The 72,089-nt window shown below is 36.4% G+C and overlaps 4 protein-coding genes across 4 annotated transcripts in view; 2 read left to right on the forward strand and 2 right to left on the reverse strand.

Moving 5' to 3' along the window:
- Positions 1–53,851: 53,851 nt before the first annotated feature.
- LOC145121909 (uncharacterized) lies at positions 53,852–54,310 on the reverse strand. The gene has a single exon (XM_079057591.1). The coding sequence runs from the start codon at positions 54,308–54,310 to the stop codon at positions 53,852–53,854; it is 459 nt and encodes a 152-aa protein (XP_078913717.1).
- Positions 54,311–54,510: 200 nt separating this feature from the next.
- Positions 54,511–57,945, reverse strand: LOC145121910 (uncharacterized). Its single transcript, XM_079057592.1, has 4 exons — positions 57,764–57,945; positions 56,711–57,639; positions 55,523–56,602; positions 54,511–55,091 (listed from the first exon to the last, which is right to left on the reverse strand). Exons 1-4 carry the CDS (start codon positions 57,943–57,945, stop codon positions 54,511–54,513), a joined length of 2,772 nt encoding a protein of 923 aa, XP_078913718.1.
- A 9,602-nt stretch (positions 57,946–67,547) lies between these two features.
- LOC145120456 (protein PHR1-LIKE 2-like) lies at positions 67,548–70,616 on the forward strand. The gene is made up of 6 exons (XM_079056280.1): positions 67,548–68,026; positions 68,912–68,988; positions 69,272–69,326; positions 69,464–69,542; positions 69,680–69,749; positions 70,094–70,616. The coding sequence occupies exons 1-6, from the start codon at positions 67,828–67,830 to the stop codon at positions 70,457–70,459; spliced, it is 846 nt and encodes a 281-aa protein (XP_078912406.1). The 5' UTR covers positions 67,548–67,827; the 3' UTR covers positions 70,460–70,616.
- A 120-nt stretch (positions 70,617–70,736) lies between these two features.
- The window catches only part of LOC145120457 (Calcium-binding EF-hand family protein), a 4,816-nt gene continuing 3,463 nt past the window's right edge, over positions 70,737–72,089 (forward strand). The window contains exons 1-2 of the mRNA XM_079056281.1: positions 70,737–70,953; positions 71,354–71,596. Of these exons, the coding sequence (XP_078912407.1) occupies positions 70,950–70,953; positions 71,354–71,596 (247 nt within the window). The 5' untranslated portion in view covers positions 70,737–70,949. The remainder of the gene's footprint in view (positions 70,954–71,353; positions 71,597–72,089) is intronic.

Consider the following 72,089-nt stretch of genomic DNA (forward strand, 5'->3'; position numbering starts at 1 on the left):
TTTAACCCTTAATGGAAAATTCCTCTCAAATTAGTCCCTAGCTAGTACGCTTAGCGTACTACTCATTTCAGGATCGCGGATTCACCCACATATGCGGGGCGTGCGTGGGAGTACGCATGACGTACGTAATGCAGGGCCAAACCCTAAGTTTTAGGGTTTATGCCCTATTTAAGTAACTTATAACACCCTTGGACCTTCTAATGATCAACCTCCATCTCTCTATACCCAAAAATCGAAACCCTAGTTGTCATTTGTGAGATTTGAGCTTGAAAGTGAGTTTTGGTGGTGTTTTTGGTGAAGTAGAAGAAGAAGAACACTTGGAGGTTTCTTGGGAGTGGCTTGAACTTGTAGATCCAGAGTCATCTTCTTCTTAGCAAGCAATTTGGGGTAAAAAGCTCTCATCTTGATGGTTCTTTATGCTAGATCCAACTTAGGGTGTTATTTATGCTATTTTGGGTATTTTAAGCCATATTTGATATTATGGCCTACTCCAGAAGCCATGTATGTTAGATCTTAGCACATTTGAGGTCCCTTGTCCATAAAAATGCAACCTTTATGAGTTATTTTGGTCCATGCATGTGTTAGGTCCCTTGTTATGGTTCTATTTGAGTTATGGGTCTTATTAAGACATGCATGAGGGTAAAGTTGCCAACTTTACGTGTTAAGTCACCATTTAGGATCAGATCTGATAGTTTGGCATGATGGCCTATCCGATTAAGTGCTTAATGGGTTGGTTTGGTTGTCTGCAGAGTACGTGGGGCATACTTAGCTCGTACTGGCCCCGAAAGGAGTACGCTAAGCGTAAGTCTGAGTACGCCCAATGTACTCAGCTGTTTGACTTTTGGGTTGACTTTGACAGGTTTGGGCCATATTTTCAACTTTTAGGGTTTCGGCCTTGTTGGGCCATTGGACTTCTGATTTTGGGCTATGGATAGACTATGGGCTTTCTTGGAATAAGGTCCATGATGGTTTTTGGGCCCAATTAGGAAGTTTGGCCATATTGGGCCTTGGGATGCCATTTAGGAAATTGGGCTTTTTGAGCAAATGGGTTGGGCCTTGGTTTTGGGCCAAGTAAGAAAAGGGTAAAATGGTCTTTTACCCTGGATATTGGACAAGTAATTTAGATTCTTGATTACGGGTCGAGATCTAATTATTAATTGGCTATTATTTGATGGTATTAGCGCACGGGGATTTTCCGGATAAGTAGACCAAGATTTTATTTGAGAGATTCAGCAGCTAGAGGTGAGTTTCATCATTGTGTTTGGCGGGTGGAAGGCACCAATGCCGGCCCGTGGTTTATTGTGATTTGGATGCTAGCTGGTTGTGTGACTATGCATGTATGTTTTCTGATATGTTTACCGGGCGGGGCCTGATGATTATATTGTATGATATTTATCTTTGTGATTTTAGCATGTATTTATGTGTTTGTATGTATACCGGACGGGGCCCGCTGCCAGGCGGGGCCTGATGACTGACAGATCTGTTCCGAGCGGGGCTCGATGCTGGGTGGGGTGCGATGACGGGCGGCGCCCATTATATGTTTCACATGTATGGTATGTTGTATTTTTGGTAACTCACTAATCTTTGTGCTTACGGTTTTCATTTTATGTTTCAGGTACTTCTGGTTCGAAGGGGAAGAGCTCGGTATAATTGAAAAGCACACACCACGTTGTTCTGCATTTTATATGACTCTGATTATACTTTGATGTTATTTGATATACTCTGATTTCACTATGGTTTTATGATATAGTTATGGATAATGGTTTTATTAATATAAATTTAAGAAATTTTGGTATTAATTTTTGGGACGTTTCAAGAGTAGTTCTTCTCGTGTTCTTTTAGTTGTCGAGATGCATAGGTTATCACTTTATCCCTCTAGGTCAGAACCTAACCTAACCCAACTCTAGATGCATCACTATAAACTGCAAAGTCTTCAACACCGTCAGTTAAAGAAAGAATCGGTGCTTCACACAACTTCTTCTTTAGTTTTTTGAAAGCTTCTTCGTGCTTCTCACTCCATGTATATATAGCGCCTTTATGGGTCAAAGCTGTCAATGGAGTAGCTATCGAAGAAAATCCTTGGATAAATCTTCTGTAATATCCAGCTAATCCTAGAAAGCTTCCAATTTTAGTGGGACTTTTTGGTCGTTCCCATTTCATCACAACTTCGATCTTTGCTGGGACAACCATTATTCCTTCTTGGTTAACCACATGACCCAAGAATTGGACTTCCCGAATCCATAAATCACACTTGGAGAACTTTCCGTACAACTTCTCCTTCTTTAGAACTTCTAACACTTCGCACAAGTGTTTGCCATGCTCCTGCTGACTTATCGAGTATATGAGAATATCATCTATGAACACTATTACAAATTTTGTCGAGAAAAGGTTTATAGACCCTATTCATCAAATCCATAAATGATGTTGGAGCATTGGTCAGTCCGAATGACATAACCAAAAACTCATAGTGTCAATATCTCATTCTGAAAGCAGTATTCTCTATATCCTTCTCTCTCACCTTTAGACGATGATATCCCGACCTAAGATCGATCTTCGAGAAATAGCTCGCACCCTGTAGTTTATCGAACAGGTCGTCAATCCTTGGCAATGGGTACTTGATCTTCACCATTGCCTTGTTCAGCTCTCTATAACATATGCACATCCTCATGCTCCCATCCTTCTTCTTCACGAATAATATCGGACCTCCCCAGGGTGATGAACTAGGTTTAATGAAACCTTTGTCCAACAATTCCTGAAGTGGTATCATTAGCTCCTTCATCTCCATTGGTGCTAATCGGTAGGGTGCTTTTGCTATAGTGGTTTCTGGTAACAAGTCTATCCTAAACTCTACTTGTCTATCAGGGGGTAATCCAGGAAGATCTTTAGGAAAGACTTCTAGAAAGTCGCATACCACGGGAATCCTCTGCATCTCCTTCTTCTCCTTCCTTGCATCGATCACGAATGCAAGATACGATGTACATCCTTTGGAAAAACACTTTGTGGCTTTCATCAGGGATATGATTCCATAATTTACTCTAAGTTTGTGCTCGTACACCATAAATGGTTCTCTTCCAGGTGGTTTGATTACCACATTCTTCTTTCTACACTTGATGTCAGCATCATTCACACTAAACCAATCCATTCCTAAAACTATGTAGAAGTTGTTTAACACAATGGGAAACAATTCCTCGTGGAATTTATTCCCATTCAAGTCGATGACGATATTCCTAATGCAATCACTAACATGTAGGAATTTGCCACTAGAGACCTCTACTACTAGACCTGCCACTAGAGACCTCTACTACTAGACCACTATCTAGTTGATCTACAGGAAATTCTACTCTTCTACCAAATTTATGTGATATTAAGGAGTAATTAGCTCCAGAATCAAACAGTATATTGGCAGGAAAATCATTCACAAGAAAAGTACCTGAAGCGACGTATTCTTCCTCCCTTGCTGCTTCCAGCGTCATCTAGAATTCTCTCGCTTTTGACATTGATGGCACATTAGGCTTTGCAACCTCCTTCCTCTTCGGGCAGTTCTTTGCAATATGCCCTTCTTCATTACATTCGTAACACACCTTCTTCTTGGATGTACACTCGTTAGCGTAATGACCAGTTCTCCTGCACTTGAAATAGGTTAATTCTTCGCCACACTTCCTAGAGTGTTTCTTCCTACACTTCTTGCACCATTTTGCTTCATCTCCTCCTCCCCAAACTTTTTTGGACTAGACATCGAGTATCTGCCCTTTTTATTGGATCTTGAAGATCCCTCAAACTTCATCTTTCCTCCTACCTCAACTCTCTCCAGACGCTTCTCTCTTAAATGGGTCTCAACATTCTTAGCTGCCCAGATAGAGGCTTTCAAGGTAGTTTCTTGTTTAACCATTAGACCATAGTCTGCTGGCAATCCACTGGAAAACTTGTTGACCTTGGAGAGTTTTGTTCGAACCAAATAATGAACAAGATTCGTTTTCTCCATAAAACTTGCAGCATACTCGGTGATGCTCATTTTTTCCTTCTTCAGGTTTTGGAACTCGTTTTTGATTTCTAGGACTTCCTGCTCAGAGCAATACTGCATTTTCAGCTGTACTAGAAAGTCTTCCCAAGACATCTTACTAGCTTCTCCTTTGGGCATGGTATCAGCCAATAACTTTCACCAGCTTAACACCCTAGTCTTCAATCGTTTGAGCGCGAGGACAGTCTTCTTCTTGTTTCCAAAGTTGCAACTATCAAACACCATCTTCATCTCGGAGATCCAATCCATGACTTCCACCAGGGTGGGGCTTCCATCAAGACTCGATGGCTTTGCTCCCATGAAGTTCTTGAACTTGCAACCATGTCCATTATTTCCTTTATTTCCTCCCTCGTGGTTATTTCTTCTAACCACTTGGGGTTCTACTCGACTTACATTCCTACTATAAATTCCTTCCTCCGACTGTTCTACATTCAACTCAGGATGCTCAAAAGGTGATGTAGGCTCTCTACCATTCTCACGGATTAGCTGCATCATCTCTTCTCGTTGTTCAGCCATCATACCCCAGATCATTGCTTGGATTCCTGGCATCGTGAGTTGCTCTTACGCAGACATCACTCCTGGTGCACGCTCGACTACACGAGGTTCGGGCGGCTGATTTCCATTAGGGTTTCCAATTCCGCTACATGTTCTTACCATGGCGTTATATACACCAAAGTAGGCGTTCAGTGTATAGTGACGGGAACTAAGATAAGGAAGGTCTAAAAAGTATAATTCCTCTTATTACTCCAAAAAAATTACATGTCAGTTCTAATATCGTAGTTAAACGTTTAGAATTCTAAGTGATGAGACAATGAATCAAGTATTGAACGAATTAGAGTGTAAATTCAAAGTAGAATTGAAAGATTTGAACACCGATGTAAATATGATCTGTTTGGCTCTATTACGCTTTTGCAAATTTTACAGAGTACAATGAATATTCTGTAAAGACTTTGTTTCTAAGACACTAGTAACCACTCCTATTTATAGAAGAGAAAAGCGTACAAAAAATATACTAAGGACTAAACATGAAGCTTCGAATATTATGCCCTAGTAAAATACATTACAAAAAATGTTTGAAGACCCTAAATACAAACTTCGACTATTACAACATTTCGACCCTAACAATCTCCCCCTTTGTAATCAAAGTCGAAGTCTTCAGTTTGTAAGTAGAGTAATGGAGTACAGCAAAACTCTTCGAACCTCAGTATACCAAGAAATAATTTTCTTCAATTCCTTCTTGTCTCCTTCATTGTTCTTTTTGCAGTGGTTCATAGGAACAATCAAGTTCGTATATTGAGATGTAGAATATCTCTCCACTTCGCTAGCTTGGAACAAAAACCGCTTCGCTTTTCCAGCTTTATCCTTTCCAGCAAAAACTATTCCAAATGGCTTTAAACATATTTCTCCATCAGCATATTTCTTTAACTCAGTCTGAGTCAACGAAGGAGCCATTGGAACTTTTACTTCCATTCCCTTTGCAGTAGCCAACTCCACATCAGTCAGTGCTAGGCACTCATAATAATTCTCAATGAAGATTTTGATGTGAGCAACTCCAAGTTTGAATTCCTCTGGATCTGTGTTTTGCAGAAAAGAAAAGGATTTGTCTTTCAGAAGCAATGCCACTTGTATAAGGTCATACAAGTTCATCAGAGGAAAATCTGCAATAGTGAATTCGCATGTTTTTCCATTTGCCCTGGCCACAACATATTTAACATTTTGAACAATGTTTTCAAAGACCACATCCTTTTTCATGCTTATCACCTTCTTGATCTTGATTAGTGACCAAACATCCTCAGGGGCTTTGCCAAGTACTGCATGAAAATGAATTTTCATATGAGTCCCTTCATCTTTTTCTTTGAAATTCCCTTCAGCTTTGAACTGAGGCATGATGAACATCATCTCATTTATAGGGAAATCCAACTGGCATGCATCAGTGTTTGTAACCACATAACTCTATTTTGGCTTCTTATCAAATGAGTACATGTGATTAAAGGCAACCAAGGCTTCGATTGTTTCATAGTTGTAATGTTTGGCTGGATCACCTTTATTCATGCCCTTCGGATCACCAGCCCTCTGAGTTATGATGCTTTGAATAAGCCTCATTTTCTCGAGTTCAGCTTCAGTTTCAGCCTTCTTTTCTTCTTTAGTTTTTTCAACCAGAATTGATTTTCCTTTGTCTTTCGAAGCAGATTTTTCAGTTACGTCTTTTAGCTTCGAACCACTTCCACCAGATTCCAAAGGTTTACCAATTACAATTCCTTTCGAAATTGTTCTTGTAATTGGTAATGTTGTTACTATTGTTGAGGTCACTGGTTGAGCATACACAATTACTGGTTTTGTTGAAGGGATGCTAGATGGAAATACCTTGCCCACCACTTTCGCTTCTTCTTCTGTTGACTTCCTTTCTCCCCCTTGCACCCCTGTGAAAACAGGAGGGGCAGTAGTTGTGGGAAGAAGACTTGATATGCGAAATAGTGGAGCAAGTTGCTTGTTAAGTATGGCTTCGAACTGCACAAACTTCTGGGATAAAAATTCTGGAGTAATCAACGGTGACGAAACCGATTTCGTTGAGATCTCCTTCAACTCCTTTAACAACTTGATCACACCTTCAAAATTTTCACTTTCAGACTTGGAGATTTGAGTTATTTGAGGACTCAAACCATCGTATAGCTTGACAAATCGAGTGACAGCATCACAAATGATATCGACCTTCTGATTCAAGGACGCATAATCATGTTGAACAGATAGAATTTCCTTTTTCATGTCTTCACGAAGTTCGTGAATTTGGGAGTTAACATCCTCCCTCACTTTCTTGACTTCCTGAACAAAAAGAACATGTCGTTCTTTTGTTATGCTTCGTAGATCCTTAACTTCTCCCATAAAATCAGATCTGAGAGTTTTAACACGAAGCTCAGAATTCTGATCTGTGTAATCAACCTTTTCTAAAATAACAGACTCTGAGGCTTTCATCATTCCAGAAACTTTGTTGATTACTCTTGATTCAAACATCTTGAGCATAGAATCAACCTCCAAACTTGAAATAGATGAACCTCTGCCAAGATCAGCTTGGGATTGAATGATGGAGTTCAACTTTTGATTAAGAATTTTGTATTGCTTCATTGTCATTAACATATGATCAACAAATTCTTCTTCTTCATCATGAAACTCTAGGTCTTCGAATGTTCCACCAAACCCTTCATTATCAGTTTCAGTGGGTGAAGATGGTTTGGGTGTATCAGTGGATTGAGAGGAAAAAATGGAAGTAATTGGTTGATTGATGATATGTTCAAAGGTTGGTGAAACAGTGGTTGATGTGAGAGGAATAGTAGATGTTGGTGTAACAGAAACCAATGATTCTAAAGGAGTAGAGATAATTGGACCTTGATCTGCATCTTTCGAACCACCTTCACCCATGTTGACATTTGCATCCGTATCAGATACGTGTGCAGGGATGCCTGAAGTTCGAACCTCCTCAAAAATTGACTTGGCGATCGAAACTTCGGGTGGTATGATAACAGTCTTCTCAGGAATGGAACTTGTAATGACAGAAGTGAACTCTGGAGTTTCTGGTATTCGTTCATCCTCTTCTGTAGACTCAGTAGATAAAACAATCTTTCGAGTCTTCTTCGTCTTTTTCTTTTTCGGTTGTGACAAGTGTTTTGCCATATCTTCTGCTGCTCTTTTCTTGGATCCGGGAGAAACAGGAACAGGTACCTCACGAATTAAAACTCCTTGGTGAGTAATTTGAGGCTTGCGAATCAACTTCTATGATGGTGACTTTCGTTTGTGAGTGGATTTCATCTTGATTCTTTGAAACATCCCTGTTTTCGAAGGAATAATCATGTTCTCTTGAGTCTCTTCCACTATTGGCTCAATCACTTGTGTTGCTTCAATTGTCACAACAACATTTTCTGTCTTCTTCTTTGGAGATTTAGAGGATGTTGAACCCTTCGTTTTCTTTTCAGGTGAAGCAGGATCAGCTTTCTTCGACTTTTTGGTCTTCTGTTCGTCGCGTGGCAACAAAATTCTCGTAGGAATAGAAGAATCGAATGTTTTCAGATATGCAATCAAAACAGGATTCGTAGGATCCACCCTTTTAAGCATCGCGTCTGGAATCCGAGCAACGTTTGGAAATTCATCATCATTGTCAACAACTTCCTTCGGAAAGTGATAAGATTGAAAAGTAACCTTCTCTTCTTCATTTGAAACCAAGATGCCTTCCTTGTTGTAAAAATGTTGCAGAATTAGACTCCAGTACCTAGCACACGAAATGCCATGAACAACATTCGTATGTTCTACTCCTTTTTGGAATTCCTTCCATAGCTGTGTAGAGTAGTCTGCAGGAAGATCATAGTATAAACCAGCCACCATGGCATAAACCTCCATCCTTCCTTTATCTAATCCAACTGTTCTTCCGGTTAAACAACGCAAAAATATCCCAAACAAAAAATTCCATACTTTTGGAAGACCGAACTTCTTTAAGTCACTTATCTTTGACAATGGGGGCTGATATCCCATTTCATTAAACATATGAATTATTTGGGAGAATTGAAATTCAACAAAAGGAGGTGTATTTGGAATGTCAAGAATCTGACAAAACAGTTTCTTGGAAAGCCTAACCTTTTTGTCATTGATTAGGTGAAAAGTAATCGAATCAGAGGCTTTGTTGTATGTGGCAGTAGATCCTGCTTGATAAAGCCAGGATACCGGAACAGAAAAGAAATTGAACATTGCTTTGGATAAAACAGAGTGTTTTAAAGAAACAATAAGCATCTTGAATTCTTCTGGACATTGAGAAAGTTCACCATCCACATAATAATTGGTAGATTGAATCTTCATAACTAGTGCAGAAGAAGTATCTTCAGTAGAAGGATCGACATGAGCAGTAGTCGCCATTGTTAAGGTTTGAAAAAGATGAAGAACAGAGAATTTGGGAAGTTTTGAGTTTTGATCGCGTAAACGTATAAAGTACTCTTGAAACCCCTTTTATATGTAACCCTAAATGATTTGAATTTGAAGCGGGATGCATTTAATGAGATCCGACGTGGCACCTTGAAAATCGGACCTGTACAGCGGAAAGGTAGCCATGCGTCAAAAAGTGTCTGTCACATCACCTAGAAAACCGGGCAGAATACCATACGTCACGTATACACAGCCTGTCATTATCCCCTTAATAGAATTGTAACCGTTAGAACCCTTCGAATGGAGGCAAGGCTCTTTCACTTTTGGGATAAAAAGCGAAGTCATTTGCCAGATGTTCGAAATCATCAGCCTGAGTTGGTATTACTCAGAACCTCAAGGATTTCGTGTGTGTAGTGTGCCAAAGAAAGTTTAGACAAGAAACAACAAATTTTTTTTTTTTTTTAATTTTGTGATGTCAAAAATTTAATTTGACACTAAGGCAGTTAAACCCCGGGCAAAGGTTGCTTCGTTAATCATCAAGAGAGATGATCAACAGCTTGTGTATGTTCCCGTGAATTACAATCGAATACTTTTTGATAAGTATCAAAGGGCTTCTTTTAAGAATGCTTCGTGGGTAGGTTCAAAATTTTGTTACATGTCAACCTAAACATAAGGTGATAAAGTGTAACAGAAATTACTTGTATGACCAGTGTAGTCAGTGACAAGTCAGCTTTGAAAAATTTTAACATGACTAGGACATTCGAATGAAACTCACACGGAAATCATATTCATAAAAAATTTGTATACTGGATCTTGTTTGGTAACAAACATCGTGGGTTTCGAATGCTTGATCAAGACCACTCATTCGAAATGAATATGATTTGGAGTTTCGAACCTTGGTACAGAAACAAAAGTTTCGTGTATATCTGGAACAATGTTCCCCATCAATTCCTTAATTTGTAAGATTTTTGGGTTTCACTTCCATCACGGACTCATGATGTCAGATCATAAACACAGAGTTTTTATATATCTAAGTCTCGATGGGTTTGATCAGAGACCTCTCGGATATACGTCTTTGTGTGTGATCGTGTAAGAATGTTTTGGATGAAAAAGATTGGTGTAAGACACGAAAAGTACCTCTGTTATGTTTTGGACCAAACAGGAAACTCTTAACTCATTGTGAGAAGAGTAAGGTAGCTCAGAGACTAATGTGAATATAAGCCTGATTGGGAAGAAATTTTCGTACGAAACATTTCATTAAGGCTTTCGTACACACACATTGAGTCATGGAGGCTTTGGACGACATGCAGCAGCATGCTTCTAGGGACAACCTAACTAACTCGAATAATGAGAAACATATCAATTCATACGAAAAATTTTACCTGACCCTAAAACTGCCTGCATTGTCCCCTCTGAATCATCATCATAATCTGCAACAAAAGTCTAAAAATAAAAATATTTTTGTTGATTTGAATTTTTTTTTTTTAAATAAAGACCGAACAAACGAAAATCTTTTTGGATTTTTGATTTTTCGAAAATTTAAGGACAAAACAAAAGAAAATCTTTTTGAATTTTTGATTTTTCGAAAATTTAAAGATAAAACAAAAGAAAATCTTTTTGAATTTGTTGCAAACAGACGAATATTTGGCATTCCTTGAAGAGTGACAAATGTACGAATTCGAAGCGTTCAAAGCGTTGACTATGAACAGTAACCATTAACTCAACGCTGAAAATAAGTGACAATCATGCGAATTCGAAGCGGTCGAAGCGTTAACTATGAACAGTAACCACTAACTCACCACTGAAAATAAGTGACAATCATGCGAATTCGAAGCGGTCGAAGCGTTGACCATGAACAGTAACCTCTGAATGCTGAATGACTTTGTGTTATCTTTTATTCAGCGCCTCTGATTCATTCTTTTTCGCCTATCATTCTTCTTTTTCGCATGGAACAGAATTGCCATCGATCATTCCAAGACCTTCTATTATTCGCATTAGAGATTTTTCATCCAAAGCTTTCGTGAATATATCAGCTAACTGATCAGTTGTTTTCACGAAATGTACTTCAATGTTTCCATCCTCCACGTGATCTTTAATGAAATGATAACGAAGAGCTATGTGTTTAGTCTTCGAATGCTGCACAGGATTATGACAAATTCTTATTGCACTTTGAGAATCACAATATAATGGAATCTTTTTCATATTAATTGCATAATCACGCAATTGACTTTAAATCCATATTATTTGCGAAGTGCAAGCAGCAGCAGCCACATATTCTGCTTCAGCTGTGGAAATTGACACACACGTTTGTTTTTTCGACTGTCAGCTGACTAATTTACCATCAAGAAATTGACATCCTCCACTTGTGCTTTTTCGATCAAGATTACAACCACCCAAGTCTGCATCTGAGTATGCTTGAACGAAGAATCCAGTTTTCGAAGGATACCACAATCCTAACGAAATTGTGCCTTTAAGGTAACGAAAAATATTCTTCACTGCAGTAAGATGTGGTTCGCGTGGATTAGACTGATACCTAGCACAATTACACACAGAAAACATGATATCAGGTCTACTTGCTCTTAGATAAAGTAATGAACCAATCATGCTCCTATACAACGTTATATCAACAGCAAGTTTGTCCAACGATGGTGTTAGCTTTATGCCTGTTGCCATTGGTACACGAAGCTTTGTGCTATTCGTCAATCCAAACTTTTCTAACAGATTTTTCATATATTTTTCCTGATTAATGAAAATCCCTTCTCTGTTTTGACAAATATTCAATCCAAGGAAATTATTGATTTTTCCCATCATGCTCATTTCAAATTTGCTTTTCATCAATTCTTCGAATTCTCTAGACAAAGCAGGGTCAGTCGAGCCAAAAATAATATCATCAACATAAATTTGAACAAGCATTAGATGATTCCCCACTTTCTTTCGAAATAATGTGGGATCAACTGATCCTTGTTTAAATTTAGATTGTTTCAAAAATGATGTAAGTGTTGCATACCATGCTTTTGGTGCTTGTTTCAGACCATAAACTGCCTTATATAAAATATAAACATGATTAGGATATTCTTCGTTAATAAAACCTGGGGGTTGTTCCACATAAACTGTTTCTTCAAGCTCTCCATTGAGAAATGCACATTTCACGTCCATTTGATAAACATCAAAATCTTTATGAGCTGCATAAGCCAAAAATATTCAAACCGCCTCGAGTCTTGCGACAGGGGAAAAAGTTTCTTCATAGTCGATTCCTTCTTGTTATGAATATCCTTTTACAACAAGCCTGGCTTTATTTCGAATAATATTTCCATCTTTGTCGGTTTTATTTTTAAAAATCCATTTTAACCCGACAATCGAAACATTTTCAGGTTTAGGAATTAATCTCCAAACCTTGTTTCGTTCGAATTCAGACAACTCCGATTGCATTGCAACAACCCAATCTGAGTGTTCCATTGCATTCTTAATTGTTTTTGGTTCAATTTTAGAGATGAAAACATTAAACATGCAAAATTCTTGATGAGTATTCAATACCTCATTCTTTGCACAAATTTGAGCTCTTGTCAGAACTCCCTCTTGTGGATTCCCAATAACTTGATCCTTCGGATGATCTCTTGTCCATTTTTCCATGGGTGGATATGCTGGATCAAATTCCAAAGGGGCATCTTCGTATATTTCATCATTTTCTGAGCCTGCATTCGAACAAGCATCATCAACATTATGCTCCCCCTCAACAACATGCTCCCCCTCAATTTCAGCATTCAATTGTTCTTTCTCCCCCTCGAAAGAATGCTCTTCATCATCTAAAGTATTCGAATCCAATTGCTCCCCCTCCAATGGACTATCACTCATAGTTTCGCCTTCTTGAGGAGTCGATGGTGAATCATCAGTAAGTTTTGAAAATTCTGGTATGTGATTATCAGGAGCATGAACTTCAGCATCAACTGCATGATCTGAAATTCCAAAAATCAAATCATAATCAGTATCATCCATTTGTATAGATTCAGTTTCAACTTGTGTTTCTTGTAAAATTGGATGATTCGTAAATCTATGCTCATTTGATTTAACATAATAATCATCGAATGTGAGATTAAACGTTTCTTCCACTTTTCGTGTTCGCTTATTTAACACTCGATATGCCACTGAATTGTGCGAATATCCAAGAAAAATTCCTTCATCAGATATTGCTTGAAACTTCGAAAGATGATCCTTGAGATTCATAATAAAACACCTACATCCGAAAACATGAAAAAACTTCACATTAGGTTTACGATTATTCAGAATTTCGTATGGTGTAATATTAAATCGACGATGAATGAACGATCTGTTTTGAGTAAAACATGCAGTTGAAACAGCTTCAGCCCATAGATATTGAGGTAAATTCGCATATGCCAACATGGTTCTTGCTGCTTTGCATAATGAGAGATTCCTTCGTTCTACAACACCATTTTGTTGTGGTGTATATGGACATGAAAAATTATGCGAAATTCCTTTGTCCACCAAAAATGAATCAAGAACTTTGTTCTTAAATTCAGTTCCATGATCACTCTTGATTTTTCTAACAGTCTTCTTCAACGTGGTTTCCATCTTTTTGATAAAGTCAATCATAATTTGTGCAACTTCGGATTTGAGCCTAAGAAAATAAACCCACGTAAATCTGGAAAAATCGTCAACAATAACTAAAATGTACCGTTTATTGTTGAGAGTTGAAACAGTCGAAGGACCACACAAATCAATATGTATCAACTCAAGAGGTGCAACAATTTTCGAATCAATTGTGATTGGATGACCTTGTTTATGTTGCTTGCCAACTTCACAAGCTGCACATAAAGAATCATTGTCAAATTTAAGTACAGGTAAACCTCTTACCAGATCTTGTACCACAAGTTTATTTATGTTTCGAAAGTTGAGATGTGAAAGTCTTCGATGCCCTAACCAGCTTAAATCAGATGTAGCTTTCGAAAGAAGACATACTGCTGGTTTGCCTACAATTGGATTGATGTCCAAAGTGAACATGTCACCTTTCCTTTTAGATTTCAGTAATATTTCGTTTGTGTTAACATTCGAAATAACACTTCCTTCTTCGTTGAAAAGAACTTGATTGCCAGTGCCCACAACAAGTTGAGAAACACTAATCAAGTTATGTTGAAGACCTTCAACATATGCAACACGATTCACTGTGAATTGTCCATTTGTGATTTTTCCATATCCCATGACTTGACACTTTTGATTGTTCCCAAACTTTACTACTCCAGCATTTTTGAGACTTCGAAAATCTCTTAAATTCTCCTTCTTTCCAGTCATGTGACGAGAGCAACCACTATCAATGTACCATTTGTTATCATATTGCTCGTCACACAATACCTGCAATCAATGAAAAATTTTAGGTACCCAAGGCTTTTTGGGTCCTTGGAAATTAGATTTCAATTTCGAATGAAATGAAGAACTTTTAACCCAATCACAAACTTTGGTTTTGAGACTATCAATTAAGTTCACTTCATCATCTAAAGGAACTGAAACATAAGTGTTTGATAGTTTCGAATGTTCACTGACTTTTCCCTTCGCATCTTGAGTTTGTGATTGAACAGTCTTCGCTTTTGTGACAGGTCTCCATGTTTTGACTGAGATATTCGAATCCTTAGATGATGAGCTGCCATTCGAAGAAGTATTGACATACTTTTCGTATGCTTCATAAATTTGCTCTTTTGAATATTTATTTGACTGATACATTTTTCCTCTTCCGTCAAGCCAATGATCAATGTTCTTCCTTGAAGTCATTCCTTTTTCCCGTGACGTCCTTATAGTTTCTTTCTTTGTGTAATTAGGAAAATTTGGCTTTTGAGGTACAAAATCAACTTTGGGTTTGGTAACATAAGAGTAAGCATAGGATGTATCAATTTTTGATTTAAAAAGTTGACGTTGAAAAACTTTTTGATTTGAATTGGATCTTTCTGAAAAATCTCTTGTTTTGTTAGTTTCAGAAACTTTCGAAAACTTTGTTTGCTTATGTACTTCAGACCTTGTTTGATTTGATTGAGATGATTGTTGAGTTTTTTAAAAAGAATCATTTTTAACGTTGAAAACCTTTTTGATGGATTGTGATTCAGACATCTTTTGAGACTCAATATTTTGCCAAAATATTTTCTTTCGTGCTTGTCTTTTTGAAATGTTGTTTTCCTTCGAAAATTTGTCAATTTGATCTTTAAATTCCTTAGAGTTTAATTTGAAAACTTTTTCATTTTCCTTTTCAACACGAATTACTTTCTCTTTTTCACCTTTTGATTTTTCAACCCATTGTTTTTGTGGTTTTTGTCGTTGAAAAATATATGAATTCTTTGTTAAGTTGTTTTCAACTGTGTTTTGATTTGCGAAAAAACCTTCCTCAGTTGTTTTTGAATTATCCTCCTCAACCATCTTCTTGAACTCTGGTTTGATATTCTCAACATTTCCGGTAGTTACGAAAACTTGATTTGGAAAAATGACATCATCTGTGCATTTGAAATTTGGAAAAACCACCGTGTTTGTTTCAAGATAATGTTCACCTTTTTCATTCATCACTTTTTCGAACTTTTTTGTATCACCATACACTTGGTCAACAACTATTCGTGGAATTACTTCTTTCTTTGAAGATTTCTTTTCTTTCGAAACTTTCTCTACATCTTCATCATCACTATCATCAGTTTGGTAATCTTTGAGATCCACGAAGTTCATTTCACTAACTTTCGAAGTTGAGGGAATATCAGTTTCTTTCTCAACTATCAAATCCTTAACTTTTTCTTTCCCTTTAGAATTCGAAGCAACATTAACAATAGACAACTGAGAACAATCAACATCTTCAACCTCACTAATTTCACTAATATTGTCAGAATTATCTTCAATATCAACAAAATTAGATTGAGAATCAGATGATGAATTCTCAGTCTTTTTCAAAATGTGAATTTGTTCAGATTTAGTCAAAGTATCATTTACAATGTTAACTAAATCATTCGAATCAAGACATTCATCAACTGTGACAATTCCATATCTCTACTTGTCATTCGGAACTTTGTCAAAATCAGCTATTTCTTTTTCACAGTCATACGAAATGTTATCTACCTTAGCTCTTTCATAAGCTAAAAATGGCAGCAATTTTCTATGTTGTTCTTTACTGATTTTGCATGAATGATGAAGTTCAATTATTTTCCCATATAATCTTTTAGCAGCATTACTGTAAATGTTTCTTTGTGCTAACAACAGTTTATTATCACTAGATAAATTGTCCCTATCAACCATGATATTCGTTATTTGAAGTTCTAGACAATCTATCTTAGTGATTTTTGAATCTAATTTCTTCTGTGTCTCTAGCAATTACATTGACAGCTTCTTAGCCTCATTGCTAGCAGATACCACAATCGAATCAAAATAAGTAACAGTTTCATCAAAAGATACTAATTCAGAATTATAAGCATCTACTGGAATATTAAAAGATTCAAGAATGTTTCGTACCTTTGTGGTCATTGGTGACTTGTCAGCAGCTTTTGATACGAAGCATCTTCCATGCACTTCGTATGTTTCCTCCTCTGATTATTCCTCCATTTTTGCAAACATAGCTCCATGGGTTGGATTTTGCATTTCCTCATCATCTGATCCAGATGACCAGATTTGATAAGTACCTCCTCCAACTTTTCAGCATAGTACGCCTCATCCTTGACCTTATTCTTTCTCTCATCCTTCTTTCGAAGCATACAGTCATTAGCAAGGTGATTAGCACCATTGCAATAATGACAATCAATCCCAGCATCTCCCTTTAGCTTCTTCTCAGACTTTCCCTCAACAGGCTTCGAATCTTTCATCTCATCTTTCTTTTTCTCTTCCCCAGCACTTTTACTCAGAAATTTCCCTTTTTTCTCAGACGACTTTGCCTTCGGATTGAAAGGCTTTTTGAAGAACTTTTTCACACGATTGTTTGAATAAAAGGCAACTGCCTCATCATCTGAGTTCATGATGAACCCTTCATCTTCATCCGAAGCATCTTTCTCAGCATCTTTTTCAGAGATCTTCGAAACCAAATCTAGTGGACCTCCCAACATAGCCTTCTATTCTTCAGCTATTTCGTTCACTTCGCTTTCATGAGTCTTAAGTTGGTTGTACAAGTCATTCAATGTTGACGTATCAAAGCTCTGTTGATTCTTCACCATCATGCTCACACTACGCCATTCCTTTCGAAGTCCCATAACAAATATCAGATTGAATTCCATGGCTGATCTGGTGATACCATATCGATTGCATCGATATATCAATTCATTAAGACGATCGTAATAAACTTCAATTGTTTCACCATCTTTCTGTCTGAAGTCCTTCAGCTCCACTAAACATTGCTTCACAGAATTAACTTTCGTCTTCTCACTTCCCTGAAATTTTTCCTTGAGATTGTTCCAGATTTCCTTTGCAGTTGTACAACTCCTCACGTAGTTGTAAACAACTGGAGGCAAAGCTCCTCTTAGCTCTCTTACACACCTTTTCTCCAGCTTTTTCACACGATCAGATTGATTTTCAACTTCAGAGTTTCCAGAGGAAGAACCAATTGGTTGAACATTCGATGGTGGATTGAGATTGCCAGAAATGCAATTCCACAGTTCTTCATCCAATCCATTGAGATAATCCTGCATACGATCAGCCCACTGATCGTAATACTCAGGGATGAGCATAGGAATTTTGGTGGATGATCCTAGAAGATGAGAAAATGAAGTCATGGAATTCAGATTGAATGACGCCATTGTTGTACGGAATAGATCCTTGAGAATTTTTGAAGAAACTTTGAGAATTTGACAACAAACTATATGATTCAAATCACAATCACTCTTAGAACATTCGATTCAATGAATTAAGTGCAGAATCGAATCACAGACTTAGATCTAAACAATTTTTCACTTTCAAAAAGTGCGGAAACTTTTGAATCAAAAAGTTGACTCAAAAACCTTTTGAACAAAGTGAAAATCAGATCAGAGATATGATTCCTGCTCTGATACCAATTGATGAGACAATGAATCAAGTATTGAACGAATTAGAGTGTAAATTCAAAGTAGAATTGAAAGATTTGAACACCGATGTAAATATGATCTGTTTGGCTCTATTACGCTTTTGAAAATTTTACAGAGTACAATGAATATTCTGTAAAGACTTTGTTTCTAAGACACTAGTAACCACTCCTATTTATAGAAGACAAAAGCATACAAAAAATATACTAAGGACTAAACATGAAGCTTCGAATATTATGCCCTAGTAAAATACATTACAAAAAATGTTCGAAGACCCTAAATACAAACTTCGACTATTACAACATTTCGACCCTAACACTAAGTTTAGGCATCTTTCCTAAAATAAGCTAGTGCTAGTGTCTACTCAAACATACTTCCAAAATATAGCAGACACTCATCTCACAATCATCGCTTAGCATTCTAAGTTTAAGTCTAGACATTCTACAAATGCCTAGTTCGCTTAAACTAATGTCTAATACCAAATGTGACATCCCCAATTTCATGGCCAAAATAGACGAATTTATTTATTCTTCTTTAAAATCAGACTATCCATTTTAAAAAAAAAAATATTGCGGAATTCGTTCCCAAAAACTTGATAATGATATTATAAAAACATTCTCGAAGAAATGTATTTTATTTATATTAAAAACGTTGGGATGTCATCATTAATACAGTAAATAAGCATAAACAAAAATAATACATGCCTTACACTAGTTTATCTAAACTATTGGCCTATAAGCATCCATAAATCGCTCATCATAACATCACACTTGTGCTCTCCTGCCACTACCTGTAATACAAGAAACTGAGTGGGTCAGGCTTAGTGGCCTGGTGAGCACATAGGATTTTCAACTCACAATAATTATATTCTTTTAATTATATTTTTATCAAAACGTTCAACCCGATTACCCATTCTCGTTATCCTCACTTTGTGTCCCTAAAGCATCTAATTCTGGAGACCTATCATAAGGATTATCTTCGGGATAGACAATAATGCTCGGGGGATTCCTTAGCACTATATGTCAATAAGGCAACCATGGGTGGGTAGAGGGGGATGGAGTACATCTGGTGAACACTTAGTTCAAAACAGCTATAGGTTGCGAGCCTGCTAGCATTCCACTAGACTGTTTAAAATAGTCCATGGTTGTCATCTATACTCCGCTAGACTAGACTAGATCATCTTTAAAGTCAAGGCCTCTCATAATCTATAATCTTTCATCTATCATCCTCTATATCATCTTACATCTACCCATCTTTACCTAATATATTTATAAGTATAAAATACATATACAATTTAACTTAAGTAAAACATGTATAAAAATCGTTCATCTAGCATAGATATCAGGAACATAAATAATAAGCACATATAGCATGTACTTATCTTAGATAATTTATATATGTGTGTAATATGAAAGTACCTATGCATTCACTTGCAAAAGAGATGACTCGAAACTTGGACAACGCTTCACTTTAGAACTTGTCTTTCCCTGTGATGTGACCTAGGTTCAGTTAACACTAAGTCTTAGGCTAATATTCCTTATGAATAAAGATAGCCTAGATTTATCATTAATTCCAAAGTCTACTGATCTGTAGCTGAAAAGGGACAACCAGGTAGGATCATATCGGAGGTAGGGTCCGTTTGGTCTACAAAGTATACTGTTTGGAAATCCTACTTTAAACACCTCACTAATCTAGCCTAGACATCATCCGTATATGTAGATCAATCAGTAATGTGACATTGGAACTACTGACGAATCTTATTTATAAATTCATAACAACGACTATGAATTTTGAACATAAATTATACTAGAATAAAATAGACAGAGATTCCCTAGAGCAAAGTCTGGAAATTACACTAGAGGAACTTCGGGCTGATAGCTACTAGATACTGGGCTCCTAAGGACTTCTAACTTGCCAAAATATCCTAACTACTAAGGAGAAACTCGGACCAAAGGGTAGAAATCGAGAGAGGGTTGATTTGGTGAGGTGTGGAAAAGAATGAACTCAAGACCTCTATTTATAGGCTGATCAGCGACCATGCGCGCCATGCAAGGCTCATTCACGCCGCACACATAGTCGATGTGGCTCCTCAGATGTGCTGACACGTGGTGATCAATGGTCGGGAAGTCGTGGCGGCTTCGACTAGGTCGTGCGCGGGGCGCAGATGCATGCGACAATTTTCAAAATTTAAAATTGCGTAACTTCTTCATACGTGCTCCGTTTATGAAGTTCTTTATATCCACAGGTAGCTATTGATGGAATCTACAACTTTTATTTAGACTCCGTCGGCTATTTTTGAATTTTTTTATTTTACACATGCTTAGACTGCTAAAGCTCGTATAAAATGCATAACTTTGTCATCCGACATCCATTTTCGAATGTCTTCTTATCGTTGGACTTCTATTAACGAGATACTCAACTCTCGTTTAGATTGTTTCGGCAAACAATCAACCGATCTAAAATTCGATATTTGGATTGTCTACTGTTACGCTAAATCTTAGAAAAATCAAAACTTCCTCTATTGAAGTTAGATTTGGACGTTCACTATATGTACGCTCTTGGTTTAACGACTACTGTGACTTTTTTTAGACCACTAAGGCTAAAAAGTGATCTAACGGAAAATTTACTATTTACGATGTGTGTTGTCGAATTGGGTCGAATCGGGAAACTTCAACAGACCATAACTTCTTCGTTATAAGTTCGATTTAAGCGCTCCTTATATCCCCGGAATCCTTGTCACGACTACTTCAACTTTCGTCAAGGGTATTTGCCCTAATTATTATTATATTTTAGACACATATTTTATTCTTATTTTATTATATTACTGTAAGCACATATACTACAAATAAATACACATAAACCACACAATACTGAAATAATTTCTCTTTATTATATCAAATCAATTACAATTATTGACACTAATTATTTACTTAATGCCTAGCGAGAAACGCAGGCGTTACAAATGTCTAATCTCTATAGTCAATCCACAAACTATTTAAAATAGTCTTAATTCACTACTTACTTCCAAAAGTATGATCGACTGTGGAATTTTGAATAATAAAAATATTCGGGAAGTAAAACACTCAAAGTGAAACACAATAATAAATTTATCAACTATGGCATCAAACATTTTGATTATAAATAAATACCTACAATTTAATCACCATAAAAATTTCGAATTTATTCATTGTAGATTGTAACATCCCGACCTTGAGGTATTTTCAAATTTAACCCTAAAGTATAAAGACTTATCGTATTCAGCCTTTGTGTATGAGAAAGTTAGCAAAATGGCCCATAGTGGCATGTTTGTAAATTCTAGGTTGAGGCTTAGTAAGTTGGGCGTACGTTGTGTACATTGAGCGTACATGCGTCAGTTTAGTACGTTGGGCGTACATCGAGTACGCAGAGCGTACGCGAGAGATACTCAAACTCTAATTTTTAGGGTTCTGACCCTATTTAAACATCATTATGGCCTCCAACCTCATTTCTCATCAGCCTCTAACACCTCCAGTCGATTTTAGCAAACCCTAGCCACTTGTTTGAGCTTTCTTGACCCTTGTGTGTGTTTTATGATCTTGAAGGAGAAAGAAGGAAGTAGAACCACCTTGGAAACTTGGAGGAGCCTTAGATCTGGGATCTTCACCTCTCTAGCAACCTCCAAGAGGTATAAAGTTGAAAACTTGACTTGTATTTCATTATATCTTGCTAAGTCCTTGATTCATGAGCATTTTGTCCCAAGTCTTGACCTTTTTGGAGTATAGCATGCTCTAGTCCATTCTAGCTATCCTTTCAGATGTTTTGAGGGGTTTAGAAGCATAAAAATAGGGTCTTGACTCTTAATCCTTTTCCATGCATGTGTTTGATTGTCTAAATGGGTTAAGAGGATGGAGTTTTTAGCATTTACCATTTATTGGCCATGCAAGACCATAAAGTTGGAAACTTTATGGTCAAGGATGATATTTGGGACTTCGATCTACAATTTGCTCGTTATAGCTTATGTATTAAGCTCTTAAATCGATAAGAAGAAGTCCAGATGCGTATGTTGGGCGTACCATTTGGTATACTGTGTGTACATAGTTCAAGCCCCTACTCCTCGAACAGTGAGTACGCCTCGTGTACATTCAAAGTACACCCCGCATACGAGGGCTGAGTTGACTCGGCTGAGTTGGCTCGACTGGGTTGACTCGACTGATTTCGTTGATTTTGACCGATTTTGACCAAGGGTATTTTGGGAAATTGATATTAATTTAGTCTGGGAAATGTTTTGATTATTAGGAGTCGGGTAGAGCCGGTTGTCGGAGTACAGATTCATTCAGATTGTTTTCGGACTGAGAGATGAGTTTTCCTCACTATACTTATGGGTCGAAGGCACCAAGGATGGCCCATTGGATTAGATATCCTGTTTTGTTGTATGCTGTTATGTTGATGTTGAGTTAAAATTTGGTTTATACTTTGCTTTTCTAGGAAATTGGGTTTTATGTAATGTAATATATGTTTGCGGTTGTATTTATGGCCGTGAACCTGTTCACGGCCCATGTTCCCCACATATATATATATATATATATATATATATATATATATATATATATATATATATATATATATATATATATATATATATATATATATGTGTGTGTGTGTGTGTGTGTGTGTGTGTTAGGGGTGAGGAGAGGTTGAGGAGTATACGGCTAAGAGAGAGAAGAGAGGAGCATAAGTGTGTGTAAGTTGTGTGTGAATCTTGTATTTGGATCTACATTCTAATCAAATCATACAAGATTCATCATCTTCTTCTTCTCCTTCTTATTCATTTGATCTGGCATCATCCGTTTGATTGGGATTCCGCACCATCAAACGGATCTGATTGATACTCAAGCAGATTTGGGACTTACAAGTGGTATCAGAGCTTGGTTTGTATCAATCAATTTGGCCAGATCTGGAGCGTATTTGACCTTATTTTTGAAGGATTTTTTCGTTTATGGATAAATCTAGGCAAAATAGGGGATTTGTTCTTCATGTTTTTGATAAAAATGAGTTTTTGATCGATTTTTGGAGCTACAAAGTCGAAAAAACGTTGTTTTTGGTTGTAACCAGCGAGGGGGTGGCGGCGTGTAAGGCCAGCAGCTAGGGTTTCCGAAGCGTTTGCGGCCGGAAACGATTTGCAGTCTGAGGGTTTACGGTCCGAGGTCTCGCGAGTTTACGGTCCGAAGACACGTGTTCGGTCAGGTGGGTTTACGGCTCAGGAGTTCACGGCCCTCGGAGTTCACGGCCTTCGGAGTTTACGGCCTGCTCGTTTGCGGTCCTCGGAGTTCACGGCTTAGCCTCGTTTGCGGTTGATCCTCGTCCTCGCATCGCAATCTCGGCCAGCAGGAGTCTTCACATCAGCTTCTTATTAAAAAAAATTTGGGGGTGCAGGGGATCGAACCGGGGTCTCCTGCCTCTTCAACTCAGCGCCTTACCAGTTGAACTACCAAGCCACACACTTCATTACTTCGAAATTTAATTCAAAAGGACTCCACTTCGGTTCCTAATTTCGCAAATTTAACACTTTTAACCAAAAAATCAATTTCCTTTTATTTTAAAAATTCCATTTTCAACCCAAATTTTTAGTTTTTAAGTTTTTACTTTTAATTTTGACGTTTTACTTAAAATTTTGACTTTGACTTTCAAGTTTGACCTTTGACTTTAAACTTTGACTTTCTCGTTTAACTTTCAAATGTTCAAATTTAATTTTTCGGTTTGACTTTTCAAGTTTGACTTTTAAGTTTGAATTTTTAATTTGACTTTTAAGGTTGACTTTTGAGGTTTCAAGTCAAAGGGTATTTTTGGTAAACAATGAGCTCCTCAAACATTCCGGTCAATGAAGTTTCATGCTCTCAAACTTGCATTAAAACTGTTAAAAATTTACGTGATCACATCGATTTATTAAAAAGAGAAAATGAGGAACTTAAATATGAGGGGTACCAACTTAGGAAAGGCCTAAAACCATTAAAAGAACAACTAGAGGCCAAGACTAAGGACTTTGGGAAATTACAGGCAGAGTACAGTGACAAGTGTGTCCATTATAGATATCTTAAGAAAGATTTTGATGTTGTGACTGCCGAACTTGATGCATTAAAAGCCAAATATAAAGATGTTGAATTCAACTTTAAGAAATTTGATGTGTCAAGTGAGGTAGTTGTGTCCATGATAGAAAAACAATTAACATTTAAAGATAATCAAAACAAGGGTCTAGGGTATCATGATGTTCCACCTCCTTTCAATGATCACTACACTTTCACCCCTCTGACTAAGGAAGAAATTGAAAATGAAGCACACCTTAAGTATGGCCAACTACCTGCTCCAGTTTCAGTTAAGACTGAACAATCAGGCCTAACTGAGGGTGCTGAGATGAAAAATACTGATGTTTCTACTTCTTGTGCAGGTAAAGTAGTGGAAGAAGAGAACAATGAGAACACTTTTGAACAAACCAATGTCTCCTTGAACTCTGAATCTGTTGCTTCTAACTCAGTTACTTCTGATCAACCTGCTGTTGGTAAGTACAGGCCACCAACACAAGCGAAACAAAGTGTCTGCTGCAAGTGTGCTTGTGGGAATAATAAAAGACAAGGCAAAGGCACGCCACCAGGGGCAGGAAGAAACAAATTCCCAGTGAAGAAAAAGACATGTTTTCACTGTGGAACACTTAGACACATTGCCAGAAATTGTCCAAATCGCGCATACGTTCCCTACTACCCACAAGGCTGGCAGAACGCGCCAAGAGGGAGATACCCCAAAAGAAGCCCTTCAAGGTCAAAATTACGAAATGGCGATTGGAATGCCAACAAGGGCAAGAGTTCAACTCCCAAGGGCAAGAGTTCAACTCCGAAGGCCAAGAAATCAACTCCCAAGGGCAAGAGTTCAACTCCGAAGGCCAAGAAATCAACTCCCAAGGGCAAGAAGGGAATGCCAGCCAAGAAGTCCAATCCAAGAGATGCTCCAGTGAAACCAAGACCGGTCAGGTCAAAGTCATCTCGAAGATCGACTTCAAGTTCTGAAACAAGTACCAAGGCACCCATCGGATCGAACAAGAAATGGGTTAAACCCAACTACAGATGGGTTCCGAAGGTTCACTCTTCCAAATCTTCTAATGACTCTAATATTTCTTCATCTTCTGTTTGTGATAAACAGGATATGTCTTGGGAGAGAGTACCGTGCGCAGATAACAAAGGTTAACCAAATTTCAAAATAGACTGGGTTCCAAAGACCAACTAATCCTGCTCTGTGTCGGAGCAGCTATGGAGGCATATCATCATACTTCGGTTTGCTGATAGTGGTTGTTCCAGGCACATGATAGGAGGCATCTCTCAACTGTACAACATTCAGAACTTTGTTTGAGAGTATGTGTCCCTTGCGGGAAGGGAAGAAAGGAAAGGATCACACATGGGGTTTGTGATTAACGATGTGAAGAATTTTCGGATCTGTTTTGAGATTATGCGTGCTGTTCTCAGACCTTCTGGATGCAAATTCAATCGGTGACTTACGGTTTGAGTTTTCTTCTCTATACTCCTGAGTTTATCTTAAACTGATTCATTTTGAAGACAAATTTTTATTTTTCTTATAGTTTTTCGTTAATAAGTATTGTTTGGGAAGTGATATCAAGATAAAGTGATAACGGGCAGTCTAAACATGTGTAAGAGACTGAATCTGAACTGTCTAGACTCTGTGTTCAATGTGTTGGTAGGCACGAAGGATTTGACAGTATGGATTTAGATAGGATTGTTTGGACTGGCCATACGACGCTCGGGTAGATTGATCAGTGAGATAAACACGGGAACCCACGGGATACACTAAATTAATACGCATCTAGAACAGTGGTTCAACTTTTCCTTGATGTACGGACTTATGTCCTTAATTCTGGTTCTGATAGGGCAACTGGGGGGTTTTGATAAAGTAGGTCTGTAGGAAATTATATTCATGCTTTCTATCTGTCAGTCATATGTTGCTTCCTCTGCGTGATTTGAAGAGATCCGACATGGAATGCAACATATGCAACTCTATTTCTATGCACCTCTTTATCTATGTAATTCTTTCTATCTGTTAGTCATATGCTGTCTCCTCTGCGTGATTGAAATGATCCGACCTAGAACACAACATATGCAGTATTCTACCTCTCAATCCCTCTATCCTAGTTAGCCATATGTTGTCCCCTCTGTGTGATTGAAAGAGATCTGACCTGGGACACAACATATGCACCTATTTCTAAATCTGACTTCCTCCTTAATAATTGTCTATTCACCTAAAGTAAGGAGTTCTTTGGAAGTTCTTGATAACCAGGGTATATCCGGAAGTGGGGAACATGTTCTAGTGTAACTAAAATTGAACCATTTAAGAGGTTGTATGTAGATCTCGCTGCTTAATTTAAGTGGACAACAATACCCATGGTCGTCGTCAGCTGAATGGTATATTTGGGAAAGTTTGTCAATATTCTTCGTGTTTAAGTGGACCACAATACCGACAATTGACCAGATTTATTCATTAAGGTGAAGGTACTGATAAACAAAGTTAAGATTGTCTCACAACTTTGATCCCAAATATTTTTGTTTTTATTAAATTTGTTCATAGTTTTCCTCTATGCACAAATTTAGGGGGGATAATTAAAAAAAAATCAAAATTCAAACAAAAATCAGAAAAATTTTAAAAATCAAACAAAAATCAGAAAATTCAAAATTCAAAAATAGTATTATATTCTGTTTTATTTCTCGTTCAGAAAAATCAAAAATCCAAAAATATTTTTGTTTCTGTTTTAATTTTCAGAAAATATGAAAAAAATACAAAAATATTGTGTGCTAAGTTTTCTTTTAGTTTTGTTTTGTTTTGAAAAGTGAATTCAGATGTAGATGAGACTCATGGAGACTGTATCGAGATTTTCTGAGCCAAGGCTTCATCCTTGATCATCGAAGAATTTTAATTCGAAGGAACTAGAAATGAAGATCATTTTTTCAACTTTCAATCTTTCAACCCCAGAAGCAAGGTGAAGCTGACTTGAAGATTATGTGACCGATTGCATTGAAGTCTCCTCAATCAATTTGCTGCTATCTATGTACCTGCTGGAGTGATCCAGAAGATTCGTTCTCTCTGATTTTTCTCTGAAGATTCTCAAGCTGAAAGCGCTATCTTTCAAGAATCAGTACATCAAGCCTCCTCACCCAACGTGCGTTCAAAGCCAAATTTTGAAGAAAAGCCCAACTGCTCAAGATGAAGTCATTCATTGAAGATTCGTCAAGTTCATCTTGAAGTTGTGAAGAATTTGAAGATTAATGTTGAAGCCATGCTCCCAATGAAGATTAACAAGAAAAGCCAACTACATTTTAGGGGGATTTTGTTGGGTCAATTAGAAAAGAAAGCTATAAACCAAGGGGGAGATTTTTGGGTCAAAATTTGGTTTATACTTTGCTTTTGTAGGCAATTGGGTTTTATGTAATGTAATATATGTTTGCGGTTGTGTTTACGGCCCATGTTCCCCCCCCCCCACACACACACACACAAACACATATATATACATATATATATATATATATATATATATATATATATATATATATATATATAGGTGTTAGGGGTGAGGAGAGGTTGAGGAGTATACGGCTAAGAGAGAGAAGAGAGAAGAGAGGAGCATAAGTGTGTGTAAGTTGTGTATGAATCTTGTATTTTGGTCTACATTCTAATCAAATCATACAAGATTCATCATCATCTTCTTCTCCTTCTTATTCATTTGATCTGACATCATCCGTTTGATTGGGATTCCGCACCATCAAACGGATATGATTGATACTCAAGCAGATTTGGGACTTACAGTTGAGATATGTGTTTACTGGTTATGTGATTAGACTGGTAAATTTGTAGGACTACCTGTGTTGTTGATTATTATGATAATGTTTATATCGATATGTTATGGTTGTTGTTTGCCACTTTTTAGTCATTTTAGTGCATAAAATTTATATCTTGAAAGTTTGTGACCTTGTTATGGATAAATTTGGAAACTTTATCCATCTAAACATCATATTGATTCAGATCAAAAGGTTGGAGACTTGGACTTAATGGATTAAGTTGAGAAAGATGCATTTTTGGTTCGTTTGAGACTTAACGACTAGATTTTTGTTGTTTAGACCATCCTAATGGATATAGTTGGAAACTTTATCCATTATGGAGCTAGTAGGAATCAGATCTGAGGTTTGAGTGAAAGGTATTAATGTATTAAGTGCTTAAAATGAAGTTTTGGATCTGGAGGCGTACAAAGGGTGTACTTAAGGTTACATAGCGCATAGCCTGGTTGGACCCCGTATTCTGGAAAAAGGCTCTACACCATGCGTAGAGCTGCAGTACGCAACGCGTAGGTCAACGGAAATTGAACATGACTTTTTGACTCGTTGACTTGTGGTCAACTGTGAGGGGTTGAGGACTTAGAAGGTAAAAATGGTCTTTTGCCCAAATGAGGATTTATCTTGGTATTTGGAATTGCTATGTTGGAGTATTTACCTTAATTGCTAATTAGAGTTTGGTTTGTGGATAAGTTAGTGGGAGGGACTTCAGCACCGGAAACTCGTGTGTGAGATCTATTAGTTTATCGATCAAGGTGAGTCTTCTTACTGTACTTGTGAAGTTAGTGGGAGGGACTTCAGCACCGGCAACTCGTGTGTGAGACCTATTAGTTTATCGATCAAGGTGAATCTTCTCACTGTACTTGTGGGTCGAAAGCACCAATGTTGGTCTACTGGATTGTGTTATGTAGGATGCGAGGTGTCTTTTAGACACTTGCATGTTTGATCGAGTTAAAATGTTTGTATGTTTGGGTTGAAAGAAACCCCAGGGCTAGGCCCATGTTTGTATGTTTGGGTTGAAAGAAACCTCAGGGATGGGCCCATGATTGTAGGTTGGTTGGAATATACCCCAGGGTTAGGACCATGATTGTATGTTGGGTTTGAATATACCCCATGGTTGGGTCCACTGATTGGTATGGTATGTGGTACTTTCGGAAACTCACTAAGAATTGTGCTTACGATTTATGTTTAAAATGTTTCAGGTACTTCTGGTTTCAAAAGGAAAGGCCCGTCTTGATCGCACTGCAACCCCTGAAGATTTAGTCTACGCTCAATATTTATGAATTACTATGTTGTTTTGTGAATACTTGACTTTGATTGTCTTTTGGAGTAATAAAGGAATGGTTTTAACTTATTTTAAATTGAAATTTTACTTGGTATTTTTGGGACGTCACAAGTTGGTATTCGATACTTGGTTTGAGGCATTTAAGAAAAATCTCGGGTGTATCTGAACTAAAACTAAGGATTTCTAAAATCTTTTAAAAGAAAATGATTTTCTAAAAAGGTTTTCTAAGAAAAAGGAGCGTGATGCATGCAATCAGCCAAGCTCAGGTAAGTATTTCCCAAAATACCCATACATGTGTTATGCTTATTTTTTGGGTATGAATATATGAGAATTACTTGCTAGATTAGGGCTACGGATCTACTCAGGATTGCATGATAGAATGCTAGAAGAGATGTATGTATGTGCATGTTTAATGAGATTTTGAAACAACATGCTAGTATGGATTTCAGATGTTGGATAGAATGACAATGGGTTGTGATGCTTTGTAGCCTAGGAGGAATTGGGTGCAATGACAGATTTGGAATCTATGTTGGTGGAATTGATTGCTAAGTGTATTCTTTAAAAATCGTATACGATTAGGATCATATAGCCCTAGAAGGACTGATTTGGCCTTATTTCCTATTCCTTGTCTAGTTTTGGGCTTAGGGTATAATAATTTATTCGACAGTCTATGTGATCCCGTTTTGTAAATTATTTGCATGCATAATGAAACCAACAGTGTTGGTAGAAGTTCCCAACATCGCATAAGCAAGTTAGTTGGAGGATGCCTTTTTATATTTTATGGCCTACAGAGTGTTACTGCCTGAGTGCTGCTTGCTTTGTGCTTTGTGGGACCCATATTGATGTGAGCTAACTATTAAATGAATGTGTTAAGTTACATGCTGCAAAGGTTTAATAATTCTAGAATGATTGATTTGGCCTTATTGCCCATCTCTCTTTTGAGTCTAACCGTTGTAGAATTGTATCTTTTATTAGAAATATTATTTAAGTTTTGTTGCATGTAATTGTATTCATGAGGTAGTTAGCTGATATTAGTAGGAGCTCTTAAACAGATGATTGTTGTATGAGGTGGGAATCTTGGGAGAGCCTAGGAAGTGACGTAGAGGAATTAGTCTGTTGTTTAGCAGTGTGTATTTGTTAAGAGCGGTTATATATGACTGGATCAGACGGTAGTAGACATGAGTAGTTACTTAGAGGATCCGAAACGATTATTGAGGAAAAGTACATATAGGTGTGGAAGGTAGTATTGGGCCTGTACTACTGAAAGCACAGGATCCGTACTCGTATCAATGAGGATTCTAGGGATTCTAAGGAGCTTATGGAGGGTAGATTGTATGGTTTAGCACCATGATTCACTACAGTGTGTTTCTGATCTTATCGCTTTATCGGTTATGGTTGTTCAGACTCATGATGGGTCTGGTGAATTCTTGGGCCTTAGTGGCCATGTCAGTATGGGTTTTGAATGGTGCAGACCTAGGTGAGTTAGTTTATTTTGAGATCTCTAGGTCCTTGCTCGAGGTAGGGCTGGTTGAGTTGCAAGATTCAAGAAGGAATCGATTGTGATGATCGGCTTGAGGATTACAGCTGGAGGCTGAGTGATTGGCAGCTGGATTTGGATGTCATTATCTTCAACAAGGGTTATATACTTCTAGCTTTTCGCTTCCGGAGGAAGGAGATAGCAGACATGCGATTTTCAGAGTTTGGAGGTAGACCCAGTATGTGGCTAGATAGTTGCGGTTCTTGGTGACAAGTATGGCAGTATGGGAATGCACAAGAGGATACTTGTGGTATGGTTTCCTTGAGATGAGGTCAAGCGTATGCTTTCTTCGAATATAGTTAGGTCAGGTTCTAGTTAATTTTTTCAGGAATCAAGGAAGTGAATCGGGAACGAAAAACTTTTATTGTCCCTAATTAATCCTGACTATGAGAATGATGCCTCTTGAATTTATGAATGATTCTAGCGATGAATTGATTGTTGTGGATTTTAGGCAAGGTGTGTGGTAATCCTCTGTTTCTAAATAGAGAATTGGTGTTATGAATGGACTGTCAGGAGTATTGCTTGTGCATCTGCATGGGATTCTTGATGTTAGAGGCAGTTATCCGGAAGATCATCTTGCGTTGTGTTATACATTCCAAGGGTCATGGATGCTATATATCTGGTTGAACCGGTTTGATTTTTGGGCCTGTTTTCAATGCCACTTGGTGGTAGTTCAAACCTTAAGTAGATGAGAACTAGGTATTCTGCTTGGAGGATCATCGATTCGATAAAGTTTATGGTTTCATAATAATGGGTCATAGGGATGTGCGGTACGGGTATGCGAGACTTTGGTTCAAGATTTGATCAAGTTGGGCATACAGAGCATGTTGCCATCAGAGGTAAGTACTTAGGAATGCAGGAGTTATCTTTGCGACAGGAAGCTGTTGGACAAGGAGCTCATTGTAGCAGCGATTCATTATGGGATGCCGATAAATAGACCAAGAGACCTTTGGGTCACTCAGGTGGAGTATCTATTTTTGAGGGATTTTTCAGCTCGTAGTATGGATTGCTATCGATGGTCTAGGTTGGGCAGTTGTTGATCCGTAAATCAGCTTCAGTGTTGGGTATGTTTAATTCCACATGGGTTTTGTTTAGTAGTGTATTGGATTAGTGGGGTAGTTGTCAAGGCATTCTTGATCGTTGGTCATTTCATTCATTCTCGATAGCCGAGGCTCTTCGAAAGTTTTGAGTTTTATCAGTTAAAGTTCAATGGATGTGTCAATATATCGTCAAAATATGTACATTGTACATTTTGGTTTTTTGGTATGGGTACCCTCAGTTGTTGGTTGCGGAATTCTTATTTATAGCAGGCTCGAGTTTGGCTGATGTCCTTGGTTATTGGAAGTTCAAATGTTGAGGAAACGTTGTTTAGTTTTTCAGGTGTAGCTTAGGATCTATGTAGAATCCAATTTTGGCATGTCACGTCATCAGGGGGTATCCAGATTGACTGGACCAGGGGTTTTAGTAGCATTTCTGGATAACTTTGAAAGTTTTATCGAGCTAGTTACATGTTGGTGGAATATGTTCAGTTTTAATGAAGGGGTACGACCTTGTTTCAGAAATTTATGAGGATGTTTCTGTTAACGATTGAGGTTCGTCATTTCTTTAGATCTAATGTTACTTCTCCCTTTAGGTAAGGTCGTGAGGAAAAAGGAATGCAGTAGATCTAGGGTTGGTTTTGGGTTCTCTTGATGGTGTGTATTATAGTAAGTTCATTAGATATTATCGAGAAGGGTGTATGTGGACTGAACAAGATAGAAAAGGAGCACTTGGTTTGAATTATAGGCATGGTTCTTTTTTAGGTTATAGCCTTTGAGTTGGAACAAGATTACAATAGCCTATCTCATTCTATGGTTGTGTGTGACCATGTTTTCGTCTGATTTTGCGTTGGTGGCAGCCTGTTCTGTGAAAGGAATTGTGTGTTATAGAAGGTATGGCTCACTTGGTGTTTGGCTAGTATGGAGGGGGGTGTTGATTGGGTTCCTACAAGTCGGTGAGTTGATGGTTGTGTATCTTTAGGCCCCTGTGGTCCTGGTCATGAGTCTTTAGGCTAGTGATGGAATGACGACATGATCGGCGTAGTACCGTGAGCCTATCGTTTTAGTGGTTAGAAGGTGTCATGATGTATTGTGAACCAGCAATTGTATGATTCATATGGGTGGTACCTGATAGTCATTTGATTGAGACTCTTAGGTCTTATATCGTTAGTCTTATTAGCATGTTCGGGTGTTAGTGCATTGATTGGGAGTCGGGTGACTCAGTAACCAGCTGGTTTGGATGATGTCGACAGTAAAAGTTTGTTGGGATTATTAATTGTGCATAAGAAGTTTCTTTCTAAATGTTTTCATTATGAACCCTGTTTTCTTGAGGACCGTCTATTAGGAGCTTGGTTACAAATGTTGGGTATCGGTTCTAAACTCTTGAGTCATAGAGTTCGTTGTAACTATATCGAGTGTTTTGTCAAGTGGATGTATACTTGAGCTTATGAGGGATTTTGATGCAACGTGAGAATTATTGGATTGACGATCCTTAATCTCGTGGGGGCAACGGGTTGGTGATGACTTGTCAGGAAGTCAAGTGTATATTTATGGTTTTTGGTCATAATTTCCGTATTTGGGATTGAGTGAAATTCACGATCAGGATATTTGAGTATTCTTTCTGCATGGTTTGGTGGTGTTCCTAGTCAGGGAACTAAGGGTATATTTCAATTATTGAATGATCGTTAGTCTTAGGGTAAGGTTTTTGAAGTTTAGACTGATGGGTTCCCAGTTTTGGGGAGTATATTATGAGAGTTGGTTTGTGGTTGTAGTTTTGAGAGAGTTCCCGGCTTGAGTGGTTTTCTTTGGAAGTTGGGTTCTACAGTTAGGGAAATAGAGAAAAATGTTATGGTTGAGCATTTTCCAGTTATTGGGTTGTTTGTTGGCAGTGTGGGTTTCCGGGTGGTCTCTCGCGTTTTCCTTGTAAGATGCCTTGATTTCTAAGTGTTTAGCGGAAGCTTATGGAATGCGTTGGCGTTGTTTTTAGAGATCCTAACAAAGACGGATTTCGAGGATGAAATCCAGTGTAAGTGGGGGAGAGTTGTAACATACTATTTCGATAAGTTTCTTATTTCAGGATTATGGACAATAAATGGATCAAATAAAGGCTTTGGACTTCAAGAGAATAGGGTTTAGACCCTATTGGATGTAGATAATATTGGTTATGTGATTCAAGCTCTTGGTTTGTGTTTTGGAGTCAAAGGGTAAAATGGGAAAAGTGATATTTCAGACTTCTTTCATGGAATAAAGATTTTAGTTAGGTATGTTCTAAGTCAAAAGTAATTAGATCGGATTGTGGGACTCTCCAATACCTTTTCATGCATATAAAGAACGCCGAAAATGGAGTTGAAAAGAAGAGGCTATGGGTGTTTGAAGTTAAAGTCAAAATTGGAGATTTTAAATTACGCAGGGTGTAATTAAAGGTTACACAGGGCGTAACGGGGTTTAATGAATTACGCAGGGGTGTAATTCATGATTACGTAGGGCGTAATCTCGCCAGACCAAAACCCTAAATCTTTGGTTTTGAGCCCTATTTATGGGCTCTAACTTATGGGAAACCCTCTCATTACCAACCTCCATCACCTAAGATCATTCCTTGAGAAACCCTATCCTCCTCTCACTTCTTATTAAGCCTTGGAATCATTCATTGTAACATCCCGGTGCTTAGGTACTTCTAAAATCAACCTTGGAATATTATTATATTGCATTTTGGTCCCTATGTAGAAGGAAGTGCCCATTGGAAGCCCTAGTGGCAAAGTTGTAATTCTGGAGAAGTGGGAGTACGCCATGTGTACATGTGTACGCTTAGCGTACTAGGGCGCGCCCTAGTACGCTGGGCGTACAACAATGTACGCGGGGCTTACTTGCCAGATGTGAAAAACCCTAAATCTTAGGGTTAAGCCCCTATATAATAATCCATATAGCCTCATTTCCCTCACCTTTTCAGCCTTCCCTCTCCTTGAGACGTTTTTGGCAAACCCTAGCCCTTGAGTGTGTGTTTTGAGCTTAAGTGTGTGCTCTTGGTGTGTAGAAGGAAGAAGAAGATCCATTGAGGATCATTTTTGTGGAAGCAAGCTTGTAGATCTGAGATCATTGCCTCTTTGGGAAGCTCCAAAAGGTATAAAGCTCTAACCTTTACTTGTATTTCCTTAAGATCTTGCCATTAGAAGTGTTATGTGCTTAAGTCCCTTTTTCTTGGCCTTGATGAGCTTGAGCTGCCCTAAGACCAAAGGATCCGTCCTTTCAGAAGATTTGAGGTGCTTTAGGACGTAAAAATGCTATCTTGGCCCATTTAGTGCTTGCATGCTTGTTATAAAGGTCTTAAGTGGTTAAGAGAAACTAGGGCTTTGGGTTATAGGGTTTATTAAGGAATGCATGACCGTAAAGCTGGAAACTTTATGGTTTGGGACACCTTTTTAGGCTTAGATATGAATTGGGACGTTTGGACTTGATATATTAAGAGCTTATTGGAAGTTTGCATGGCCACAGTGTACGTTGGGCGTACCAAGGCGTACGTTGGGCGTAGGAGGTCAGCTTCCCGCTCTTTGGTCAAGGCGGAGTATGCGGGGCGTAGAGGATGGGTACGCTCGGCGTCCTCAGCTGGGTTGACTCTTCGTTGACCATTGACTTTCCGTTGACTTTTGACCTAGATTGACCCTAGGGGTAATTTGGGTATTTGTTGTGAAGCCTAAGGTTGGGTCTTTCCATTTGTATATGTGATCTATAGAGTGGACTCGTGGAGCAATATTCTTTTCTGCTATCTGTTCGGATTTGTGAGGTGAGTTTTCCTCACTGCACTTACGAGTCGAAGGCACCAAGGCCGACCCTTTGGATTGTTATCCTGGTTTATCGTATGATTGTGTACTGTAGTGATCTATTAGATTTGTATACTGGTAGATAGGATGATAGCAGGAGGTAGTGATCTGTAAATCTTTCTGTTTTTCTGATTCCTGGTTATATGTTTATTAGTTATGTATATGTCGACATATTATGTTTGGTTGGGTTGAGGCGGTCCTGCTTTGTGCTGAAGGCCAAGACACCCAGGGCGGACCGGATAGACTGTAGGCCCTGCGAGGCGGTCCAGTCAGGCTGAAGGCCTGGAGGACGGTCCAGATAGACTGAAGGCCCGGTGCGGCGGTCTAGTCATACTGAAGGTTCTGTATGCATGATGTTTGTTATTGTTTTATGTATTTTGTGTTGGTAATTTGGGGGAAAGCTCACTAAGCGTTGGCTTACAGTTTTGGGTTATGTTTCAGGTACTTCAGTGGATCGCGGGAAGGCGAAAGCATAACCGTACACATCCTCATGTTTTGGACTTATGATTTTGGAAAAACTCTGATATGGAACATGTTTTGAAAACTATGTTGTAAACGATTTATGTTTTTGGGTTGGTTTTAAAAGTTTAAAATTTTCATGGATTTTATGGATAATACATTTATGAGCTTACTTATCTATTGGAAGGTTGAATATTAAAGAAAAGGTGGTGACAAAGTGTATAGAAGAAGAGTTCAAGTATAGATCCAACAAGATTGCATCATTCCTGGATCTTTGTGAGTAAAAAGCTTATAACTTGCTCATTGGTTTCATAGATCTAGTTGTTTGTCATATTTGCCACTTTTTGGTCATTTTAGTGCATAAATATTAGATCTTGAAAGTTTGTGACCTTGTTATAGATAAATTTGTAAACATTATCCATATAAACATCATATTGATTCAGATCTTAATGTTGGAGACATATAATTAATGAATTAAGTTGAGAAAGATGCATTTTTGGTCCCTTTGAGACTTAAAGACTAGATCTTTGTTGTTTGGACCATCCTAATGGATAAAGTTGGAAACTTTATCCATTATGGAGCTAGTAGGAATTAGATCTGAGCTTTGAGTGAAAGCTCTTAATGTATTAAGTGCTTCAAATGAAGTTTTGGATCCGGAGGCGTACGCAGTGCACACTTAAGGTTACGAAACGCGTAGCCTAGATGGACCCCGTATTCTGGAATAAGGCTCTACGTCATGCGTAGAGTTGGAGTACGCAATGCGTAAGTCAACAGAAATTGACCTTTACTTTTAACCCGTTGACTTTTAATCAACTGTGAGGGGTTGAGGACTTAGAAGGGGAAAATGGTCTTTTGCCCAAATGAGGATTTATCTTGGTATTTGAAATTACTAATTTGGATTATTTACCTTAATTGCTAATTAGGGTTTGGTTTCTTGCAACATCCTGTTTCCTGCCAATTATGAGTCATGGACCAGAAGTCGATTGTGTAAGGTTTTGGGCCTTAAGGAGGCAAAGTTAGTCCTTGTGGAAGGAGGTAATGATAGTTAATATATTTTACCCTTGAATTGTGATAGGGGCCGAAGGGTAGAAAGGGAAAAGTTATAGGTCGGGTCCTTGCATGAAATATGGATTTTTGTTCGAGAAGTTTTTAGTCCAAGATATTTAGATAATATTGTAGAGCTCTTCAACACCTTTCTGTGGATATAAAGAACGTCGAAAACGGAGTTGGAACGAAGAAGTTACACCCGTTTGAAGTTAGGACGATTTTTGGGTTAGCCGCGTACGTACGGGGAGTATGCAGGGCGTGCTAGGGCATCCATAGTACGCTGGGCGTACCAGGAGTATGCAGGGCATACACGATCAGTTCCCAAACCTTATTTTCGTGGTTTGAACCCTATTTAAACTCCTTAACTTCCCCAAACCCATTCAATTCTCAGCCTCCACCTCTCCAACACCCTCTCTTGAAACCCTAACCCTAGATTGAGCCTTGTGAGCAAAAATACGGTGCTTTTAAGTGCTTTGAAGTGTTCTTGGTGCACCTTGGAGAAGAAGGAACTCATTGAAGAAGTGTTGGTTGCATTGGATCTTGTAGATCCAGACTTCGTTCACCTTCATCTTTCTTCTAGAGGTATAAAGTTTGAATCTTGATGATGGAATTGTTAGATCTAGCTAGTTTTGGGTGTTATGAGCTTTTTGTCTCTTTAAGTGCATAAATTTTAGATCTTGAAAGTTTGTGACCTTGTAATGGATAAAGTTGGAAATTTTATCCATCTAAACATCATTTTGATTCAGATCTGAAGGTTGGACACTTGGACTTAATGGATTAAGTTGAAAAAAGATGCCCTTTTGGGTCCCTTTGAGACTTAAGACTAGATCTTATTTGTTGGGACCATTCTAATGGATAAAGTTGGAAACTTTATCCATTATGGAGCTATTATGAACCATAAAAATGTGATATTGTCCCTTCTATCCCTTCCATACAAGAGTTGTGATGTCTTATTGGGTTAAGAACTTAGGGTTTTGGACATTAAGAACTTTATGGCCATGCAAAGTCATAAATTTGGAAACTTTATGACTTGGGGCAAATTTTGGGCTTGGATATGAGTTTTGGATGTAAGGGCTTAATGGAATAAGCTCTTAATGAAGTTTTAGGACTGGGCTGCGTACGCTGGGCATACCTGGTGGTACGTTGCGCGTATGCGTTTAGCGCCCTGATTTTGGTCAACATCAGAGTACGATGGGTGTACTCTCTTGGTACGCAGGGCGTACTCCGCTGGGAAGAAATATTGACTTTTGGACCTTGACCGTTGACTTTGACTTTGACCATGGTTGATCAAGTTTGACTTAAGGTTATTTTTTTTGTATTTTGAGTTATAGTTAAGCCTTGGTCTTTATCTCTTGAATAAGTGACCTGTAGAGCCGGTATTTGGAGCAGTTTATTATTTAGCTATTCGTCCGACTGTGAGGTGAGTTTTCCTCACTATGTCTGTGGGTTGAAGGAACCAATGCCCGCCCCTTTAGTTATATATCCTGGTATATAGGATGTTGCTATACAGTAGTGATCTGTAGATTTGTCTGCTAGTCTGTTAATTAGTTATCTGATTATTTATTGGTGGATATACGTTATTTTAATGTATATGTCAACATAGTATGGTGGGGTTGAGATTGCACTATTTTGTGCTATCAGTCAACAGACCGGGGCATTCCAAACGACACGTTGTGGGCCAGTGCATTCCAACCGAAAGGTTGTGGGTCGGGGGTAATCCAACCAGGAGGTTGTGGACCTGTTATGTATTAGCAATCCAACCGAAAGGTTGTGGGTCGGGGCATTACAACCGCAAGGTTGTGGGTCGGGGGTAATCCAACCTGGAGGTTGTGGACCCATGATTTGTCTAGTTATATGCTTGTCTGGTGGTACTTTGGGGGAACTCACTAAGCTTTGGCTTACTGTTTTAGTTTATGGTTTTAGGTACTTCAGAGGATCGTGGGAAAGCAAAGGCGTGATCGTGCACAACTTCCTGTTTTTATGGCTTTGGGTCTTGGGAAAACTTTGATTTTGAAATAATGTTTTTGGAAACAATGACTCTTTTGTAAACAATGATGTTAAATGGTTGATTTTGAAAATTTTAAATTTCTATGATTTTTGGGATGTTACAAGTTAGTATCAGAGCATTGGTTTGGGAGAATTGGATGAACATTCGTGTGAATCCAGACTCAAACTAGATAACTGCAAAAGTATTTAAACTGATTTTCAAAATTGTTTTAAAAAACAACCAAGGAAGGATGTGATGTGTACGATCAGGTGGAGCAAGAAAGTATACCCCAAGTTACCCACATCGTTATTTGATATTATGTGTATGTTAGAACAACATGTTAGTTGTAGGATAGGGATCTTCAAGTATTGCATGATAGAATTGCCTTATACATGATGCCTTATTTCCTATAGCATTTTCTTGCTGAGTGTTGTATGACTCTTTCAGGTAAAAAGTAACTATTAACTGAATACGTTAAGTCACATGCTGCATGGGTTAAATAATTTTTGAGTGAAGGATTTGGTCCTATGATGCAACTCTTGTTTAACACCAACTGTTTTAGGGTTGAATCTTTTAATAAAAAGTTATTAAGTTATGTTGCATGTGATTGTATTCAGACATTAGTTAACTGGCACCAATGGGGATCGTTTGGCAGTTGATGGTAGGGTGAGGTGTGGATCCTAGAAGAGCTTAGGAAGTGCTTTTGTACGGTTGTTACACTGTTTAGTGGGTGTTCAAAGTACTATTATGAGTAGGTAACTTAGAGGACTTGGGATGATTCTTGAGGAAAGTATGGATAGGTATGGAAGGTAGTATTGAGCCCGTACTATTGGAAGCACATGATCCATACTCGAATCAAGGAAGTTACAAGGATTCTATGGAGCTGGTTGAGGGTAGATTGCATGGTTGGATAACCATGACTCATGGCAGTGTTTCTGTATCTATCAATCTTTTGGTTATGGTTGTTCAGGCTAAGGATGAGTCTGGTGATTGTTGTGCTTTAGTGGCCATGTCAGTTTGGGTATGAATGGTGCATACCTAACTAATTTAGTTGATTTTTAGGTCTCAGGAGCCTTGTTCAAGTAGTGCCAGTTGGGCCACGAGACTCAATAAAGAAGCAGTTGTTGGGAGTGGATCGAGAATTTCGGTCGGAGGATGAGTGATTGGCAGATGGATTGGAATGTCACTATCTATGGTGAGGGTCATGTCCTTCTAGTTTTCTGAGTTCGGGGAAGGAGTGGGTAGGCTTGTGACTTTTAGAGTTGGGATGTAAACCCAACATGGGGCTAGTTGACTATGGTGTTTGGCAGATGTATGAAAGCATGGGAATGCGTAGGAGGATTGTTCTGGTATGGATGCCTAGTGATGAGGCCAATGGTCTGCTTCTTAGAATATAGGCAGGTCAGGTGCTAGCTGATGGTTTCAGGCGAACCGGTAGCGACAACTTTTGTTGTCTCTGATTAGACCTGGCAATGAGGCGGGTTTGGAGCGAATCAACCTTGATCCAAACTCGTTTAACACATTTCAAGTTCCGATCCAAACCCGCTCCGTAACCCACAGGGTTTTGAATAATCAAACCCATACCCTTATTCGTCGAATCAACAGATATACAAACCCGCCCCGTAACCCGTAAGTTTTTTGAATAATCAAACACATTTTACTTAAACCTCAAAATAACATTTATTAAATAAAACAATTGTTGATTTAAATAACACATTATGAATGACTTTCAATTGAAATTAAAATCATTTTCGTAACTTCTGATTGGTTTTTGACCGTCGATTGCATTGATAGAGAATAACAATTGCAAACTTTCTTCCGATTGATAAATGACTGTTTGGTTGATGAAATATAAACGAAATTACATCGTGTTTTTGCTAGAATATTGAAATTCTAGAAGTCGAGTCCTCGATTTCTATGGAAAAACAGTTTAGTCTTTGGTCTTTTCTCTTTGGACTTTCGATTAAAATTAAAAGTAAACTTTAGGTTGTATAAAATATAAATTTATAATTCTAAAATTTATACGGGGCGGGTTATAAACGGAGCGGATCAGTGATGATCCATACCCGACCCTTTTAATAAAAGGGTTAGCGGGTACGGGTCGTTAACGGGTAAACGGATCAAAAACTATGCTCCAAACCCATATAATTATTAAGGGTTTGGATCGGATCAGGGTCAAAACTCGCTCCATTGCCAGGCCTATCTCTGATGTATCCCGACTATGAGAATGATGCATTTTGGTATTTATGAACGATTGTTTTTGCGATGAATTGACAGTTGGGATTGCAAGTGAGGAGTGTATATATTTGGAAAGTAAGTTGGTGTTTTGCTTATGCATTTGCATGAAATCCTTAATGTTAAAGGTGGTTATGATTGGAAATTTCTAAGATTCGGAGTCTCTTAGGGTTTGCTTGGTCCTTATCTGGAAGATCATCATGCGTATGTTATACATTCCAAAAGTCAGGGCTGGTTTGTACCTGGTTGAGTCAGTTTGAGATATGGTTTGGTTCCAACACTAGTGGGTGGTAGTTCGAACCCTAAGTAGGGGAGAACTAGGTATTCTGCTTGGAGGATCATCGATCTGTTTGATTTTATGGTGTCGGAAGAATGGTTCATAGGGGTATGCGGTGCGGGTATGTAGGATTTTGGTTTAAGATTTGGTCAAGTTAGGGGTGTAGATCAAGTGGCTATCGGATGTATGTGTCCAGGAAATACACGAGTTGTCTCGTAGCAGGAAGTATTTGGTCAATGATCTCGTTGTAGCCATTGGTTCCTTTTTGGGATGCCAGTGAATAGATGAGGAGGCGTTAGGATTGCTCAAGTTGAGTATCGGTTGTTGAGGGACTTGTCAGCTTGTTGTATGGATTGCTATTTACAGTCTAGATTGGGCAGTTGTCGATCGGTAATTCAGTTTCTGAGATGGGTATGTTCAGCTCCGCGTGGGTTTTGTTTCACTGGATTAGGTGTCAATGTGTTATCGATCATTGGTCATTTCATACATCATCAAAGTGGAGATTCTTCAAAAGTTTTGGGTTGTATCAGTTGAAGTTCAATGGATTCATCGACCTATCGTCAAGTTCGACTCGAGTTTGGAAGATGTCCTTGGTTATTGGGAGTCTAGAATTTAGGACTGTGTTGCTCAGTTTTCCAGACGGGACATTAGATCTGTATGAAATCTAATTTTTGGCATGTCATGCTGGCAGGGTTGGTATTTTGATGGTTCTAACTAGAGTCTTAGCAACATATCTAGATAACCTTCAAGGTTTTATCGAGATAGTCATGTATTGATGGGGTCTGTTCAGTCTCAATCAAGGTATGAGATCTTGTTTCGATCGTTCTTGAGGATTTCTTTTGTTAATGATTGAGGTTCATCATTTCGTTAGAACTCGGGTACTTCACTCCTTTTGGGTAAGGTTATGGGTTCCCTAAGGGTGTGTATTGTGGTAAGTAAGTTCATTAGATATTGTCGTGAGGGGTGTATATGGGCTGGACAAGATAACAATGGAGCACTTTGTTCGAATTACATGCATGGAACAAGATTACGGCCGTTTATCCCATTCTTGGGTCATGTGCGGCCATATGTTCGTCGGATTTTGCGTTGGTAGCAGCTTGTATTATGAAAGGAATTGTATGTGGTAAAAGAGTAAGGCATTGTTGTGCTCGGTTAGCATTGAGAGGGGCGTTGATGGGGTTCCTTCAAGGCTGTGGAATAAGGTTGATTATCTTTAGGCCCCCGTGGTGCTCGTCGTGAGTTTCCAAGTGAATGACAGAATGTCAACAAGATCGGTGTAATACCGGGAGCATTCCAGACATAGGCTGTGGGCCAAGTGATCATGATTGTTTATTTCTTCTGCTTGTGGTACTTTCGGTGTTGGTGCATTGTTGGAAGCCATGACACTCACGAACCAGAAGGTTTGGATAAAGTGAGCAGTTAAGGGTTGTTGGGAGTATCAGTCGTGCATCAGAAAGTCTCTGCGGAGTGTTTTCATTAGAAATCCCGTTTGTTCGCGAGTTGTTATAAGGGGTTTGGTAACCACGGTTGGGTATCGGTTATGGAGTCTTAAGTCATGAAGTTCATTGTGAATGTCTCGTGTGATTTGCCAGGTGGGGGTACACATGAGCTGATAAGGGTTGGATACAATGTGAAAATTCTTGGATTGATCATATTTGCTCGTAGGAGTAGTGGTTGGTAATGACATGTCAGGGAGTCAAGGGTTTATTTAAGGTTTTTGGTACATCTTATAGATTTGGAATTGGTTGAAATTCGCAATCGATGTGTTTTGAGTACTTCATTCTACGTGTTTGGTGGTGTTCTTAGTCAAGACAAGGGGTGGGTTCAACAAATGGATGAATATCAGTCTTGGAATATGGGTTCTGAGGTTTAGATCTGATGGGTTCCCATTCTCGGGAAGCATATTGATAGAGTTGATTCGTTGATTGTAGTTTTGAGAGTCCCCAACTCTGTGGTTCTCACTAAAAGTTCGGTATTATAGCTAGGAAGTTGTGGAATATGCTGGTGTTGTACGTACTTCTCTGTAGCGGTTATATAGATGAGACTCACGTTGGGAAACGCCTTTTTTTAATGGAGGTTTCAACAGTAGTAAATAGTCAGTGGTTCTATTTTCCAGTTGGTTCTCTTATAGACTATGCACTTATGTGCTGGATTAGCATGACGACGATTGGCCGAGGAGGTTTAGAGCAGATCAAATCTGCAGGTTTTCGGCTAGGGGTTCTATCGTGAAGTGGAAGCGAGAGCTGATTTCGAGGACGGAATGTAATTTAAGTGGGGGAGAATTGTAACATCCTGGTTCCTGCCATTTTTGATCCATGGACCGGAAGTCGATTGTGTAAGGTTTTGGGCCTTAAGGAGGAAAAGTTTAGTCCTTGTGGAAGGAGGTCATGATAGTTAAGAGATTTTGCCCTTGAATTGTGTTATGGGCCGAAGGGTAGAAAGGGAAAAGTCGGTTGGGTCCTTGCATGAAATATGGATTTTTGTTCGAGAAGTTTTTAGTCTAAGATATTTAGATAATATTGTAGAGCTCTTCAACACTTTTTCGTGGATATAAAGAACGTCAAAACGGAGTTGGAACGAAAAAGTTACGACCGTTTGAAATTAGGACAATTTTTCGGTTAGCCGCGTACGTATGGCGTACAGAGAGTACTTATGGCGTACTAGGGCATCCCTAGTACGCTGGGCGTACGCAATCAGTTCCTAAACCCTATTTTCATGGTTTGAGCCCTATTTAAGCTCCTTGACTTCCCCAAATCCAAACCCATTCCATTCTCATCCTCCACCTCTCCAACACCCTCTCTTGAAACCCTAACACTAGATTGAGCCTTGTGAGAAAAAAAAAGGTGTTTTTAAGTGCTTTGGATTGTTCTTGGTGCACCTTGGAGAAGAAGGAACTCATTGAAGAAGTGTTGGTTAAGAACTTAGGGTTTTGGACACTAAGCACTTTATAGCCCTGCAAAGTCATAAAGTTGGAAAATTTATGACTTAGGATATCATTTTGGGATTGGATCTGAGTTTTGGACGTAAGGGCTTAATGAAATATGTAACATCCCGTTTTAAGTAGAATAATTAAATAATAAATCAGGAACCCCGGGGAGTAATTATTATTATTATTTTATATTATTATAGCTCAAAATCGAATAACAAATAATGGGGTGTTGGTTTCGGGGAGCCTAATGACAAGATTTGAATCTCTGGGGGTTAAAGTGTAATTTCGGGATTTATTATGCAAAGGATTTTTGAGGACAAGGGTTGTTTGGTAAATGATGGGCTTAGATTGAAAAGATTTTGGAAGCTGGGGGCTGTTGGGTAAATTACGGATTTGATTTGTAAAGAGTTTCTGGAGCCAGGGTAGAAATGGTAACATTTTGATTAAAGTTGAAAGAAAAGAAGATGGAGGGGGTGATTTTGTCATTATGGAAAAATGCTTAGGAGGGAGGGGTATTTAAACGTTACCACCCCGGTAACCATAACCCTATCTTTTCAATCGGCCGCCACTCTCCCTCCAACCTCCCTTCAGCCGTCACCACCCCTCTTTCCTTCGGGTCTCTGATGCTGCAACACCCCCACTGCCATCGAGTCACAACCGCCGTGAACAATCTGCTGTTGGTGTCGAGGACCGCCGGGAAAACCCACGTACGGAGTTGCTGTCGCCGCTCAGATCGTCAATGAGCTCACGAATGGGCATCTCTCCGCTGCTAATGCTGTTTCGCCTCGGGGATGCCACCGATAGCGCCGATGGTAGGCGTTGTTGTCGCTCGCGACTCGCCACTGCCACTGTCGGACGTCGGGGACGATCGGGAGAGATGATCGGAGCCGCCACCCAACTGTAGAGGCCGTAATCTCCAACCATTGCCGCCGCAGATGCTGCTGATGAAGATGAGGACCACCGACGGGTCCTTTGTGATTCAAAGCTGTTAATGGAGTAGCGATCGAAGAAAAGCCTTGGATAAACCTTCGGTAATATCCGGCTAATCCTAAAAAGCTTCGGATCTCCGTGGGACTTTTTGGTTGTTCCCACTTCATCACAGCTTCAATCTTTGCTGGATCAACCATTATTCCTTCTTGGTTGACCACGTGACCCAAGAATTGGACTTCTCGAATCCAAAAATCACATTTGGAGAACTTAGCATACAACTTCTCCTTCTTCAAGACTTCTAACACTTCTCGCAAGTGTCTGTCATGCTCCTCTTGGCTTTTCGACTAAATCAGAATGTCGTCTATGAACAGTATCACAGATTTATCAAGGAACGGATTAAAAACCATGTTCATTAAATCGATGAATGCTGCGGGAGCATTGGTTAGTCCAAACGACATAACCAAAAACTCGTAGTGTCCATATCGTGTTCTGAATGCAGTCTTCTCGATATCCTGCTCTCTTACTTTCAGCTGATGATATCCTGACCTTAGGTCGATCTTTGAAAAATAACTTGAACCTTGTAGTTGATCGAACAGGTCATCAATCCTCGGCAATGGATATCTATTCTTTATCGTTGCCTTATTCAGGTTCTGAAAAATCACACACGACAGGAATGCTCTGCATTTCCTTTTTCTCCTTCTTAGCATCGATCACGAATGTCAAATATGATGTACATCCTTTCGCCAAACATCTTCTGGCTTTCATTAGAGAAATGATTCCAGAATTTACTCTGCGTTTGTCCTCATACACCATAAATGACTCTTTCCCTGGCGGGTTTACTTTTACAATCTTCTTCTTGCACAGTATTTCGGCATCATTAGCGCTAAGCCAATCCATTCCCAACACGATGTCGAAACCGTTAAGTTCGATAGGCAATAATTCCTCGTGGAACTTATTCCCATTCAGGTCGATTAAGATGTTTTTCATACGATGGCTAACAGGTATAAAATTACCACTAGCAACTTCGACTAATAAAGCATTATCTAATCTATCAACAAGCAAAGCTAGTTTTCTACCAAATTCATGCGATACAAAGGAGTAGTTGGCTCCTGAATCAAATAAAATTTGGGAAGGCAATTCGTTTACGAGAAAGGTACCTGAAGCGACATCAGCTTCTTCTTTAGCAGCTTCGAGTGTCATCTGGAAGGCTCTCGCCTTCGGCTTTGGTGGAATGTTGGGCTTTGCTGCCTCCCTCTTTTTAGGACAGTCTTTCAAAATGTGCCCCTCTTCGTTACATCCAAAGCACACTCTTTTGTTGGACGGACACTCATTGGCATAATGCCCCGTCTTTCCACACTTGTAGCAGGTCACATCCTCGCTACATTTCCCAGAGTGCTTTTCCTTGCACTTTTCACACCATTTCGATTCGCCTCCAAACTTCTTCGAATTAGGCTTCGAAGATTTGTTCTTCTTGCTGGAACCTGAAGTTCCCTCAAACTTTCTCTTATCACCAACTTCAACTTTGCTGGCGGTTCTTCCCTTGATCATGTCCTCAACAGACTTGGCAGCCCAGATAGCTGCCTCTAGAGTAGGTGCTTGACGTACTGGCACTGCGTACTCCCACGGAAGTCCCTTTGCGTACCGGTCAACTTTTGTCAGCTCATCTGGAACGATGCGCAAAGCAAACTCCATTTTGTCTGTAAAGGCGTTAGTGTATTCATCAACTGACATGCTGCCTTTTGTCAATGTCAGAAACTTGTTCTCCAACTCCAGTAGATTTTGGGCCGAGCAGAACTTGCGCTTGAACTGCACCAAGAACTCTGCCCAAGTCAGTTGCAGTGGCTCATTAGGGCTTAGGGTCTTCCCCAGAGTGTTCCACCATCGAACAGCTCCACCCCTGAACTGACGTACTGCGAAAGTGGTCTGCAACTTGCCTCTGCAACCACACGTCATGAAGGCTAGCTCCATTTCTGAGATCCAATCCATGACTCCGATCGGATCCTCCTTTCCAGTGAAGGTCGATGGTTTGCAAGTCAGAAAATCTTTGTACTTGCATCCAAGGCCATCATTCCCTCCATCGTGGTTATTCTGCCTAACAATTGGTGGGTTGGCTTGACCAACAGTCCCACTGAATTTACCTCCTTCCGACGGCCCTCCATTCACTTCGGGCTCTTCAACTTGAATTGAAAGTTCTTCACGATTTTGTTGAAGCAGACGTCTAGTTTCTTCCGTCTGACGATCCAACATCGTCTGAATCATCAATTGTACACCAGCCATTGTCACCGGCTCAGGTGCAGCAGCTACAACAGGTATTTGCTCGATTACAGGTGGTTGATTCCTATTTTCGTTCGCGTTTCCAACTCCGCTTCTTGTTCTTACCATTCTTGATCTATACACCGAATAAGGTGAATTTAGATCCTCAATTACGATAGAAATCAAATCATCCTTATCACTCCGAAACGTTTACATGCTAGTTCTAATACCGTAATCATACGCTTAGAATCCTAAACACATAAGGTTTCCAGATCTGGTTGGCAACAAACCATAGATCCGAACAAATAATATCATATATGACAAACATATAACATTTAGCACATAAAAGCGTTTTAGGCAACTTTCCTAAAATAAACTAGTGCTCGTGTCTAAAGTATAACAGACACTATCTCAAAATCTTCACTTAGCATTCTAAGTTTAAGTCTAGAAATCCTACAAATTCCTAGTTCGCTTAAACTAATGCTCTGATACCAACTGTGACATCCCCAAAATCACGGCCAGAAAAGACCGATTTCATTTATGCTTTTAAAATAATTTCAGAGTAAATCCATTGATTTAAAAGAGTTGCGAAAATTTGTCCCCAAAACAAAACATGATAAAATAAAGTTTATCAAAGCATTTCTTAAAGAAATGTATTTTCATTATATATCAAAACTCGGGATGTCATGTTCCGATACAGACCAAAAGCATAAACAATACAATATAGACCTTACAACGGTTACATATAACTACTGGTCTATAATCCAAAAATATCTTGACAATGTCATCCAACTTATGCTCTCGCGCCACTACCTGTAATACAAAGAAACTGAGTGGGTCAGGCTTGGGAGCCTGGTGAGCATATAGGGTTTTCAACCCACAATAAATAAATATATTTAGTTCATCAACCAACAATGACCCGATTACTCATTCCCGTTATCCTCACTTTATGTCCCTAAAACAATAACTATTACAAGGGACCTAATCTAGGATTTTCATCGGGACGGACATCACTGCAAAGGGGTTTCCTTAACAATAGATGTCCTAAAGGCAACCATGAGGGGGGTGGAGTACAACAAATGAACACCCAAGTTCATTAACACCTACAGGTAATGAGTCTGCTAGCGTTCCACTGGACTGTCTAGAAAAGTCAGTGTTCGTCATCTAAACTCCGCTAGATGACTGAATCAGCAACAACAACGAGGCCTCTCATCATTTTATTTCATCACACAACAACTGTCTACCCATGTTCTACCCAACATATTAGTAGATAAAGTATATACATTTACATACAGCTTAAAACCTGTACAAAACATCCGTTCAACAACTAGTTCAAATATACAAATAATATATAAACACCTAGCACGTATTTTATAAAGAATACTTCATATCTATGTGTTATAAGAAAATGAATATACACTCACTTGATCAGAAGATGATCGGACAGCACTACGGCTCTAAAAGTAGTATTCTTCGGTGAAACCGGGAGATCTTCACACACCGGGCTTCTCGCGGGTAAGTTTCGGCTCAGAAAATTTACTTCTCGGGATTTTCGGGGCTTCGGGACTCGCTTCGGGTCTCGGGTTGATACCGGGGCTTCGGGGGTATAATTTTCACGCAAATCGAGGCAATAAGGAGTGAGAGAGAAGAAATGAGCAACAAATCCTGGAGGCCTTGCATTCTATTTATAGGGTTGGAGTCAGCCGCGAACGCAGGGCGTTCCCTTCGAACGCGGTGCGTAGGAGCGGGGTTCCGATCCTATCCCTTATCCGTTGAGTCAGCATCGACGTGGCCAATCCGAAGCCAAGCACTGAACGCGGTGCGTTCCCCAATTGAACGCGGGGCGTTCCCACTTTGGGATGCGTGCCACGAACTTCAGAAATTCATAACTTTTGCATACGATCTCCATTTTTGACGTTCTTTATATCCACGCGTAGGTGAGGTTATGCTCTACAACTTTCGTTTAGACTCTGTCGGCTAATTTTGATTTATTTTTATTATATTATTTTTAGTAGGCCGGGACAGGAAAACTCCGTTATAAATCCATAACTTCTTCATACGACGTCCGTTTTCGTCTGTCTTTTTACCGTTGCACTACTATTGACGAGATCTTCGATTCTCGTTTAGATTGTTTCGGCTAGAAATCACTCGATCTCATATTCGAACTTCAGGCTGCATACTGCTAAGCCGAAACTTAGAAAAATCATAACTTCCTCATACGAAGTCAGATTTAGACGTTCTTTTTATGCACGCTCTCGGTTTAACGTATTCTACATCTTTCGTTTAGATCACTAAGGCTAAATATCACTCTATCTTACATTCATATTTTTACGTCATTCAGCATCGTGTCGGTTCTGTCGCGAAACTTCGACAGGTCATAACTTCTTCGTTATAACTCGGATTTCGGCATTCTTTATATATTCGGAAACCTTGTCACGACCACTTCGTCTTCATGTATCGATATCGGTTCTATCTAATATTTCATTTTTACGCTTATTTTTATTCTTAATTCAATTAAGCCACACAATTAAGCATAAAACACATAATACTCAAATAATACCTTCTTATTAATTCAAAACGAGTTACAAAGGTTAAACTAGACTATTACATCAATATTAATGCCTAGCCTAGAAACGCGGGTGTTACAATATCTATGTGCACATGATTGTCCTGGTTATAGGATGATGCTATGTTAGTGACCGGTTAGGTCTGTATCCCGGTTATTGGGATGTTGCTATGATTAGTGATCTGTTAGATCGGTTTGACTGATATATGATATGAGCTAGCGTCTGATATTTATGTGCACATGTTTGTTTGGTTGGGGGTTGGGTTGAGGCGGTCCTGCTTTGTGCTGTAGGCCAACATACCCAGCGAGCGGTCCGGATAGGCTGTAGGCCCTGCGACGCGGTCCAGTCATGCCGAAGGCTTGGGAGCGGTCCAGATAGGCTGTAGGCCCTGCGAGGTGGTCCAGTCAGGCTGAAGGCTCATTATGCATGTTGTTCTGTATTTGCTGATATGATATGAGTATGGTTATATGAGGTTGGTATTTTGGGGGAAACTCACTAAGCTTCGGGCTTACAGTTGTTGATTTTATTTCAGGTATTTCTGATGATCGCGGGAAGGCGAAGGCGTGATCTTGCACCTCCTCATATTTTCATGATTGATTCTGGGGATACTCTGATGCTTAAACTATTTTGAAAACAAATTGTAATAACTTAATGGTTTTAAATGTTTTAAAAAGTTTTAAATTGGCTTGAATTTTATGGGTGTTACAAAATAAGCTTTTAATGGAGTTTTGGGACTGGGCTGCGTACGCTGGGCGTACCTGCTGGTACGTTGCGCGTACATAGTTAGTGCCCCACTTTTGGTCAACATCAGAGTACGTTGGGTGTATTATTTTGGTACGCAGGGTGTACTCCGATGGGAAGAAATATTGACTTTTGGACATTGACCGTTGACTTTGACTTTGACCAGGGTTGACCAAGTTTGACTTAAGGTTATTTTGTGTATTTTGAGCTATAGTTAAGCCTTGGTCTCTATCTGTTGAATAGGTAACAAGTAGAGCCGGTATCCGGAGCAGTGTATTGTTCAGCTATTCGTCCGACAGTGAGGTGAGTTTTCCCCACTATGAAAAATCTAGGCGTTACATTTAGGCTTTGGTTTCTTTATAATTTTTGAGATTACTAAACATGCTCTGCAGATCCATAGTTTTAACTTTCTCACTATTCTTGAGAACATCAACATTATGTTCCCACTTCTCATCAAGTGAATCAAGAAACTTAAGAACAAGAATAGTGTCATGATTTAGAATGTTAACTCTTCTAATATCATTAATAAGACAATTAAAGCGATTAAAGGTTTGAGTAAGAGATTCATTATTGTAGGCAAAAAAATGTCCATACTTTCGATTTAGAGCGTTACAAATGGCAACTATGGGACGAGCATCAAGATTCATATGCAACTAGTTTCTTGCTAGTCAGGTGTGTTTCAATTCCACTGTCGTTAAAAAAAACATGGCGTATTGTGTAGGATGAAAATATTAAATGGGATGAAAGAGTTTGACCTTACACGACCCATGTAACTAAGATGTCGTGTCAACTCGTTTATTTTTGTGTCAGGTTAGTAGGTTAGGGTTTAGAACTTGTAATATATTATCATTTTAGGTTGAAACATTAAACATGTTGAAATAGTAGGAGTTGGATAGACAGAAAGAAAAAGTGAAAAAAATAGAAATATTAAGAGTTGGGAGGTGGAGGGCGATGTCATGAGAAGGGAGTGGTTGAATGTGACTGTGGGTTATGAGAGGGAAAGAAAATAAAAATGAAATAAAGTTTTCACCTAGGCGGTTAAGTCGTTCTAAATTACAACGCGACTTAACCTAATGTTATTCTTTTATATATGGTTTTTGAATTTGGTTTGTCCAATTTATCTAAAGAATTAAAACAAGTTGTATATAAACAAACAGAGTGATTTTCGAGTTGAGATTTTCAAGCCCTACCTTACGCGTTTACTTTTCGTGTCGTATTGTGTTAATCTTGTTTAATTAAACAAATTAAAAAGTCTTACCTGGACCCATTTATATCATGTCGAGTTTATATCAGATTAATATATCATGTCAGTTTTTATCACCTCTATTTTTATTAAGCCCTTTATCAATAATGATTAGTTTTATAGATGCTTCTTTGGGTTTTTATTGTTGCTTCGACATGTGTTCTTAATGATGTTAAAATTTTAGAGGTTGCGACAGTAAAAACTTGGTGGATCTGGTTGGTGCATGTTAAGGTTAATTTTTTTTTTTGGAGGATGGATTTAAATAAGATTCCTACTATAGTTAATCTGGATATGAGAGGTATTTATATTGGTTATGTTAGGTGTCCCATTTGTGATCTTGATGTTGAGACGATTGTTTTCTTGTGATATGGTGATGGAGTTGTGGGGTTTTTTACGAGATGGTAAGAATTGGACTTGTCAGTTTCTCTTCCTTATCAGAATGGTTGTCTTGGGTTTATAATGTTCGAATGCCACTTAAAGCTAGGAGATGCTTGGATGCAGTCGGCTTGACGATGTTTTGATCGAATTGTCAAGACGTTGCTTTGAGATTTTATTCAATCCCAATTGTTTATTTGGATTAGTAATGGAACCTAAAATTTATGTTTAGTGGGTAGTTTGGGTGAAAAAACCATTTTTTAGAAACTTCAACTATGTAATTTTTTCTAGCAATTGTTAGTTTTTTTTAATGTTAATACCGTCATTCAAACAAAAATAATGATTAGTTTTATAAATATCATAAAATAAAACATAAAAACTATCGTTTGCCATCCACTTGAGATTAATTTGTATACATCATGTATGGACTTCAATGATGAAAGTCCACCTACCTTTTGAGGTGGTCGTTTGGACAGTTACCAAAACTCCAAAAGTGGCTTGGGGTATAATGTTTTCATATATATATATATATATATATATATATATATATATATATATTTATATAACATTAGGTTAAAACCCGTGGGACCCATGGGTGTTGAACTTTAATTGAATTTTAAAATTAATTAAATAATAAAATAAAATTTCATTAATTTTGACAACTTATGAATTGTAATATTGAATTTTTCAAAAACTTTTTGATTTGTAAGTATTTAATTACAAACTAAATCATAAGTATTTAATTAGAAATAGAGTTTTTTGAAAACCCTTATTTTTGGTGCATGATTCTTGTTGGACATACGCAGATGATGCATTACCGGTGTGTGTAATGAAATTAACATAAAATAAACAATACGTAATTATAAATAAATAAAGTAATATGATGTATTAAGTGTGATTTGCTAAAAATGAATAAAATATGCTACAAAAAAGTTGGCTACAAATTTTGAAAAACTTCCTTATAAACAACATTGGAAGTTTTATTTGTGACTTTGCCATCTTTATCTAAAATTAATAATTTTAATCATTCTCTGCTTTGAACTCTAGATAAGGCAACATACAATTGTCCATGTGAAAAAACTGGATCTTTGAGAAACAAACCAACCTTTGATAACGATTGTCCTTGACTTTTATTAATAGTCATTGCAAAACATATGGCCAAAGAAAACTGTATTCTTGTGAATTTGAAGGGAATCTTTTTTTCTGATGGAGTTAAAGACATTCTTGGAATAAAAGTCTGGTTTCCAATATTAGTTCCAGTTATTATATGTGCCTCAATAACACGTTTGCCCAATGATAACACATGTAGTCTTGTGCCATTACATAAGCCGTTTTTCTGATCAATCACCAATTTTTAAAACTAACTTATGATTTGGTAAACCGTATACTTTGAGACCATTTAATACATCAGGAGAGTATAAATTTGAATCAAACTGATCATGGACAAATTCGGATTCACATATGCTGTCTGAACTTAAATATTCAACTTCATCTCCTGGAAACTTGTTAAGCAAACGGTCGTTTATTTCCTGAACAACTTCATTTTTTGGAGCAAGTATCGCTCTTTCTTCGAAATAATTTGTGTTACTATAGTTCTCCAAAATTGACGGATATACAAACTCAATTAAGGAACCTATAGAATCATGTGAATCATTAATGAGAATATCATCAGGAATATCGATAATCGTTTCACCGTCATTCGGACCACCAAGTTTGCCTTCTCCTATATCCAATAGCCAATTTGCAAAATCTCTTATTTTTCGTATATCAGATTGATCCCTTCCAACAGTTAGCCTCATGTTTTTTTTGTTAATCTATGGACTTTGCAATGTTGTCATAAATATGAAGAACTCAAAGAAGCATTTACAATGTTCTGTCTACTGCCACCCGGAACAACAGGTAGAATCTGTCTAAAATCTCCTCCAAAGACAATAACTTTCCCTCCAAATGGAATATTTGAGATGGTTGAATTTCCACACCTTAATAAATCCTTCAAAGTTCAATCTAAAGCTTCAAATGCATGCTTATGGACCATAGGTGCTTCATCCCAAATTATTAAAGAGGTTTTTCTTATTAAGCTAGCCAACTCACCATCTGGATTTATTTTACAAAAAGAATCCTCTGTAAGTTCAAATGGAATTATAAATCGAGAGTGTGCTGTTCTACCACCGGGCAATAATAAGGAAGCAATACCGCTTGAAGCAACATTTAAGACAATATTACCATCAAATCTAATTGCTGCTGATATTGTATTCCATAAAAAAGTTTTACCTGTTCCACCATAACCGTAAACGAAGAAGACACCTCCTTTATTTTCTTGAATAACACTCATGATGTTTAGGAAAATGTTACGTTGCTCATTTGTTGATGCAAGAAACATACGATCATAGTCATTCTTTAAAACGGGAATGTCGTAATCTAGCTCCTCGGTGATTAGTCGATTGTTTGAAGAAGAAACGGATTCAACATCTGGGTATGGCATATTTTTGAAGTTTTTGAGAGTAGAGTTGTTTCGAAGTAAAATTTGTTCTATTTCGAACAAAGTTAAGTTTTTAAGTTCATCTACTCCGAGTGACAATTCTGCACGAAAATATTAAATAATTTAGAAAATATGTGGTCGATATTTAATAATTTTATTACTAATTTTATTTTATTTTATTTTATTTTATTTTATTTTATTTGAACCGGCAAATACAAATATTATAATCTACTCCTAAACTAACACCTAATTCCACCTATTTCCACCACGGGACTTGAACCCTCAACCTCAAGGAGGGAGGGCATCACCTGATACCGTTGGAGTAGAAGCCCTTTGGTTGTTGAATAATAAAAAGAAATTAAATAAAGTAAAAAATAAGAAAAAAATGTAATAGCTGCAGACTTAAATCTTTGTCGTTGGTTATATAGAATTCTATCTGCCAAATATTCCCATGTATTTTCCCAAACGACCTCTGGTTTAGACATACTATTACACATCAACAATGTAGCAAATAAGAAACGTATATAAAAACCAGATCCAGAATGACTTGCTTCTTTAATTGCATCAATGTATTCCTTGTCATCATCTAATAGCCCGAGTGCATAACAAACATCTCTAAAAGAAGAATGTCTTTGACCATTTACCGTGAGAATTTCATCAAATGATGTCGGACCTTTTACTTTATTTAAAAGAATCCTTAAGAAATATGCTTCACTTAGTTTAGGTGAAACCGAATGAATTCTACCGATGACTTTTCCTACTTTCCTTCGCTTCCAAAACCGACCATTTAATATCCAAACAAACTTTGTAGGAAATTCAACATATGTAAGTTTTCGTGCTTCACTGTCGATTGCATTACACTCCATCCAAGATGTGAACTTTGAAGCCGCAACAAAAGGTTTGTCAAGAACATCATCAATATCATCGTCTTCGCCATATACAATTTGTTGTTGATTAGGTAGATGAAAAGGTAGTCTGACAACAGAAGGATATATGCAATGAACATCATATTTAAAAATTCGCCATGATGCTTCACATGCTGATAAATATCTACAATCGTAATATTCAGCTATTTCATCGACCACATCATTATTTTCACATTCATTGTTGGCTGGTACAACAGCAACTGTAGCTCTGTCAGGACCCTTATTTATGTATTTAAACAAATACTTTATAGAAGATCCCTGATTGCACCATTCAATATTAATATGTGCCCGGTATCTTTTCAATAGATATTTGTTGTATGGAACAACATTTCTATTATCCAACCTTACACCTGATTTTTCTACAAAATGACCATCATTTCTTCGCCTGTATAACGGAAAACCATTTTGATCAACAGACGAATGATTACAGAATTGTTTTGGAAAGCTTTTAGAGCACTTTTTGTCCACCGTGCATGGACAATTCATATTTTCAGCTCCACATGGACAATGAATCATAAACTCATTCACAAGTGAATACAATTCAGGATCTTCAATTCTGTCTGGTATCTCGGCTGAAATTATCAGATTGATAAGTTCAACAGTTGGTAGCTTGTTGTCAGAATGCATGAATAGACATATATGACTATGCGGCAAACCTCTTTTTTGAAATTCAATGATATAAACATCTATAAAAGAATTTGCAAAAAATATGTGATTAGATTATAAAAACATATAAAAAATATAATAATAAGAGTAATGTTTTATAAATAATTAAAAAATATAGTTTTAATTACATGCTTGAACTTTGCCGAAAATTTGATTCTCCCTTAAGTCTTTAATGAATGCATCAAGCTTGATCTTGAACAACCTACATAATATATCATGTCTGTCTTCTGGTTGAAGTGAAGTATCCTTAAGAAACCTTTTAATCTCAGGCCATTTGGGATTACACGTAAAGGTTATGAAAAAATCAGGATATCCAAACCATTTACATAGTGACATAGCATCCAAATAGTTTTGCAACATATAGCGTGCTCCACCAGTAAAGGACGAAGGTAATATGACACGTTGGCCGACATTGGAGATATCAGTCGTTCCTTGAGCTTTTTGGTTACGTAAATTTTCATAAGAATCACATCTAAGAACATGTTGTTGCCTACGTATGTAGTACAATCTCTCCGTTTCCATCATAGTATAGGCATCTACCAGAAACTGTTGAAACAACCTTTTTGAATTAAGAATGAGAGAGAACGAATGATCTCTATCTTGAATCCTATAAGCGAAATATTCTGTCATTGTACATTTCGCACGCTTGGTGTTGGTCGTAAATGACACGCCTCTATGAAGAATGTCAACACTGTAACCATCATCCCCATATGGAAATAGTAATGGATATTGGAGAGGAAGGTACGAAGGATGCAACTCACTGATACGTTGTAGAGAGCCATTTTTTGTTTGAACGACGATATCCCTCTTTTCAATTGAATCAGAAATGTCACCAATAATTAAAGCAGCAACCTCAGAAGCAGTCGGTAGATTATATGTTCTTCCATCCTGCTCCCTTCTCCCGATAAGTCGTAATTTCATATCAACTTCTGGATTTTTCAGAAAAGTATCTCTCACCATCCTATAAGATCTAACCAAGACATTATTTGAATCCAACATCACCTTAATATCTTCAATAACATCACTATCAATTGATGTCGATTGATCCTTTTCCCCACTAAAATAAATAAATTTATACATAATATTAGTAATATATATATATATATATATATATATATATATATAATAATAATAATAATAATAATAATAATAAATTATGAATAAGAAGTTTGAATAAATACCGAAAACATCTTTGTCTATTTGCAATTTCGTTCTCAGTATCATAAATGTATAACTGAGAGAATTTTGGTTCCGATCCTTTTGCTGGTAAAAGACTTCCAATACTATGATAATTTTGACCACCCAATCTGAAAATGTATGGAGCGTTTCCTCTATTGATTGAAGAATCAATTTTACCACCCATCGACGTAAAAGAAAACATTGAATTGTAACGTCGAATGTTTTTCATGAAGTGTTTGCTTTTAGAATCCGTATTTCGGAACATTTTTTCACAAGTTGAGGGTGCTTTCTTTAAATCTGGAAGTTGAACTTTGCCGTAAGCACAACATAATGAATAATCCGTGTTCCCTTTTTCTTTACCTCTAATGGATTCATTTCTCTATAACTTTGCATGACATGTTTGACATACAACATGTTGATCACCATGATCCAAATATTCTGTAAAATAAAAGCGTAGAAGAAAATATCAATGAAATTTAAAAGTATATACAACATAGTATTTGAAATGTAAAATTGATATTATTTTTTGATTACCATTTGAGATACCAACAATAAGATTTTCATTGTTGACTTGATGTATATTTTCTACATCTTATGTCAAATCAATCAATGGGATAGGGGATAAATTTCTCGTCTTCGTTTTTAATTTATGACATCTTGGATTTAACTTGATTGATGATGAAGAATCGGTTACTGTAGATGCATTTTTTGATGTCATTTCATTTGAAAGTACATAGTACTGTCTTTTGTTTGGTAACTTGGAAGTGACATTTTTATCGAAACTGATGTTATCTGACAAAAAAAAATAAAATAAGTATATATATATATATATATATATATATATATATATATATATATATATATATCCCGATTATATACAAAATGGATAATAGTATATTTTAAAAACAATAAATAATTACAATTTCTAATGTTAGATAACGGATTTATAACATTTGTAATGTTAGAAAACGGAGTTCTAACATCTGTAAAGGAAGGACAATATTGTATGGTTGTGTTATGCATTGCAGGTGTTCTAAATGAATTGACATTTTGAGTTTGACGAACAATGTTGGTTGATTGATCTGCAAATAGCAACAACTTATAAAACGTGTAAATATATGTATACAACTATCTAACAGTAAAACATAGAATATAAAATAATAATACGGTTACACTTAATGATATTTTTTAAGAGATGCTGTAATGATGTATTTGGAACGTTCGATGTTGTTTTCATTTTCTTCGATCTTTTATTTTCCAAATATATTTTTCTTTGTCTTCTTTTCTCTCTGGCCTGCATGTGGTACATGTTACTGTTGTTTTCTGCATAAGAAGACATAGGATAGGATATGAAATGTGAAATTAGGTAAATAATATGTTTATATAATACAATTGAAGTTAGTTAAAAATAAATAAATAATAATAATAATAATGTAAATGTATTTATAAAGTTACCTTTCTTAATTCGTTTATTAAAATGTGTAACAAAATTTGCAAATATTAATTTACTCAATCCTAATATTTTTAAAAAAATTAGTCAAATGAAATCTTTAAAATTTTAAATAATATAAAATAGATATTTTGTATTTGTTTATATTGTGTAAAAGAGAAATTAATTAAAAATATTAAAGTTAACATGAGTCCGAGTCAGATCCAAAGGTAGATATGGGTCGGAGTCGGATCCAAATAAGATTCGAAACCGACACTTAGTGTCAGTAGTCACATGTGTTGTAGTTGTAGAAAGAACTCCGGTAAAAGAAGTCGCAATACTCTCCCAACAACTCTCTCTCTACAGACGTCTTCTTCATCACTCACTCTGTCTATCTTTCTCTCTCTGTGTTTGTGTTTTCGTATCAGTAAGCCTAAAACCCAATTGGTTTCACAGAAAATCTGAAATTTCGGTGTTTGTTTACAACGACTCCAATCGGCCATAGACGGTCGTCGAAGATTAGCCGTCAATGACTCTCCTCGATTCCCCAACAATCGATCGCAATCAACAACGCATGAAAGGGAACCTCGAAGATTTCATCTACGATGCCCTCTCCTCCTCCGATTTGGTCTCCGTCAGGATGAAAAAAGACGATCCAAAGGTAGACTCTCCTTCTTCCAGTGCCACCATCAATTATTTCCCTGATGTGCATCATGACTCATCATCCTCATTTCCAACCTAGGGCTTATTCCATTTCCATCTGCTCTTTCCCCAATTTCAACCAATTTTGCGTTCGGATGATATCAGGGGGTAAAACCCTAGTTCTCCATGGAAACAATGAAGGTAAAATCGTTTCATACACGAAAAGCGGTGATGATTAAAAATGGATTATTGATCCTAAACATCTATTCCAGCATATTTTGTTACAGTTAGTAAGAGTGAAAGTCTATTTAGATTTCGGTAACACATTTTGTTCGAGTATTTACATATTTTGATTAAACATCGGTTTGTGACATCTATTTCACAAGAGATAACACATTTTGCTTTATTATTTGCAGATATTATAACAGATGAAGATATTCAAAAACCGTGAACACAAAAGTTTGTTGCTTAAAGATCTTGATGTAATGTTACAAGGTACATAATATTTTCTTAGTGAAGATGACTTTTGATCGATGTTTTTCTTTAGTTTGGTTGGAATTGGAATTCAATTCCATTCCAACATTTGGTTGCAAATGAGTATGGAATTGGAACCCAATAAATCGATTAACTTTCAAAATTCAACCATAAATTCATAGAGAAACCAATGTAATCTAAACTCATAATACTAACCTGACATATGAATATGGAAATCTTGCAGGAAGTAAGAGGGCTTTAAAATGAAAAGCAGTTGACGTGTGAACTGGAATGAGGAATAGAACTTGTATGAAACAGATTGATGTAACTTTGATGAAAAAAGATTCGCAGAAGCAATTGAAACATAAAGAAGACGAATGAGGACTTTCAAAATTATGGATTCCACGTTCTGAGGTAAATTTATATATATATATTTATTCAAATAATAACTTCACAATATACTCCCTCATTTTATGATTTTATTGTTGTTGCATTTTTATTGGATAAAATTTTGTTCCAAATTTTATGGGATTTAAAAGATTACAACTGAAATTAATTTTAATATACGATTTGATTTAAAAAGGGAGTATAGAAAACTAGGAAACAGTAAATTAAATATACGAAATTTATAGAGGATCTTCATATAGTAAATATGCTGCAACCATTAGAAAAATATATGAATTAATTGCATGTGTATTTTGTTCAAATATAAAGTATTTAACAGAATATATTAATATACAGATTACGTAAAAAACAATGTGAACATATAAAAGTTATATAAGTCGTTATTAAAAAAAAATTAATTAAAAATTTGATAGTTATTGTATGCTATATTTTTCAGTTTTGGTCGAAGGGAGACATGAACACTGTAAATAAGACTTAGTAAAATACAATGAGACAAAAACTGTAACCCAAATTATTATGGGATCAAAATCGACAAATCACCTAAACTCAGAAACCAAAAATGTAATTTAGTATAAAGCTTACTAATTTTATAAATATATACATAAAACAACAATTATACCGAAAATGCACCTGCAACTTCCAAATAGAAAATGCCCCGCTTCTTTTATTCCTTTTAATTATTTGATTGCATTTTTTGATATTACTTTTTTCCGGATTTATTTTCCCTAATTCAGATGATGGCACTTTTGTAATCACAGTTGTAAAAAAGATGGCATTTTCCCTAAATTAAAAAGTCACACCAAACAATATATTTAACAGGTAGATATCTTTAAATATAAATTAACATGAAAACAACAATTATACCGAAAATGCCCCTGCAACTTCCAAATAGATAAGATAACAATTATTAATGACAAAAAATTATGAATTACTAAAATAAAATAAGGACAAAAACTGCAAGCCAAATTTTTTTGGGACATCTTTCAACAATTCAACTAAACTGAGGAAACAAAAATGTAATTTAGTCTAAAACTAACTAATTTTATAAACCTATAAATAAACTAAAGACTTGTATTTTCACTAAAGTTAGCCAAAAGATTGATACCAGTTTTTGGACGTATATATTTTATAAATATATACATAAACTAAAGAGTTGTATTTTATAAATATATTACTAATTTTATAAATATATACATAAAACAACAATTATACCGAAAATGCCCCTGCAACTTCCAAATATAAAATGCCCCGCTTCTTTTATTCTTTTTAATTATTTGATTGCATTTTTTGATATTACTTTTTTCCGGATTTATTTTCCCTAATTTAACAGATGGCATTTTCGTAATTATAGTTGTAACAACAAAATGCCCCTGCAACTTACAATTAGATAACATAACAATTAGTAATGGTAATGTAGATATCCTGAATTTGTACTGCCAATTGCTTTTTTTTGATAATACATTAATACGTAAATAGACCAAGTAATAATAATTGACATCATAAATATTCAAAATTAAAAATAATACGAAAAAATTCAAAATATCTTTAAAAGCAAATAAACATCAAAATATATTAAATTTGTGTTAAAACCAAAATCAACTAACTTGTCCACTTTAAAACAATAAAAATATCCAAAAATATTCAAAACCAATAATATTTGACATCCTAAATATCCAAAAATAAAAATCATACCAAACAATCAAAATATCTTTAAAACCAAAACAAGTGATCAAAATATATTAAATGTGTGTTATAACCAATACCAACTCACTTCTTCAATTTTGGAATTAAGAGTGGAGTTTCCTCTTCGATTGATTTTCTTTTAGCCTTAGTTGAACTTAAATCATCTCCAGAATCAACGTCATAAATTTCTTGGAGGCTACGCTTCAAATCAGTTGATATTTTGCTAGGACTTGTTGCGGTTGATTTATCAACCGTTGAGGGTGTAAAACTTTCATCTGTTTGTGAGATCACATCCTAATTTAAAAAAAATAATAAGTATTTAATTGGAACAATTAAATATAAATAAAAGTTAATAAAACGAATTGAAAAACCTTTTGAACAGGCTGTACAACATCATCTGATTCCAAAGGAACTTGATTTAAGGAGACAGATTGAATACTCTAAAAAATAAAATGGAAATATGTTAATCGTTATGTATTTAAATAGTAAAGAATTATAAATGTTGAACAGTAAAAGGTTATGTACCATAAGTTCTATTTTACTTTCCAATTCAGAAACAATGGACATATCTTCTGTAACTTTGAGAACTGTGTAGATATTATTATAGTTGTTGACATTGTATTCTGTAATATCTACAAGAAAACCAAACTTGCGGTTTTTCAACACGTTAAGTTGCATTGGAAATAGTCCATCACTGTCTCCGGCCTGTAAGATATATTTTAATAAATTAAAAAAAAAGTAAATGTTTTCTGATTTTAAGATATGAATAATATACCGCTTCATGTATCTTTTTCAACTCGTATGTAGTTATATTTAACAGCCTCTTTGCTTCCCTATCAAAAAGAGTCAATCCAATGGTGTAAGTACAATCTTGTACGTTGATTGGAATTATATACCTAAAATAAAAAAATTAGGTAATTGTTAATTTTTTTGAAAGATTGAAAAAATTAATATAAATAAATATGTGTTTACTTTATAACTGTATGAAATTCAGATTTTTTGCAATGTGGATTTGTACACTCGACAATAACAGTTTCTGAAATTTTTTCAGGGTCGGTATACGAATGATTGGCTTTGGGAACAGGGGTTATTTTTTTTCACATTTGTTGCATGCTTCATAATACCATGGTAGATTCTACCTTATATTAACAATGGAAGCAACTAATAAAAACTTCATTTCCTGTATCAAATAAAATGTAAAAGTTATTAAAATAAATTGTGCAAAAATAAAATGTAAAACATATCAAATAATGCAATATACCTTAAGTGGTTCGGTGATCTCACAAACTGTTTTTAATGGAAAATTGCCTTTAAAGTCATCTATATATGAAGAAGAGTAGCTTTGAAGTGTAGTTATGCTTTTTTCAGTTATACCGACATTGTCATGACATTTCAATCTGTAATGTTTAAATTAAATTCAAAAATATTAGGATTTGTGTTACTTTAAGTTAAAATACATTATAAAAAAATAAAAAACAATTGGAAACTAACTTATTTTTAAACTCATTAATTTCATAAATGTCAGAATTTATGAACAATTTCGTTACTTCAAACTGACTTTTAGCTTCACCAATTCCTTTAAAAAAAGTATAGAAAAACAATAATTATAAACATGTATATATAAAGAGTGAATACAAACCATTCCAAATGTTTAGCTTCAAAAACTGCATCACTATAACAACACAATTAACCGTCGGGTTATTTTTTAGGTATTCTGACATTTGATATGCTTGACTTCCAAAAATAGTAACCTTCAGATGTACAGAACTAAATAAACAAAGAAATTAGTTATTAATATTAGATTGTGATTAATTAAAGATAATAAAGAAATTAAAAAATATAATCTCACTCTAGGTTGCTAAGAGTGAGTTTTATATAATGCTTGGATGTTACAGGATTTGACGTTTCAAGAGGCCTAAATGACACGATCTGTCCAATAACATTTACACAAGAGACAACACAAGATAAACTATTGCATTAATATTATAATATTTAAATAATAAAATGTATAACCAAGAACACAAGTGATAAAAAATGATTCGAATAAAATTTAATAACTAACCAAAGAATGTGTTTCTTGGGCATGTTTGTTCTATGATAAAATTAAAATCAACAAACATAAATCTATTAACCGGACCCGAGAAATCATCACATTTTTTTAGGATGCTTTTCCAATCCAAAGTTAAGGTTTGTTTATGACCTGTATAACTAAAACCATTAGTAACAGCAGCCATATTGGGTTTTATAATTATATAACTTTCATCTTCCTTTAAAAGATGACGAAATCTGGAGAAATTCTGATTGAAGACACGAGCATGATATTGTGTACCGTGTTAAAAAAAAATAAATAAGAATTATTATTTTGTTGAAACATATGTAATATTGAATGAGGTATAAAAAATATATGAAATACAACAAACCTCCTCGTCCATCAAGATCATTTCAATTGAACAAACTTTATTATTTTTGACAAAGTTCCAAATTTTAAGCACCCGAACCTTGATATGTGATTTTTCATCTATCTGCTCAATGTTATTTAGGTAAACTTTATTCCCTATATTCATTTTCTGCAAGAAAATTTAAACCATATAGAATTGTAAGCAAAAATAGTAACCTTCGTGACTGTACAGAACATCCTAACTAACAACTAAAACAGAGAAATTATAAATCAGCACATGACAAAAACCAATAATTCATATACATAAACTGAAGAGTTGTATTTTATAAATATATTACTAATTTTATAAATATATACATAAAACAACAATTATACCGAAAATGCCCCTGCAACTTCCTAATAGATAAGATAACAATTATTAATGACAAAAAATTATGAATTACTAAAATAAAATAAGGACAAAAACTGCAAGCCAAATTTTTTTGGGACCAAAATCGACAATTCAACTAAACTGGGGAAACAAAAATGTAATTTAGTCTAAAACTAACTAATTTTATAAACCCATGAAGGCAAATTTAGTTGCTTGAAATGGTAAAAAGTGTTGGAATAATTGTTGTTGTCATTTTGTTTTTCATATGTGAATTTATGCCAGAAATGTAACAACAAAATGGCTCTTTTTTCACGTAATTATATTAGTATATTTGTATTTAGCGGGTAGATATCTGTAAATATAAAATTAACATGAAACACAACATATATACCGATTATCGAAGTTGCCCCTGCAACTTATAATTAGATAACATAACAATTAGTAATGGTAATGTAGATATCCTGAATTTGTACTGCCAAATGCTTTTTTTTTTATAATACATTAATACGTAAATAGACCAAGTAATAATAATTGACATCATAAATTAGGTTCACAGTAACAGCAAAACAAAGTAAATGTAACAGCAAAACAAACAAAACATACTGTAACTGTTAAAGCTTTAGATCTGAAGACGACACTCTTTTTTTTTTTTTAACAAAATCAAGTTCTCGTGTTCATTATGTTTTTCGTGTTTTTAACTGAAGAGGTAGAAGAAGAAGATGATTAAGAAGAATAAGAAAAAGAAGAAGAAGAAGATCAATCATATAATGACAACATGACAGAAACTGATAAATCAGATCATGAAGAGCATAGAAACATTGGTAATCTTGATTTGTGGTTGTTAATTCCAATAAAAAGAAGCCGATCATAACATAATTAAAGAAGCCTGATATTTGAAAACACTAACCTGATATTTGATTATTGAAGCGTTGCAGAATCAAGAAGAATAACGTTTGCAAAGATTTCTATGGAGCAGAATGGACAACACAAAAGAACCGTATAGATGGTATAATTGTATTGTATTGTATATATTTCGGTATTTGATAAATTACTGTAGATTTTTTGGGATTTAATCACTGCAAATTATTTAATTTGCAATCAAAGTTAACAAACTTCCAAATTAAATCGGGAATTTCGAATCTGAAATTTGAATAACCTATTTTTTCAAATTATTTCCATAACTTTTATTAATTTAAAATTATTGGTTGCATATTTTGAATGCAGGTGTTTCCGGATTTTTCCAGATTTATTGCATCTGTTTGATTTCATTTGGAGTGAATGACATTTACGTAAATAAAGATGAATAAAATGAGCGGGAAAACTCGATTTTGGGGGTCTTGGAGATTGACACGTGGCAGATTTCTACTTATTTATTAGGATAGGGGATTTTTTTAAGTTGTTATAAAATAAATCAATACATTTTATATATAACCCTTTTAGCCGATTTTATTTTTATATCATCAAGCATTATGAAATTCATAAATTGATTATATGAAGATATCTTTGATTTTTGTTTGAGTGCTTTATAGTTTATACAAAAAATTGTTTGCTAAATCATAAAGATTGCTGTGACATTTGCAAATCAAATCAAATTAATAATTTTGGCTGACCAATCGAAATGACTGAGAATAGTTTAGGGAAAGTTATGGTTATATATTTCAACTTTTACGTAGAAACAACAATTTCTACTATTCATTTCCAAGTAAAAAAAGAATGAAATTAAAAAAATCAAGGAACTAAGGATCATGCAAAAAAAGCAACTGAAATCAACCGATTAGGCTTTATATCAAATGCTACCACTTATTAAAAGTTTTAGCATATGTCAATTTGGTCGAATGTCCAATTTATCATTATACATACCAATTTAAGTAAATTGATATCAAACTATTCGGCACAACTTGTTGATTAAGTAACATTCAGATGATCAAATCTAATAAAATTATTTCAGCTTAACCAGTTAATTCAAATTTGACTTAATCATAACAGTTTCATATGAGTTCAGATGAACCAGTGTCTAATGATAATCATTTGGTATGAAACGCTTCAAAAACAATTTGACCAATGTTTAAATAAGTTTGGGGTGACTTGTAAATATCAAAATGTAACATTTAAACAAAACCAATATTACATACTATTTTAACATTTATAAGATTTTGTAGACACGAGAAAAAAGATAAAATTTCACAATTACATATGTTAAAAAGTCGAGAATGAAGTCTCGAGTATACGTTAAGAATATGTACTCGTTTCAATTTAAAATGCTTCTACGAATGGAAAAGTCTTTATTATTATTTTATGATTTATGAAAAGCAATATTTTTTTTGGCGTATTTTATATTTTATTAGGGTAGGGAGAGTGATAGGACTCCTCATGCCATGTTCTCCATGAGTAGTCTTTCTTCACTAAAAAACTAAAATGGCGAACTAAATAAGAATTCCATAAAAATATTGCAGGAGAGAGTACACACAAAAGCGACAGATTAAGACAAGTGAAGAAGACGACATAGCTGTCTCTCTCTCTGTCTCTCTCTCTCTAAAACATGCTTTTGGGCATCTCAACCCCCTGGCTCTTCTTTCCATTCATCTTTCGGGCCCTTTTTTGACCTCTTTATTCTAATCTTCTACAAACCCTTCAAAATCAAAGCGTTTTTGAACTGGGTTTTGAAATGTATTCAGGGATTCACTCCATTTCGTTGGACGGAAGTAGTTTAGGGCATGGTGAGTTTCCTGGTCAGTTAGACGCTAACAATTTCGTCGGCGATCCGTGTTTGGTGTTGACCACGGATCCGAAGCCTCGTCTCCGGTGGACGGCGGAGCTCCATGAGAGATTTATCGATGCCGTTACTCAACTTGGTGGCCCCGATAGTGAGTATTTTATTGCTAATTTCGAGTTCCATGATTATCTTGTTCTGTAATTGTGGAGCTTTTCTATTCGTTTTTGGTTACTTTATGATATAATTATATGATATAATCATATAGCACCAGTTTATATATTTTTCTAGGGTTTAGCGAACCTCCCAAATACATTATCTGGGACCAACATGTTACTTTTATCGTCATCAATTCATGGTGGAGTTTCATAAATAAATCTTTATCCACAATTTCATTTGGAAATCATTAGGGCTATCATCAAAAGACAAGTTATATCTTCTCTCTCTTGAACAAAGGGGGAATTAAAGTAGTCATTTTGAGGTCTTACTTGCTTTTTCCAAAGTGATTATTGTTAAAATAAAAACTGGATAAAAGGTAGTTAAAGATAAGCTAGGGACGTCGCTTCTTCAAATCTAATTATTTGACCATAAAATTGGAATGATCAGCTTTTGTTAGATTATTTTGACTTGACAAATTGAAGAATTTTTTGCAGTTTGTCATTTCATGAAGAGAAGATTCTTTTTTTATTTGAATCTTGTTATATTGTGTTTAGATATTTAGTGAGTTTATTCTGTTAAATAACTTATTATAATCCACTTAGTTTTTGGCATGTTGCTAACTAGTGATGTATAGTAATTGCAATCTGAAACTTGGTTGGAACTTTATTATGTATGTGGTCAATGTCGAATGTTGACTTGGCTTAATGTTTTTTGATATCATTTGTTCTGATGTATGCGAGTATGCATATAGTTGAATGTGAATTTTGAAGTAAAATAAATATACTTGGTTGAAATTGCACAAAGTCAATAATTTCTCACAATAGATGACCTATCCTATGATTCCTATCCATAATAACTATGTTTCTTATACGTATTTTAGAAGCAACTCCAAAGACAATCATGAGGACAATGGGCGTAAAAGGCCTCACCCTTTATCATTTGAAGTCACATCTTCAGGTTTGTCAAATTCACTACTTTCAAATATACTTTTTTTGTTGCATTTCGCATAGGTGATTATGTGATGTTGAATTATCAGAATCGGAATCAGATAATATTTGGATGTGTTTCTGTTGTTTGAAGTTGTAATAATAATTAATAAATAATCACTTCTGAAACATGTAGGAAACTATGATTATTCACAGAAGTAATAGTTAAACAAGGGCATATAAGTAATTTTACTCTACCATAAGCCAAAGTAGGTTAACCAAACCTAAAAAACTTATGTTATTTGATCTTGCAGAAATACCGGCTGGGGAAACAATCTTGCAAAGAGTTAACAGAGAATTCCAAAGATGGTAATGACTCTATGACCCCCGGTATTTCCATTTATAAAGACCAAAATACCCTCGTTATTATATATAATATATTGGTATTTATTTATTTTTTAGTTACAATCTTGATTCTCTAATAATGGACACGGTTGGATTTATAGCATCTTGCATTGCTGAGAGTCAAGACACGGGTTCATCCACAACATCATCAACAAGAATGATGCCACAAGATTCAAATGAGTATGTTGAATTTAGGGTTTCATTTTCATTTTCATTTTCAAAAAAAAAAAAAGTTGAATTTAGGGTTCTTATTTCTTAACACGTGGTGTTGTATGATCATGTGTGCTAAACCTCATTAATTGTTTGTTTTACAACAGTGGCTTCCAGGTTACAGAAGCTTTGAGAGTGCAAATGGAAGTCCAAAGAAGATTACATGAACAACTAGAGGTTAGTTTTTTGAACACCTTCTTTTCCTTTTTCTTCAAATTTGTAAACATGCCAAAAAGAAAATGTTGAAATGCCACAATTTCATTAACTAGTAACAAAGTTTCACAATTGTTCACTTTTGTGAAATTTTGTTCTATTGTAAGATTTTGTTGTAGCGACATCAATACTAATATTTATTTATATTCATTGTAGTGATTATAGCATTAATGTCTTCTCGACCAATAATGAGATTGCTTAGAGAAAAAAAAAATTGGATTTAAAAACTTAATAATACATCTGGACTCCAAATTTACTTTTTAAAAAAGTTATTCATAAAAAAATATATTATTTGTAATGATTTTCAGGTTCAACGTCGACTACAGCTTCGAATAGAAGCACAAGGGAAATATCTTCAATCAATTTTGGAAAAAGCATGTAAAGCTCTAAACGATCAAGCAGTTGCAACAGCTGGATTAGAAGCAGCTAGAGAGGAGCTTTCAGAGCTTGCAATCAAGGTAGCCAATGATTGTCCGCCATCTGTCATCCCAATCCCTTCATTTCCAGAAGTTGCTGCTTATCTTGAAAATGGAATCGCACCCAGTGTTGACAGCTGTTTGACATCAAACGGGAGCCCTGTTTCACCAGCTGTTCTTAAGAAGAGACAACGGGCCATGTTTAATGGTGGAGATTCTTTGCAGTCGACCAGAATTGATGATGTTTGGATCGCTTAAGTTAATGCATTCAATTTCTATTTTTTTTTTCTTTTTCTGTTTTGCTTTTGTTCTATCTTCAATTTGGGATCACCGATTGTTCTCGATCATTTGTAACCTTAGTTGTTGTGAATTGCAAAACAAGAAACTGATTGTCTTCAATCGATTTGGGTTCGTATGGTTTTTGTTTTGTGGGTCTCATTTTCAGTGGAAAGAATTATAAAATGAAATGGGTAAAGCGAATTTGACATTAAGAATGAAATGATTACGATGAAGAATGTGGTTTAAATGATATTAGTGGGGCGTTGTAATATCTTCCTCCACCTTCGAGATTTGAATCAGGGAAGAATTTTTAATTCAAAAGTTGGAAGACCATTGTCGATTCGCTTTTCTAGAACCAGATTCTTTCATCTTTATCCTCTTTTTCCCCTCTTTATGTAAGCATTACTTACTCGAACAAATCTATCAGTTCGACAGTTCCTCCATCTCTCTTCAAATAATCGAAGCTTCAATGGGTAAGTATCTTCATTTTCATTAACTGAATTCTCTTTTGTTTAACTGTCTTGCTTCTGTTCTCAATTGTGTTTCGCTTGTTACTAATTATAAACCTGAAACCCACGAATCTAAAGTATGGTTGATATCTAAAGTATGGTTGATGCCCACCAAAGGTTTGATCTTTTGTCTGAATGATCTTCCCATGCTGTAACTTGTAGTTCTTAGTTATGTTCATTGATTTTGTCACCCTATTGAACTCCAGATGTTAAAATCAATAAATTCATGGATTTATAGCAGATTTCTTAGTTTTCATTTAACTGAAAACCTGAAATGAAAATGTCAATCTAGTGCTAAAAATCTGATCTAGGTTTGAAGGATTAGTGATCTGAAATGGTAATTTATGAATCCGTTTTCTTAAAGGTACACCTCAAACACTCACTTCCTTCAAGTCGTTGTCGAGTAAAGTTGGGGGTATGCTATGTTGTTGCAATTCAGTGAATCGCTATGAGAGGTTGGACAATAAACTTGAAAGAAAAATGATGGAGGTCAAGCAAAGTAGCTTACAAGGACAAACCAGTTTTAGATCTATCAACAGCATAATCTTGAGGTTCCCTCGATTCAAAGAAGGATTAAAGGAGATTCGAGGCGTTTTTGAACTATATGGTAAGTTCATCAAGATTTTCCCTTTTACCTTTCCATGTAAATCCGTTTAACGCCTCAAAACCGAAGTTACAGACTACCCCACTAACATATTCACCAAGTTAAAATCATGATTAAAGTTATTGGTAACACACATAGATACATAGATCTAATGTTATAAACTACTCCAATAACCTTCAGATCAACCTAAAACCTTGATAAAAGCTATTGGTAGCCCATATAGATCTATGTAATATTCCAACATTAAAGTTACCGGATGAGTATAATACCACGTGGATCAACTTTTAAAGTCTTCTATTAGACTAGCCCAAAAATCTATAAATCAAACTTAAAACCATGATAAAAGGTGTCTTCCACACAAAACTTTTGAGAACTTTTGTGCGTATTCCACACGGAACTTTTTACAGTTTTTAGTAGCTTTTAACTTTTAGATTTTAAAAAAAAACTTAAAAAGAAAAACTTCTTTCGTCAGTAAAAGCTTTTGACTTTTATTTTA

This window comes from Lactuca virosa, chromosome 6 (assembly GCF_052849685.1).
Source record: "Lactuca virosa cultivar CGN04683 chromosome 6, Lactuca_virosa_CGN04683_v6, whole genome shotgun sequence".
Lineage (NCBI taxonomy): Eukaryota > Viridiplantae > Streptophyta > Magnoliopsida > Asterales > Asteraceae > Lactuca > Lactuca virosa.

Coding starts and splice junctions, on each gene's coding strand:
- LOC145121910 (XM_079057592.1), bottom strand. CDS start 57,945: ATGGGTGGTAAAATTGATTCTTCAATCAATAGAGGAAACGCTCCATAC. Junction 57,640..57,763: donor AATAGACAAAGATGTTTTCG/GTATTTATTCAA, acceptor TATTTATTTTAG/TGGGGAAAAGGATCAATCGA. Junction 56,603..56,710: donor TTTCGGCAAAGTTCAAGCAT/GTAATTAAAACT, acceptor ATTCTTTTATAG/ATGTTTATATCATTGAATTT.
- LOC145120456 (XM_079056280.1), top strand. CDS start 67,828: ATGTATTCAGGGATTCACTCCATTTCGTTGGACGGAAGTAGTTTAGGG. Junction 68,027..68,911: donor TCAACTTGGTGGCCCCGATA/GTGAGTATTTTA, acceptor TACGTATTTTAG/AAGCAACTCCAAAGACAATC. Junction 69,750..70,093: donor GATTACATGAACAACTAGAG/GTTAGTTTTTTG, acceptor AATGATTTTCAG/GTTCAACGTCGACTACAGCT.
- LOC145121909 (XM_079057591.1), bottom strand. CDS start 54,310: ATGAGGCTAACTGTTGGAAGGGATCAATCTGATATACGAAAAATAAGA.